The sequence below is a fragment of the Oncorhynchus gorbuscha genome, linkage group LG09, assembly GCF_021184085.1.
Source record: "Oncorhynchus gorbuscha isolate QuinsamMale2020 ecotype Even-year linkage group LG09, OgorEven_v1.0, whole genome shotgun sequence".
Taxonomy (NCBI): domain Eukaryota; kingdom Metazoa; phylum Chordata; class Actinopteri; order Salmoniformes; family Salmonidae; genus Oncorhynchus; species Oncorhynchus gorbuscha.
In genome coordinates, this window is record NC_060181.1 from 30515046 (window position 1) to 30587134 (window position 72089).

Genomic DNA, 72089 nt, shown 5'->3' on the forward strand with positions numbered 1-72089 from the left:
GACTCCATTACTTTGTTGATTACCCCCTCTACATCTGTCTGCTCCTCACTTTGTTCCTTATGTCAGCGATGATGTCATTGTTTTTCCCCTGTCCAGACGCTGTTCCTGTTCTGTTTCATGCACATTGGTTATTAAATGTTCACTCTGTGTACCTGCTTCTCATCTCCAGTGTCGATCCTCACAGTTTAGGGAGAGGCATGATATATTTCTATAAAAGAAGACAACTTTAAAGCACAGCTTCCTAACAAGCTAATGTCAAATGTCAAATTATTGTCAATCCAAAAGCCCAGATATTTATAGATGGAAACCTGCTCAATGAAAGAACCATCCAAAGCATACAGTGGGGCAAGAAAGTATTTAGTCAGCCACCAATTGTGCAAGTTCTCCCACTTAAAAAGATGAGAGAGGCCTGTAATTTACATCATAGTTACATTTCAACTATGACGGACAAAATGAGAAAAAAAATCCAGATAATCACATTGTAGGATTTTTTAATGAATTTATTTGCAAATTATGGTGGAAAATAAGTATTTGGTCAATAACAAAAGTTTATCTCAATACTTTTTTATATACGCTTTGTTGGCAATGACAGAGGTCAAACGTTTTCTGTAAGTCTTCACAAGGTTTTCACACAGTTGCTGGTATTTTGGCCCATTCCTCCATGCAGATCTCCTCTAGAGCAGTGATGTTTTGGGGATGTTGCTGGGCAACATGGACTTTCAACTCCCTCCAAAGATTTTCTATGGGGTTGAGATCTGGAGACTGGCTAGGCCACTCCAGGACCTTGAAATGCTTCTTACGAAGCCACTCCTTCGTTGCCCGGGCGGTGTGTTTGGGATCATTGTCATGCTGAAAGACACAGCCACGTTTCATCTTCAATGCCCTTGCTGATGGAAGGAGGTTTTCACTCAAAATCACACGATACATGGCCCCATTCATTCTTTCCTTTACACGGATCAGTCGTCCTGGTCCCTTTGCAGAAAAACAGCCCCAAAGCATGATGTTTCCACCCCCATGCTTCACAGTAGGTATGATGTTCTTTGGATGCAACTCAGCATTGTTTGTCCTCCAAACACGTCGAGTTGAATTTTTACCACGTCTGGCACTGCAGGATTTGAGTCCCTGGTGGCGTAGTGTATTACTGATGGTAGGCTTTGTTACTTTGGTCCCAGCTCTCTGCAGGTCATTCACTAGGTCCCCCCGTGTGGTTCTAGGAATTTTTCTTGTGATCATTTTGACCCCACGGGGTGAGATCTTGCGTGGAGCCCCAGATCGAGGGAGATTATCAGTGGTCTTGTATGTCTTCCATTTCCTAATAATTGCCCCCACAGTTGATTTCTTCAAACCAAGCTGCTTACCTATTGCAGATTCAGTCTTCCCAGCCTGGTGCAGGTTTACAAATTTGTTTCTGGTGTCCTTTGACAGCTCTTTGGTCTTGGCCATAGTGGAGTTTGGAGTGTGACTGTTTGAGGTGTCTTTTATACTGATAACAACTTCAAACAGGTGCCATTAATACAGGTAACGAGTGGAGGACAGAGGAGAAGAAGTTACAGGTCTGTGAGAGACAGAAATCTTGCTTGTTTGTAGGTGACCAAATACTTATTTTCCACCATAATTTGCAAATAAATAAATTAAAAATCCTACAATGTGATTTTCTGGATTTCTTTTCACATTCTGTCTGTCATAGTTGAAGTGTACCTATGATGAAAATTCCAGGCCTCTCTCGTCTTTTTAAGTGGGAGAACTTGCACAATTGGTGGCTGACTAAATACTTTTTTGCCCCGCTGTAAATGTGTAAGCCATCTGCAATATTTCTAAGAGAATTAGAAAACAGTATAAACTTTCTACTATTAAACTCGGACAAAACAGAGATGCTTGTTCTAGGTCCCAAGAAACAAAGAGATCTTCTGTTGAATCTGACAATTAATCTTAATGGTTGTACAGTCGTCTCAAATAAAACTGTGAAGGACCTCGGCGTTACTCTGGACCCTGATCTCTCTTTTGAAGAACATATCAAGACCATTTCGAGGACAGCTTTTTTCCATCTACGTAACATTGCAAAAATCAGAAACTTTCTGTCCAAAAATGATGCAGAAAAATTAATCCATGCTTTTGTCACTTCTAGGTTAGACTACTGCAATGCTCTATTTTCCGGCTACCCGGATAAAGCACTAAATAAACTTCAGTTAGTGCTAAATACGGCTGCTAGAATCCTGACTAGAACCAAAAAATTTGATCATATTACTCCAGTGCTAGCCTCTCTACACTGGCTTCCTGTCAAAGCAAGGGCTGATTTCAAGGTTTTACTGCTAACCTACAAAGCATTACATGGGCTTGCTCCTACCTACCTCTCTGATTTGGTCCTGCCGTACATACCTACACGTACGCTACGGTCACAAGACGCAGGCCTCCTAATTGTCCCTAGAATTTCTAAGCAAACAGCTGGAGGCAGGGCTTTCTCCTATAGAGCTCCATTTTTATGGAACGGTCTGCCTACCCATGTCAGAGACGCAAACTCGGTCTCAACCTTTAAGTCTTTACTGAAGACTCATCTCTTCAGTGGGTCATATGATTGAGTGTAGTCTGGCCCAGGAGTGGGAAGGTGAACGGAAAGGCTCTGGAGCAACGAACCGCCCTTGCTGTCTCTGCCTGGCCGGTTCCCCTCTTTCCACTGGGATTCTCTGCCTCTAACCCTGTTACGGGGCTGAGTCACTGGCTTGCTGGGGCTCTCTCGTGCCGTCCCTGGGGGGGTGTGTCACCTGGGTGGGTTGATTCACTGTTGTGGTCGGCCTGTCTGGGTTCCCCCTCCTTGGGTTGTACCGTGTCGGAGATCTTTGTGGGCTATACTCGGCCTTGTCTCAGGATGGTAAGTTGGTGGTTGAAGATTTCCCTCTAGTCGTGTGGGGGCTGTGCTTTGGCAAAGTGGGTGGGGTTATATCCTTCCTGTTTGGCCCTGTCCGGGGTGTCCTCGGATGGGGCCACAGTGTCTCCTGACCCCTCCTGTCTCAGCCTCCAGTATTTATGCTGCAGTAGTTTATGTGTCGGGGGCTAGGGTCAGTTTGTTTATCTGGAGTACTTCTCCTGTCCTATTCAGGTGTCCTGTGTGAATCTAAGTGTGCGTTCTTTAATTCTCTCCTTCTCTCTTTCTTTCTCTCTCTCGGAGGACCTGAGCCCTAGGACCATGCCCCAGGACTACCTGACATGATGACTCCTTGCTGTCCCCAGTCCACCTGGCCATGCTGCTGCTCCAGTTTCAACTGGCCTGGGCCCTAGGACCATGTCCCAGGACTACCTGACATGAGGACTCCTTGCTGTCCCCAGTCCACCTGTCCATGCTCCTGCTCCAGTTTCAACTGTTCTGCCTTACTATTATTCAACCATGCTGGTCATTTATGAACATTTGAACATCTTGGCCACGTTCTGTTATAATCTCCACCCGGCACAGCCAGAAGAGGACTGGCCACCCCACATATGCTCTCTCTAATTCTCTCTTTCTTTCTCTCTCTCGGAGGACCTGAGCCCTAGGACCGTGCCCCAGGACTACCTGACATGATGGCTCCTTGCTGTCCCCAGTCCACCTGACTGTGCTGCTGCTCCAGTTTCAACTGTTCTGCCTTATTATTATTTGACCATGCTGGTCATTTATGAACATTTGAACATCTTGGTCATGTTCTGTTATAATCTCTACCCGGCACAGCCAGAAGAGGACTGGCCACCCCACATAGCCCGGTTCCTCTCTAGGTTTCTTCCTAGGTTTTGGCCTTTCTAGGGAGTTTTTCCTAGCCACCGTGCTTTTACACCTGCATTGTTTGCTGTTTGGGGTTTTAGGCTGGGTTTCTGTACAGCACTTTGAGATATCAGCTGATGTACGAAGGGCTATATAAATAAATTTGATTTGATTTTGATTTGAGTATACTTTGAGTTTTTCCCTCATTAAGACCCAGTTTTAAAGCAACAAGGACTTTCTGCAAGGTGACAAAATCAGATTGCAGCTCCATCATAGCCTGGTCAACCATAGTATACATAACAGTGTCATCTACATACAGATCAATGTTACAGGTGTCTCATAGACCAATATTATTTATATAAATAGTAAAGAGGACATGTTCCAAAATCAATCTCCGCAGGACACCTTTAGTAATATTGAGTTAACTTGACTTGACACCGTAAGAAAGCACACATTGTGTCCCAAACCATAGTGTTGCTCATAGTATTCCCACTGGCAGATGGGGTGAGCGGTGTGTGTGTGTGTGTGTGTGTGTGTGTGTGTGTGTGTGTGTGTGTGTGTGTGTGTGTGTGTGTGTGTGTGTGTGTGTGTGTGTGTGTGTGTGTGTGTGTGTGTGTGTGTGTGTGTGTGTGTGTGTGTGCGTGTGCGTGTGCGTGTGTGCGTGCGTGCGTGCGTGCGTGAGTGTTTGTGCGTGCGTGCGTGTGTGAGTGTTTGTGCGTGCGTGCATGTGTATGAGTGTTTGTGCGTGTGTGCATGTGTATGAGTGTTTGTTGCGTGTGTGCATGTGTGCGTGTGGAGATGCAGGGAGGCATTCATTGTCTCTCCATGCCCACTGGGCACCTCACACCGTTTCACCTGGCCTCCCCGTTCTATCTGTACCACCAGACACTCAGCTCAACCATGCACACGCACACACACACACACACACACACTGTCTGAGGCTGATAACAACACAGGCAGTCCGCTTGCCAGTTAAAACAGATTAAGACCAATATCTTCATCCCACATCCTCATGCAGACAGCTTTATGCCTAGCCTCAATGTGACACCCCATGCTTTCCTTTCTGGACAATTGTTATAGTTACATAGTGTACAATCAAAATTGCACTCTAATGCTTATATACTGATGTCGGATCTTAATTTGATCACTTTTTTGTTGCTGAGAATTTTCCTGCACCACAGTTGAGCTTTGTGATTTACAAATTCACTGAAAAACCAAACTAACACACAGTTATATTAACAGTATTGTACTTTTCATGCAGCCTATTTTCAACCAGCAAATCGTCTAACCACTGATCAAACAACATCATGGACTAAACATTCAAATGCTGTTGATGCAGGATTATTTTGCCCTTGTCAAAAGTAGTGCACTATATAGTGAATCAGCCAGGTCACCTGTAATACAAGTCAGTATTCGACATCCATCCATGTCTGAGGATGCCAGGTGATGATATGGAAACCAGCCTATAGGGGCAATAGTGAGTGCTGTTTCCTTCAAATAGATTTAGTTTTTGTAGGGCGTTGTGGACACGGACGGCGGATGGTCATAAGCATCTGCCTCTGATTCCAAAACTGCCAAAGAGAAGGAACCAGACGAAGGAAGGTTGCAAGTTCAAATCCAGTGATTAAAAGTTGTTTTTGAGATTTTTTAAAAACATTTCTGGAAAACTTTGAAATTTGACGTGAGACTGTGGGAGCTAGTTGAGTGAATGGGGGTGTCATTTCAGCCATAGCCTTATCCCTGACCTCACTGTGACTCCCCATGCTTCAGCATAATGATAGCATCACTCGTTCCTCTCTGTCAACTCAGCTCCAGTCTGAAGATCAATATGATCATCCATTATTGTCATTGGAGAGTTTGTGATCTGAATATCATTCTCATCCAACCATTTTGCATAAGATCATGTTACTGAAGATATTCATCACTAGAACCAGTGTCAGTCACGGTAATCGGATGAGACTGGGGTTGCATCTGAAATGGCATCCTATTCAGAGAGATCAGTCACACTAATCAGATTGGAACTTGGAGGAAAAATAATGTGTCTTTTACAAAAACGCACTGGTTTTCCAGAAATCCTGGTTGGATGATTCCGGATTTCCTTATTATTCCCTTCTAATTACAGGAATCTTCCAACCAGGATTTCTGGAAAACCTGGGAATTTTGACAAAGTTACCTTCATTTTACAACCGTAGTTCTTGTTAAAAACCTGTAGCCTTTCCTACCGTATCTGACACTATATTTTCCCCAGTATGATCATTATACAGATTCAATTAGATGATTCATTTTACGTTGAGACAAACAACATCCTTTTGAGGGATGCTTTAGCATTCAGAGAGCCTACTACAGTGAAGACTATTGTATCTGATAACAAAAGTCTGCGAGGGGAATGATAACCTTGGGAGTGCAGCTCTCGGGACGAACAATGCTTAATGGGGCATGCCAATTAGCCAATGATAGGCCTTCTAGGCCTTCTTCCATCTAATAAAATATTATACGATCCTATATAATCTATTGCATGTTGTAAGATTCTATAGCCAGATTCTGTCCCCATTGGTCCTTTAGCCATGAGAAATGGTGAGCTATAAAGCTATAAGGGTATGGAGTTGTGGAACCCCTTTTGTATTCCCCATATGAATAATTCTCTTTCTCCTTGTTTTAGTCTTTCATCACGCCCACAACCCTAGTTCCCTTTCTCTCTCATCCTCTTCTTCTTTTTCAAGTATAAACTTAAAAGAGTAAGATCAAAGTATAGTCTATATTTTATGGCGATAGCCTCTTGTTCACGACTTCTGTTCCACAACATTAATGCAACACTCTTCTGATCAAAGAGCGATGTACAGATCAGAGGCAACAGGCCACGCAGTTTAACAGAACTAAGTATTCTTACTGAGAGGTTGTATGTGTTTCAGATTGACTGTTGCGTTCGGAAACTACAGACAAACTGATTGACAAATCACCTTGCATCCTAAATAACTGCTCATTATTTTTTTGTAGATCAGTCCTTTTTCTCTGTGATCAGCGACTGAGCAAAATTGATCATCTCAAACACGGCCATAGTCTGCTCTTGTTTAACCAGTGCCCTGATTAGTATGGATTCAATTCACTAGTTCGAAGTGAGAAACAACAATTCTGTATTGCCCTCTGAAAGGAGGCACATGAGGATCATGGACTACATTTTCGTATTATTGCTGAGAATTGCCGAAAATATGTACATCTGAACCAACATACAGAGCTACAGTGTCCTTAAATATGGCCTGCCCTCCATTGTAGTTAAGTTCATGTAAATATCTCTCTTCACTTTGTTTCAATCCAACACCTCACTAAGGGTAATTAATATGACGCTGGTAGAAAGAAAACTCCCATTAATGAAACAGAAACACTTCAGATGCTTCAGTGAAGCGAACACTGTGTCTCTGTGGGTAGTGTGGTTGGTACCCTGGTTTCCATGGTGACTGCAGTGGATGATGTCGCTGGCTGGATCTGCAGAGAAGGCAAACAGAGTGGGAACTTTCATTTTCTGATAGTGAGCGGCTCGATGCGATGGGACTTGCACGCTAGAGCTCACTGACGGAGGCCTTGGGGCCACATCTTTGTGACGCATTCATATTGAAGGGATCTGTTTAATTTCATGACTGACTTTTTTTTATTAAAAGACTTCGGCAGAACTTTAAAATGGATTTCTGGTCATGGATGAATTGATGGGTTATTTTAAAGGGGCAATGATTTCTGTGACATGGAAAATGCCAGTAGATAGTTTCTCAGATGTTGTTTTAGTTTTTGAAGTTGAAGAAAGCCTCCATTAAGCTTGCTTGCATTAAAAACCCCATGCTGTCTTTTTCATTTATTTTTAAAATCATTACTGTGTGTCCAATAAATCACTGTAGGTGTTTATTTTATGAACATTTTTACATAAAAAAAATAAAGGTTCATTTATTTCCCTGAGCCTCCCTTTGCCATTAAAATGTTCAGTCTGGTTGTGTGGGCGATTTGATACAAATGTAAATATATTTACATACACAACCCTGATTTGTGAATAGAATCGTCTAGACCAGGGGTGTCAAACTCATTCCATGGAGGGCCAAGTGTCTGCGGGTTTGTTTTTTCCCCCTTTCAATTAAGACCTAGACCACCAGGTGAGGGGAGTTCCTAGTGACATTAATTCATCCATCAAATCAAGGGTAGAGTGAAAATCTGCAGACACACGGCCCTCCGTGGAATGAATTTGATTACGTGGTCTAGACTAGAGGGCCTACCCCGCTTACCCCTTCAAAGTAGGAGGATACATATGCAAATAAAATATGACCGGTCAGAATAATCAGATCAGATTGTGATGTCATGCTGTGGGTCACAAAATTCATCCCATCTGAACAGGCTGAAATTCCAGGTTTTTCTCCAAAAAACTGTTACACTAAAAGGGCATTATCAGAATGTTCCTAATTTCAGAGTGTTATTTTGACACCATAGTATGGAAATATCATTTGAAACAGGAAATCATGTTTTTGACTACACTAGACGTATTGGTTCAAAATTGATTCTATAGGGAAGGTCACATTTTTTTGATTGTCCAAGTAAAGTGCTACTACTTTGTTTTTCTGTTTTCTGTTTTTGAATGTTTTAATGTACTGTGAAGAGCATAACTAATAGTTTAGTTATCCATCCACAGTTCCTCGACTAGACATAGAACACACCTAACCCCTAGCCCAGCTATCGTTAGCCACAAATGCTAACGCAACAAGACGCATGATAAGAACACACCTAACCCCTAGCCCAGCTATCGTTAACCACAAATGCTAACGCAACAAGACGCATGATAATGTAAGACCGCTAAAACGTATGATACTATACGACCGATATTCCACCACCAGACCATTTGTAACATATCATACAAATTGGAGGACGTAACATATTATATGAAATGGAGAACATACATATCCTACAAAATGGAGGACGTAACATATCATATGAAATGGAGAACATACATATCCTACAAAATGGAGGACGTAACATATCATACGAAATGGAGGGCCACAAAAACACCACAACATAATGTGATGGGTGTGAGACAGTGTTGGTTCTACAAATCATTCCATGGTTTTTACAAATTGGGAAACATAATTTGCTACCGTGTTCTTTTTATTGATTTTAGTTGTTGTTTTAATCAACAATCCGAGAAGCTTCTTGTAAAACATCTTGGCTTGCTGTTAATTCATCAATGCATTTTACAATAGATACTCATCTAGCTAGCGTAAGTTATAAACTATAAACTATAAGGATCACTGCATGAGCACTGTAAAGTTAATCATGATGGGTTCAAGTGTGACTAGCACAAATATCTTACAGTCTCTGGCAATACATTGAATATAAGCAAACATACAGCTTTTTGTATACATTTTACAGAAATGTTCCAGTATTCAATAGTCTTTAAAGGAGTTATATATTAATTCATAAAAATGACAAAATTCCCTAAAATACTGTTGATATCCTGCTGATAGTCTACAGCTAGTTTGTTGAACATCTGCACATTGACTATTTATATAAAGCTTTACCAAAATACACTGGGTGTACAAAACATTAAGGACACCTGCACTTTCCATGACATATTGTAGACTGACCAGGCGACACCAGTTGAAAGCTATGATCCCTTATTGATATCACTTGTTAAATCCAATTCAATCAATGTCAATGAATGGAGGAGACAGGTTAAAGAAGGATTTTCAAGCCTTCAGACAATTAAGACACACATGGTGTATGTGTGCCATTAGAATGGTGAATGTGCAAGACAAAATATTTAAGTGCCTTTGAATGCCAGGCACACTGGTTTGTGTCAAGAACTGCAATGCTGCTGGGTTTTCCATCCTCAACAGTTTCCTGTGTGTATCAATAACGGTCCACCACCCAAAGAACATCAAGCCAACTTGACACAACTGTGGGAAGCATTGGAGTCAATACAGGCCAGCACAGGCCTTGGGGTCAACAAGGGGAGGGGGGAGGGGTGCGGGGGTGCAACTCAATATTAGGAAGGTGTCCTTAATGTTTTGTACACTCAGTGTATAAGTATAAAAACCATGAATGATAGATTGTTAAATAATGAAATTCGATTTTCAACACAAAGTGTGACTCACATGACAAGAGAAAGGAAAGTTACAATTGTATTGCAGTATTGTAGCTATTGACAGCGGTTCCGAGAAATACTACGTGGGAGTTAGCCTTGATCAATATAAAATCCATCGTTCTGTAACAGACACTCAGAGGCAAAAAGGTTATAGTAGGCTTTTAGCAACTGTTGCTCTAGTAAAAATGGGTGGCTAAGTGATCATTTTCTATTTTTGTGGCATTTGTCAGATTGATGTACTGTACTGTACCTTTTACCATATTTAGATGTACAATTCATTTACAGAAGTTGTGAGCATTGTTACACTGGAGTACAGTACTTAAATATCTCTACCCTGTCGATTTGAGCTTGTTTGCAAAGCTAATGCATGTAATCAATATCACATCTGTTATACATAATAATGTGTAGGCTGTTCCACATTTGAATAGACTATCTCTCTTTGTAGAAGCCATATAAATACATCGTTTTAGATCCACATAATAATATAAAGTGTGTCTGTCAGGAATACTGACAAAAGCAAAGAGAACATAAAGCAGAAACGGATTCGGCTGTAAATAATTCAGCACTCTGTGTTATTAGACCTGAAGCATTTTCACTCACTGCCAGGAGATATACTGAAGATACGGGATGAAAATAATCTCATTCTATAAATGGGACTTCATCTGTTTCTCTCTTATTTTCTTTTTTAATGTAAGACTAGCCTCAGCAGTTATGCAGTACAGTAGCTAATAAAGCATACAGCTATTTGATCAAATATCACTGTGAAAATGGAGCGATAGTCATCATCAAAACAGCATACAGAATCACATACACAAACGGAAGCCAGTTAATTTCACCTGTCACTGAAAAAGTTAGCCAGCTACGTAAATAATATGTCGGAGTTCTGAGAATATCTACATCTACAAAGTCACCTTAAGTGATTTTAGTTTGGAACTCATTTTGGTTTCCTTACCTTCAGCAAACCACAATGTTGTGGTACATGTTGCATCCTTCTGACTTCAGTATTTCCACAGTCATGCACATTCAGCTTATTAGAAATATGCCAAAATGTTGACATCTAACCATTAAAAGTTAGACTATATCATCTAAACTGACATCGACATGAACAGTAATGAATTATATTCTCTTTTCATCTGTAGTCTGTGCTAGCTAGTATCATTATGCAAAACGATTCACAAACCTCTCGTCCACATTTTTGGGCTTGTCATAGTGGTTCATGACATAGCATCATGCCCAAGGTCAGTAAAAAATATAGCTACTTCTGAAATGGTACCCTATTCCCTACATAGTGCACTACTTGGTCAAATGTAGTGCACTATATAGGGAATAGGGTGCCATGTGGGTTGCAATCTATGGAACGATTTACAGGCTTGATCTTTCATCAGCATTGATGTTTTGCAAGATTACCGGGATAATTTATACCCTATAATAAAGTCATAAATTATTGCCTGCAGCCTATGAAATATGAAGGATCATTTTAATCTTAATCACTATAATTAGTTGATGCCCTCAAGGTAAAATTGAGCGCTGTCGTCTTCTTTCTTAGGAATCTTATCATGACTTAATGCCATAGTTAAATCTCTCTAATCTGCCATCGATTTAATTTGACGGATGACATAATGTTTTTCTCCAATTACACAGTAAAACAGATAGTAAAAGTCCTTTCCAAATCTCACTTGGTTCAGCTATGTACATGCTCAGTGATTCTCAGGAGGTTTGTTGTCCTGGTCTCACAAGGACCAGTCTTGATACTCTTCAGGCTTGTCAGTTTTCAAGTTGTTTTACTGTTGTTGTTTCATTTTTACATTCATCAGAGTAGTAATGCATTCACACAGAGTGTAGATCTAGATTAGGCTGTTCTGCTCCTCCACCCTCAGTGTTCTATGATTGTTTAGTTATTCCTCTCAGTGGTCCCTTCTACCTCTCTGCTCCGATCTATGAAAGTCTAGTAGGTTTGTAGCCGAGAGCCGAGGTGTCTGGGAGGAAATGCTATGGTACAGCAGTGGAGCACAGGCAGGCACAGAGCTCTGTGGTAGATTTCCACTGTTTGCAGATTCATGTAGCTATCAGCCCCATTTTCCCATTTTGTTTCAGTGTCTCGTGCCCCAGTGCTTTGCACTAAAGTGTGTTTTCATCCATCATCCAACCTGTCACAATGGATCTGTAGTTTCTTCTTCCTCTGTGGCGCGTGCAATCTATTTGTTTTGCCTTTTTTTTCTTAGTCAAGCGTGATGGAATATGCATCAGCAATCTTTGAAAATTCATCATCGATGTTCGTTTACAGGTGCTTTGCTTCCCAGAGAACAGAAAGATCTGATAAGCAAAGGTTGGACATCCATGCTTCTCCACTTTCTCAGTTTGTCAAAGCACAAGGCTACTGTAGCCTGGAGAAGCATTGACATCCCACTCACAGTGTACTGTACCCATGCTACAGCCTGTTTTGTCTATTCACACTACTTCAAGATGGATGATGCAGTCTCTGGTACATGAGATAAAAAATAGACCACTGCTTAGCATTTTGAATCTTTGCGAAGTCCGTCAGCTGTAACAACTGTCATTGTCACTGAACAGTGTTGGGTGTTTTCTCCAACCCCTCCTGGGTCAAACGTCCTCATTTCAGATGTCTACATATCTACTCATTCAGTGGTTTCCCTTACCCTGTTGTCTTATTTTCAAAACAACCCCAGTCCCATATATGTGCAGCTTGTCATCAGTCACAAACAGGGATGACTTGTTGACAAAACCATGTCGTATACTTTGGACCACTGTCCTTGACAACATCCTGTGTATTCACTCTGCAGCCAGACATCCATTTGTCATAAACCAGAAATTCACTACTCAAAAATGCCTGGCACCTTCGCAGATTGTCTCTAGATAGAACCTTCAGAGATGTGTGTAGAGTTTTATTGAAAACGATTTATGATGAAGAATTGAATCTCTCTACTTCTGAGCTACAATAAAGAAAGTTCCTAAATCTCACTGGTAGGAATGTCGATGATGAGGTCTTAAAAAAAAGGTATGGTGTGTTTTGGAACCTCCTTTACTGACACCTCTGTGTGAGTCTGACGAAATCATTGTTTGTCCTGTCAGAATTCCGTTGTGGAGATCTGGGTAATCTCAGACTGCAGGTCTTGCTGGACCCTCCTGGATCGAGAACCACGAGGGATCTGGTCCATGCCTAGTCATACGGGCTTCCTTTCCGTCCCAGCTGCAGTCGGAGCGCAGACGGACACGGGCTCCCGGTTGGCGTTCCGACCCCTGTTGAGGGAGTTGCGTTCCACGCGGGTCCGGCAGGGCAGGCAGAAGTCCCGGAAGCACCTCTTGAAGTTCTCGTCCAGGAAAGCGTAGAGAACAGGGTTGAGACTACTGTTCATGTAGCCCAGTGCAATGCAGAGGTGCCAGCTGGCTTTCACGTAGGGGTTCCTGTTAATAATGAATCATAATAAGTTATGCACCATTTTATTTGATGCCCTTTTCCAACACACCCAAAGTAATTTGAAAAGAAAATAAAAGTACACAAAACATAATGACTAACCCAGAGTCGATCTCCACCAGAGTCTTGATGATGATGAAGATGTGGATGGGCGTCCAGCAGACAATGAAGGCCGCGACAATCACGAGGACCATGCGGGTGATGCGGCGCATGTTGCGGTCCTTCTCCTTAGAGCCGGAGAGCAGACGGACGCTGCGCAAACGCAGTATCATCAGACCATAGCAGATGGTGATGACCATGACAGGGATGATGAAGGCAAAGATGAAAACGCAGATCTTAGTGACTGTATCCCAGTACCAGTCAGGGTCGGGGAACTTCAGTGTACACATTGTCTGACCTAGGAATAGAGAGGGGTGGAGGAGAGAAGAGAGGGGGGAATGGGTGGAGGAGAGAAGGAAAGGAGTCAGACACGTTTAAAGTGAGCGGGGGTGAGACAGCTCTAGAGAGGAGACTGTAAGAAGTTTATGTTATAGAGATAATTGATATTTGACCAAAGATGTAATAAACTGTACAGTAAATTTGCAGGAATAGTGACTTATTCTCTTATTTAATGGGATAATATACAAGAAAGCCGTTGAAAGAAGTGTCAAAAACGTGCTAGCTAGTTTAACGTTACTTTCTCACCACTGTCTGTTGTTTTGGTCACCGCCATGACCATGATGGGCACTCCGATGGCAGAGGACAGAACCCAGATCAGAACGTTGATGATCTTACCCTTGGCGGGCGTCCTGAACTCCAGGGCTCTCACTGGGTGACACACAGAAGATTACGTTTCAGTTGAAACTTATATTACAGTGAGTGTTATTGGCTCTAGGCTCCCTTACATTTCTATTTGCGAGAGGATACGCTCTGGTTAAAAGTAGTGCACCATAACGTGTATAGGGTGCCATGTGGAATGGTTCTCTCCCTTTACCTGGGTGGCACACAGCAATGTAGCGGTCCACAGACATCATGGTCAGGGTAAAGATGCTTGTGAACATGTTGTAGTAGTCGATGGCGATGACCACCTTACAGAGGACCTCTCCGAAGGCCCAGGTCCCCATCAGGTACTTGGCGCTCTGGAAGGGCAGTGTGCTGGTGGCGAGGGCATCAGCTAGTGCCAGGTTAAAGATGTAGATGTTGGTGGACGTCTTCATCTTGGTGTATCTGTGGGTGGAGACATTTGTTAAATAGATGTTGCTATCAAACTGTATGTTGTATTCTGTGATGATTTTGACATGAATTAATTTAATTTCAATTCACCTACAAAATTGACTTTTGAATTTATCTCAACCTTGGTGAAAGATAATTAAGTTAAAAAGATTTTGCAGTCAGTAATGACAGTGGTTGGTGCGCATGGTAGAATTTTCTGTTATACACTTATGGTTGAGAAAGCTACAGTTGAAGTCAGAAGTTTACATACACTTAGTTTGGAGTCATTAAAACACATTTTTCAACCACACCACACATTTCTTGTTAACAAACTATAGTTTTGGCAAGTCGGTTATGACATCTACTTTGTGGATGACACAAGTAATTTTTCCAACAATTGTTTACAGACAGATTATTTAACTTATAATTCACTGTATCGCAATTCCAGTGGATCAGAAGATTACATAAACTAAGTTGACTGTGCCTTTAAACAGGTTGTAAAATTCCCAGAAAATGATGTCATGGCTTTAGAAGCTTCTGATAGGCTAATTGACATGATTTGAGTCAATTGGAGGTGTACCTATGCATGTATTACAAAGCCTACCGAAACTCAGTGCCTCTTTGCTTGACATCATGGGAAAATCAAAAGAAATCAGCCAAGACCTCAGAAAATAATTGTAGATGTCCACAAGTCTGGTTCATCCTTGGGAGCAATTTCCAAAAGCCTGAAGGTACCACGTTCATCTGTACAAACAATAGCACGCAAATATAAACACCGTGGGACCATGCAGCCATCAAACCACTCAGGAGGTGTTCTGTCTCCTAGAGATGAACGTACTTTGGTGCGAAAAGTGCAAATCAATCCCAGAACAACAGCAAAGGACCTTGTGATGATGCTGGAGAAAACCGGTACATAAGTATCTATTTCCACAGTAAAACGAGTCCTATATCGACATAACCTGAAAGGCCGCTCAGCAAGAAAGAAGCCACTGCTCCAAAACTGCCATAAAAAAGCCAGACTACGGTTTGCAACTGCACATGGGGACAAAGATCGTACTTTTTGGAGAAATGTTCTCTGGTCTGATGAAACAAAAATAGAACTGTTTGGCCATAATGACCATCGTTATGTTTGGAGGAAAAAGGGAAGCACCGTGAAACACAGCGGTGGCAGCATCATGTTGTGGGGGTGCTTTTCTGCAGGAGGTACTGGTGCACATCACAAAATAGATGGCATCATGAGGAAGGAAAATTATGTGATTATATTGAGGCAACATCTCAAGACATCAATCAGGAAGTTAAAGCTTGGTCATAAATGGGTCTTCCATATGGACAATGACCCCAAGCATACTTCCAAAGTTGTGGCAAAATGGCTTAAGGACAACAAAGGCGTATTGGAGTGGCCATCACAAAGCCCTGACCTCAATCCTGTAGAAATGCTGTGGGTAAAACAAAACAAAAAAGCTTGTGCGAGAAAGGAGGCCTACAAACCTGACTCAGTTACACAAGCTCTGTGAGGAGGAATGGGCCAAAATTCACCCAACTTATTGTGGGAAGCTTGTGGAAGGCTACCCGAAACGTTTGACTCAAGTTAAATAATATAAAGGCAATGCTACCAAATACGAATTAAGTGTATGTAAACTTCTGACCCACTGGGAATGTGATGAATGAAATAAAAGCTGAAATAAATCATTTTCTCTAATATTATTCTGACATTTCACATTCTTAAAATAAAGTGGTAATCCTACCTGACCTAAAACAGGGAATTTTTATTAGGATTAAGTGTCAGGAATTGTGAAACTGAGTTTAAATGTATTTGGTTAAGGTGTACTGTATGTAAATTTCCGACTTCAACTGTTTATTCTGTAGAGTTTTGTCCCTGTGTTTTCACTCACGTCCAAGATGCTCGAACTACTTGCCTCTTGCTGTATATGTTGAGCAGAGAAACATTTGGAACATGTCATTCCAATTCTCTTTGTACATTGTTCTATTTCTCTGTGAACAAGTGAATAAACATATTTATACAACGGGTAGGTCTAATCCTGTATGCTAATTGGTTAAAAGCACATTCCAACCGGTGTCTATTCCACAAGGTCCAACCGGCTAAATATATGATGTTAAAATGGCTATTTACTCTGTTCCATCTGACTGTGCAATCCACTGTCTCATCAGCCAGACAGGGAAGTTATCATCTTGATCTCCACTATAAAAACCATCACGACTTAATCTCACATTTCTTTTAGACTAACATTTAGTTTTCAACAATGGAGATTTGAATAAACCTTGCTGTCTTTCTCTCCGACATTTGTAACATTGTTTCAATTTTCAAATTCGATCTCCAACTGTCCCATAGTAATGAACGTGTTGGGGTCAGGAGTTGGGACAAGAGAGAGAGAAAGAGAAAGGCAGTGTTTCAGTTCGCATCATTTTTATGGATATATACAAAGAAATGTCAATTGAAAAAAAGCAAAGCGTAACGAAGTGCAGCTAGTTGGCTGTCTTTCCAGCTTCAGTTTGAAGTTATTGTGTTCGTTGTGATATTGGCTAGCTCCTCTGAGCAACAGTGTCCTAACGACAGAGGACATTTTCTATGCCAGGCAAAATCGTGCCTCATTAGCTCATTGTTATGGATGTATCCAAATAAATGTCACAAGAAAACAGCTTAAACAAATGCAGGTACTGTTGTTTTTCTGTATGCACTGTTTGACGTGATTGTAAGTTAGCCGTAGTTGGCTAGCTAGCAAGCAACGGATAAGAACATTGCCAGCCAGTATGGCAATGGAACATTTGGAATGAACGACTTGGTCGCGTCCATAGAAACAGAACAAAAAAACGCCTGGGTCGCGTCTCTGGCGACCAAACCAATAGAACGGACGACCAGCCGGCTTGGGTAGCAACCCTAAGTTTGTTTCAGGACTATATCTTGTGGAAGGTTGAAATTGTATGAATAAATTAATCAAAATATCATTTAATGAAAATATGTCATCATTATTTGAATATGTTGGTAACCCGTTGTGTAAAAGTGATAATGCCTTCAAAGCCGGTGTTTGGGGCCTAACAACACCCATACCGATATCCCCCAAACACCAGCTTCTCGGGCATGATCACTTAATCGATCTCTTGAACATGCGTGGAACAGTAAAACACGTTATTCTAATTCTCTTCATACGCGGTTCTATTTCTTTCTGAATGAGTGATTAAAGAGAATTGATATAGTTCAGGCTTGTTAGTGTCTGATCAAGCACTTTGAGGACCGCTTAGGATTATTTTCTGTATGAAGATATGTTCTATTCCTCTAAAAAACTCCTGCAAAGAGGATTTCTTTACTTTTTTGTAATTAGACCCAAGACCCACTGGGCAGAGACATCAGTTCAACTTCCAGTTTTTTAAAATTTAAATTTGGTTGAGTACATTACATTGATGTCTTTTTGCAAATCCAATTAGTTTTCCACATTTGTTTAACTAGGCTAATTCGGCCTGCGAACTGCTAGCTTGTTTAGCCCCGGCTTACTAACTGTTAGCTTGTTAGCACAGGCCTGCTAACTGTCTGAATCGCCGCATCCCCAGCCAGCCCATCCACTCACTGGACCCATATTTACTTTCAATCTCTTTTCAATTTTTAATTCGATTATACCTTCCGGTAACCTGCCTCACCCAATGTGATACGGAATCGCTATTATTTTACATTTTTTTAAACACATTCAAGAACCTCCAGAAGCTAACCAGCTAACTAGCTACAAGCTATTTAGTCATTGTTAGCCACTGCTAGCGACTTTTACCTTCAGCACAGCCAGCCAGTTTTTTTAGCCTGGATAATACTCGCCAGTCTAGCTTCCCTGTCCGATCCACTGATACCCCCTGGACACTGTGATCACTTGGCTACATAGCTGACGCCTGCAGGACTGTCCATTAATCACGGTACTCCATTCTGTTTGTTTATGTTTTATCTGTCGGCCCCAGCCGCACTCAGGCTCTGTGTGTAGTTAATCCGACCCTCTCTACCTAGTCAACGCCATTTTATCTGCTGTTGTTGTGCTAGTTTATTAGCTGTTGTTGTCTCACCTACTGGTTTAGCTAGCTCTCCCAATCAACAACTGTGATTACTGTATGCCTCGCTGTATGTCTCTCTCAAATGTCAATATGCCTTGTATACTGTTGTTCAGGTTAGTTATCATTGTTTTAGTTTACAATGGAGCTCCTAGTTCCACTCTTCATACCCCTGATACCTCCTTTGTCCCACCTCCCACACATGCGGTGACCTCACCCATTACAACCAGCATGTCCAGAGATACAACCTCTCTTATCATTACCTCCGCTGTACCTGTACCCCACCATACCCCTGTCTGCACATTATGCCCTGAATATATTCTACCATGCCCAGAAATCTGCTCCTTTTATTCTTTGTCCCCAACGCTCTAGGCGACCAGTTTTGATAGCCTTTAGCCGCACCCTCATACTACTCCTCCTCTGTTCCGTGGATGATGTGGAGGTAAACCCAGGCCCTGCATGTCCCCAGGCACCCTCATTTGTTGACTTCTGTGATCGAAAAAGCCTTGGTTTCATGCATGTCAACATCAGAAGCCTCCTCTCTAAGTTTGTTTTATTCACTGCTTTAGCACACTCTGCTAACCTTGATGTCCTTGCCGTGTCTGAATCCTGGCTCAGGAAGGCCACCAAAAATTCTGAGATTTCCATACCCAACTATAACATTTTCCGTCAAGATAGAACTGCCAAAGGGGGAGGAGTTGCAGTCTACTGCAGAGATAGCCTGCAAAGTAATGTCATACTTTTCAGGTCCATACCCAAACAGTTCGAACTACTAATTTTAAAAATTACTCTCTCCAGAAATAAGTCTCTCACTGTTACCGCCTGCTACCGACCCCGCTCAGCTCCCAGCTGTGCCCTTGACACCATTTATGAATTGATTGCCCTCATCTAGCTTCAGAGTTTGTTCTGTTAGGTGACCTAAACTGGGATATGCTTAACACCCCGGCAGTCCTACAATCTAAGCTAGATACCCTCAATCTCACACAAATCATCAAGGAGCCCACCAGGTACAACCCTAAATCTGTAAACAAGGGCACCCTCATAGACGTCATCCTGACCAACTGGCCCTCCAAATACACCTCTGCGGTCTTCAACCAGGATCTCAGAGATCACTGCCTCATTGCCTGCATCCGCTACGGATCCGCATTCAAACGACCACCCCTCATCACTTTCAAACACTCCCTAAAACACTTCTGTGAGCAGGCCTTTCTAATCGACCTGGCCCGGGTATCCTGGAAGGACATTGACCTCATCCCGTCAGTTGAGGATGCCTGGTCATTCTTTAAAAGTAACTTCCTCACCATTTTAGAAAAGCATGCTCCGTTCAAAAAATGCAGAACTAAGAACAGATATAGCCCTTGGTTCTCCCCACACCTGACTGCCCTCGACCAGCACAGAAACATCTTGTGGCGGACTGCAATAGCATCGAATAGTCCCCGCAATATGCAACTGTTCAGGGAAGTCAGGAACCAATACACGCAGTCAGTCAGGAAAGCAAAGGCCAGCTTCTTCAGGCAGAAATTTGCATCCTGTAGCTCTAACTCCAAAAAAAGTTCTGGGACACTGTGAAGTCCATGGAGAACAAGAGCACCTCCTCCCAGCTGCCCACTGCACTGAGGCTCGGTAACACGGTCACCACCGATAAATCCATGATTATCGAAAACTTCAACAAGAATTTCTCAACGGCTGGCCATGCCTTCCTCCTGGCCACTCCAACCTTGGCCAACAGCTCCGCCCCCCTGCAGCTACTCGCCCAAGCCTCTCCAGGTTCTCCTTTACCCAAATCCAGAAAACAGATGTTCTGAAAGAGCTGCAAAACCTGGACCCGTACAAATCAGCTGGGCTTGACAATCTGGACCCTCTATTTCTGAAACTATCCGCCGCCATTGTCGCAACCCCTATTACCAGCCTGTTCAACCTCTCTTTCATATCATCTGAGATCCCCAAGGATTGGAAAGCTGCCACAGTCATCCCCCTCTTCAAAGTGGGAGACACCCTGGACCCAAACCTATACAGACCTATATCCATCCTGCCCTGCCTATCTAAGGTCTTCGAAAGCCAAGTCAACAAACAGCTCACTGACCATCTCGAATCCCACCGTACCTTCTCCGCTGTGCAATCTGGTTTCCCTTCCGGTCACGGGTGCACCTCAGCCACACTCAAGGTACTAAACGACATCATAACCGCCATTGATAAAAGACAGTACTGTGCAGCCGTCTTCATCGACCTTGCCAAGGCTTTTGACTCTGTCAATCATCATATTCTTATCGGCAGACTCAGTAGCATCAGTTTTTCTGATGACTGCGTTGCCTGGTTCACCAACTACTTTGCAGACAGAGTTCAGTGTGTCAAATTGGAGGGCATGCTCTCCGGTCCTCTGGCAGTCTCTATGGGGGTGCCACAGGGTTCAATTCTCGGGCCGACTCTTTTCTCTGTATATATCAATGATGTTGCACTTGCTGCGGGCGACTCCCTGATCCACCTCTACGCAGACGACACCATTCTGTATACTTCCGGCCCGTCCCGGTGTACTTCCGGCCTGTGCTATCTAACCTCCAAACGAGCTTCAATGCCATACAACACTCCTTCCGTGTCCTCCAACTGCTCTTAAACGCTAGTAAAAACAAATGCATGCTTTTCAACCGTTCGCCACCTGCACCCGCATGCCCGACGAGCATCACCACCCTGGATGGTTCCGACCTAGAATATGTGGACATCTATAAGTACCTAGGTGTCTGGCTAGACTGTAAACTCTCCTTCCAGACTCATATCAAACATCTCCAATCTAAAATCAAATCTAGAGTCGGCTTTCTATTCCGCAACAAAGCCTCCTTCACTCACACCGCCAAACTTACTCTAGTAAAACTGACTATCCTACCGATCCTCGACTTCGGCGATGTCATCTACAAAATAGCTTCCAACACTCTACTCAGCAAACTGGATGCAGTTTATCACAGTGCCATCCGTTTTGTTACTAAAGCACCTTATACGACCCACCACTGCGACCTGTATGCTCTAGTCGGCTGGCCCTCGCTACATATTCGTCGCCAGACCCACTGGCTCCAGGTCATCTACAAGTCCATGCTAGCTAAAGCTCCGCCTTATCTCAGTTCACTGGTCACGATGGCAACACCCACCCGTAGCACGCGCTCCAGCAGGTGTATCTCACTGATCATCCCTAAAGCCAACACCTCATTTGGCCGCCTTTCGTTCCAGTTCTCTGCTGCCTGTGACTGGAACGTATTGCAAAAATCGCTGAAGTTGGAGACTTTTATCTCCCTCACCAACTTCAAACATCTGCTATCTGAGCAGCTAACCGATCGCTGCAGCTGTACATAGTCTATCGGTAAATAGCACCCACCCAATTTTACCTACCTCTTCCCCATACTGTTTATATTTATTTACTTTTTTGCTATTTTGCACACCAATATCTCTACCTGTACATGACCATCTGATCATTTATCACTCCAGTGTTAATCTGCAAAATTGTAATTATTCGCCTACCTCCTCATGCCTTTTGCACAAAATGTATATAGACTCTCTTTTTTCTTCTTTTTTTCTACTGTGTTATTGACTTGTTAATTGTTTACTCCATGTGTAACTCTGTGTTGTTGTCTGTTCACACTGCTATGCTTTATCTTGGCCAGGTTGCAGTTGCAAATGAGAACTTTTTCTCAACTAGCCTACCTGGTTAAATAAAGATGAAATAAAAAAATAAAAAATAAAAATAGGCAAGTTAGTTAAGAACAAATTATTAAATACAATGACAGCCTAGGAGCAGTGGGTTAACTGTTTTGTACAGAGCAGAACAACAGGTTTTTACCTTGGCAGCTCAGGGATTCAATCCAGCAACCTTTTGGTTACTAGTCCAACACTCTAACCACTAGGCTACCTTTCACCCCTCGGTGACCTGCTGACCCAAAACATTGATTCAACATCATCACATAGATTTTTGGGATTTAAATTACGTGGCAACAATGTTGATTCAACCAGTTTTTGCCCAGTGGGGAGCATGTTGGCTGAGTCACTAGAGTAGTTAGAGATATTGGCCTAATGGGGTCAGAATCTCTCTGAAGGCACAATATAAATATGTTCATAGAGATATATTATATCTTAACCTACTTTGCCTTCAAAACAGTATTATATTAGTCATAGCCCATTGGTCTGTATGTAAAATGCTCTAAGAGCTAACAGAATATGCTGTGTTGAAATTGGTGTGCCTAAGAGAGAACGGTACTTGTCAATAGATTTTTGCACTGTGGCTCTGTGGATACATTAAGTGAATATTTTGTACAGTCCATTTAGTTAATGGTCCAGATGTGTGTGTTCACCATAAAAGCTATTGATGTTCAAAAGTCAAAAGGACAACAAAATCAAACGAAACAACACTCAGAATGAAGTAAACAACATTTACTGGAAAATGGAAATCAGCTTTGGGCGTTGGTCAGTCTTTGACAGGTACTGTAAGCTCCTAATCCTAACTCCCTGTTGGGTCGTTCCATGTCATTTCAGCAAGCCGTTACCCCCACTATCTCAGATTGATTAAGAAATCATTTTTGTAGTTAGAAAAATATAAAATTAGCATTCCTGATAAATCCTTTTGCTGAAATATAATTTGATCTCTGAGAAATTAACCTGTTACTCCTACCCCCTACTTTTTCGAACATTCTGTTAAAAATCGCGCAACATTTCAGCACCCTGCTGCTCATGCCAGGAATATAGTATATGCATATGATTAGTATGTGTGGATAGAAAACACTCAGACGTTTATAAAACTGGTTAAATCACGGCTGTGACTATAACAGAACGTGCGTTTCATCGAAAAGCGCAGGAAAATCTGATCACTGAAAATGGAAATATATATCCATCCGCCACTTCAATCCATTGATAAAGGCGAACCACAATAAATGGGGCTGAGGTTGCAATACCTACAGCTTCCACACGATGTCAACAGTCTTGTCATTTGCCTAGGCTTTGTTTCTTGGTCAAACGAAGAAGAGACAAGCCATTTGTTCAGGTCTCCGACCGGATATTTTGGTTGAGATTTACCCGGACATTATTTCCAGACGGACAGCTAAAGAATATACATCGCCTCGTGATCAATTTGATTGCTTATTAACGTGTACTAATACCTAAAGTTGCATTACAAAAGTATTTAGAAGTGTTTTGTGAAAGTTTATCGTCGACTTTTTTAATTTAAAAAAATGAACGTTTGAGTTTTAACTAGTACTATTAGCATTTAGCATAGCGCATTTGCATTTCCAGATGTCTAGATGGGACGCCTGCGTGTCAGGTAGGAGCAAGAGGTTAAGCTGCTTGATTGCACCCAAATTCATATAATATTCAATATGTCCTGGTAGTCCATCTGGCCACGTGGCCTTGTGACTGTTGAATGTTTAAAGGTCTTGCTCATTTCGACTACGGAGAGCGTGATCACACAGTCTTCCGGAACAGCTGGTGCTCTCATGCATGCTTCAGTGTTGCTTGCCTCGAAGTGAGCATAAAAGGCATGTTGCTCGTCTGGTAGACTTGTGTCACTGGGCAGCTTGCTGCCTTTCCCTTTGTTGTCCGTAATAGTTTACAAGCCCTGCTTCATCAGACGAGCGTCAGAGCCGGTGTAGTAGGACTCAATCTTAGTCCTGTATTGACGCTTTGCTTGTTCGTCTGAGGGCATAGCGGGATTTCTTATAAGCTTTCGGATTAGTGTCCCGCCACTTGAAAGCGGAAGCCCTTTTCTTTAGCTTGGTGCGGACACTGCCTGTGATTCATGGCTTCTGGTTTGGATATGTACGTACAGTCACCGTGGGAACAACGTTGTCGATGCACTTTTTGATGAAGCTGGTGACTGAGTAAGAAATTAGGACTGTTGCAGGAATGCTTATCTTGTCTGTTTCTAACAACAGAAATGATTTCAGAACAATCTGACATGGTGGGTGTCACAATCTTCATACTTTTTGAGGTGGAATAACCCTGATCCCTGTCGCTCAGTAATAAATACATTATAGCCTATTGATTTAATATAATAATATATGCCATTTAGCAGACGCTTTTATCCAAAGCGACTTACAGTCATGTGTGCATACATTCTACGTATGGGTGGTCCCGGGGATCGAACCCACTACCCTGGCGTTACAAGCGCCATGCTCTACCAAATGAGCTACAGAAGGACCATTCCCTTTCTCCCTCTTTAAGATATGGTCGATAACATGTACTAATTTACATGTCTTAGTGCATAAACACTACCAGCCAAATCATTCTGGAGACTGGGGCTATAATCTAGGTCTGTGGAGTGTATGTGTATGTCGGTGTCTGTGCTTGTGTGCATGCATGTGTGTGCTATAATGTAATATAATATATATATATATATGCCATTTAGCAGACACTTTTATCTGAAGCGACTTAAAGTCATGCGTGCATACATTTTACTTATGGGTAGTCTGGGAATACTCTACAAAATGAGCTACAAAGGATCACCCATATGCAAAATGTCTCTTTGCTGTAAGTCAGCAAAGAGGCCTTGAGCCAGGACTGTGATGACCATTCCATGTTTAGGCATCCCATCTGCTTATGAGACTGATGGTGGGTTAGGGGTGAGAGGGGACAGGACTGTCGAGTATGTGGACTGAGAGCTGCTGGTGATTTGCTGATTTCCGGCTCCCACAGGAGGGTTACACCCTCCCGATTGAAATAGTCCATGAAAGCCACCTTCTTGATTGTTCATCTGACAGATGTGTTGTGATCCCTGTCAGGTCAAGTCAACTGGCCAACATTGAACAGACTTTACAACAAAAGTGCGTGTGTGTGCATGTGTGTGCGTGTACGTGCGTGTGCGTGTGTGTGAAGAGTCGTGACAGGCATTGTGATATGGGCCAACTCAGGGACAAACGCTTTAACTTGAAACAAGGTCAGGTCAGTGGATCTAAATATTGTCTATTCAATGTATTTCTGTTTTAATTGCACCTGTCTCTATTCAAACAAAAGGTTAACTAGATTAATTGTTGGTTATCTCTCTCTCTCGCCATCTCTGTCTGTATTGGGTCTTGGTGTCAGTCAGTAAGATGGTCATTGATCTACTGGCTCTGCCTCTCCAGGGTATCAGTCACTCTCTACACCACAAACACAGCCCTGGCAATTAAACAATCCCACTGTTAAAAGTAGAGACAGGCTAGGTGGAGGGATTGATGAACGCCAAACAAATCTGTCAAGAATCATTCCAACGAACAGCATCCTGTACCTGACTTATACAATATGCTTTTCCAGCTTTTTAGCTCCATTCCTATGCTGTAAAGTTATACATTGGATTTTATTGTCACATTTAATAATATCAGTACTGTATACAGATGTAGGATCTTAATTTGATCACCCTGTTACAGGATGACTTTCATACAATGCAGGACAATTAAAACGTGTTGTTTATTTGAGGTGTAAAAAGGCTTCTGAAGTTTGTAATGTCCACTTAGAAATTTCAGACTTGATTTTCCCTTGCGCAAGACATATAAACCCCTACATAAATATCCGTTATTTATTATTCACACAATCATTCAAATTTCCTGTTGCTGCAGGATTCTTTTCCTGGCTCAAACTGGCTCAAATTAAGATCCTACATCTATAATGCATCCATCTGTGGTCAGTAGCACTGTGGTTTCTAAATGGGTCTCTGTTGTACAAACACATCACTTGTCCATCGCTGTGAACCTGCTCATAGTGTATCACAACTATATCTCAATGGGGCGAGGAAGATATGTTTTAGGAAATATTGCTTGAGTCATGTACTGGGGTGCCAGAGACAGAGTAAATCTATTGTCTGAAGTTTCCGGTGCTCAGATGAGTCAGACTATAGCAGGTTACAGACTCTTTTACCGCTAGGGAAGGTTGTTCTTGATGGGAGATTTCTTTCTCTGTCTGTTAGAACCCTTTGATTCAGCATAACTTCATCTATGAATCCGTCTGTGCTCCCTAGCGCCACTGTCAGCAGGAGAGAATTAGATATTACATGTTATATTTTTCGTATTTAGAAGATGACAGTGAATCACAGGCAGTCATTATATCCATTGGATGGGTTTGCTCTCTGCGTATGTAGAATCCTTATCGCTAGCCCTGATCTGAGCTGGCGTGGTCAGGGCACACCCACCCTCACCTCTCCTCCACCACCAAGACCCATGCTGGGACCATGTCCCTTCTTGTCTTTCCTGTCCTAACCATGGCCCACTCCCCTCTGCCTTGAACCAATGTTACAGGAGCCAGGGCTTACACATGATAGACACACACACAGAGACACACACACGCACACACACACGGAGATGGAGATGCAACGAAAGACGCTTCGAGGGGGTGGCCTCTGGGCTCTGTTTGTGTGGATGGATGTTGATGAAGTGGCTAGATGAGGGGAGAGGAGGCGGGTGGGCGGTGGGGGAAGAGACATAATGTCACATGTGCACGATCTTACACATACAGGAGCTGAGAACACACAAGTGGCCAGATACTGGCAAGATGTTGAAAGAATACGGTGTTCTGTACAGCACTGTACAGTACAGTCGATTCAAGGAACTGGTTAAGATAGGCGGTCCCCTCCCTGCTATCTTTAAAGGGGGTGTAGCTGACAACCTGAAGCATCTTCTCGTCAGGTTACAGCACCAAGGCAGGTTTCACCACAACATGCTATGTTCCATTTCCCTTTGAGGATGACACCTGTGCATGCATTAATCATAGAAGATGAGGGAGAAGATGAGCTTTTGATATTTTCCCACGGTGCCCACTCTGTTCATGCCATCCGTTTAACTGGTTCTGGACCTGTAGTAGTTAGCTAATGCCACAGGTTCATAGGGGTGGTCAATTCTCCTTGTTTGGAAGCCTGAAAAGCTTGGAAACAGTGGGATATTTTCTTCCAATGTCATGTTAAATCATGCTGTTCAAAATGAGAACCATGATCTCTAACTGTGATAGTATCATAGATGTCAGTCTAGTTGGGGATTGTAGCTGTGGAGCTGTCATTGCTGTCCTGCCCTGTCATCTCGTGTCCCTAGAGCAGTGGTTCACAACCATTTCCATTCAGTGGACCACCAAATCACCGTCAAAACCTCTTGAGGATCATTATTTGTGGGAGTCACTAAATGTTTTAAACATTAAATATCTTGCCGGACAAATTTTGAGTCCGTTTTATATCCATGAATGTAACAGTTAAAAGGCCTATTATTATTATTATGAACAATTTGTATTTTTTTAAGAAATTAACATTTCTTAAAATATAATTAATACCCCCAACTGTTTTTATTTTTGAAGGAAAATAAATTGCACCAAAAAAAGTACCACGGACCACAGGTTGAAAACTACTGCCTTAGAGGTTAATCAACATATGGAGGAGGCAGATCCTTGTTAGAATCACTGCTGCAGGCTACAGAGGGTCGTGTGTGTATTTGTGTGTGCGTTTGTTAAATTCACAGCAGCAGGGAACAGAGGGTCATTTTAAAAACGTCAGTCAGTGGCCTTGGTTCCAGGACAAACCGGATGGAAATTGAATACTTCCTTCTCCTGACGCTGGTGAATATTGATTATTGTCTTATTGATCACAGCTTCATCAGACCACAGGCAACATTTGTACACCCAGAGCCATTGATCATAGTCTGTCACCACAAGCTAATCACTCGGTCCAGTATTAACCATGTTCACTGGGCTCCAGTCCGATATGTGTCCATTTCAGCCAAAGGCAGCACACCATGAAAAGATGAACTATATATACAAAAGTATGTCAACACGCTTTCTAATTAGTGGATTCGGCTATTTCAGCCAGGTGTATAAAAATTGAGCACACAGCCATGCAATCACCATAGACAAACATTGGCAGTAGAATGGCCTTAATGAAGAACTCAGTGACATTCAACAAGTCAGTTCATCAAATTTCTGCCCTGCTAGAGCTTCCCTGGTCTGCTGTTATTGTGAACTAGATATGTCTAGGAGCAACAACGGCTCAGCCGCACCAGTTCACAGAACGGGACCACTGGGTGCTGAAGCGCGTAGCGTATAAAAATAGTCTGTCCTCGGTTCCAACGCTCACTACTGAGTTCCAAACTGCCTCTGGAACCAACATCAGCACAAAAACTGTTCATCGGGAGCCTAAGATCACCACATGCAATGCCAAGCGTCAGCTGGAGTGGTGTAAAGCTTGCCACCATTGGACTCTGGAGCAGTGGAAACGCGTTCTCCGGATTGATGAATCATGCTTGGAGGAGGAATAATTGTCTGGGGCTGTTTTTCATGGTTTGGGCTAGGCCTCTTAGTTACAGTAACGGAAAATCTTGACGCTACAACATACAATGACATTATAGACGACTATGTGCTTCAAACCTTGTGGCAACAGTTTAGGGAAGGCCCTTTCCTGTTTCAGCATGACAATGCCACCGTGTATAAAGTGAAGTCCATACAGATATGGATTGCAGAGATCGGTGTGGAAGAACTAGACTGGCCGGCACAGAGCCCTGACCTCAACCCCATCGAACACATTTGGGATGAATTAGAATGCCGACTGCGAGCCAGGCCTAATCGGCCAACATCAGTGCCTGACCTCTCTAATGCTCTTGTTGCTGAATGGAAGCAAGTCCCTGCAGCAATGTTCCAACATCTAGTGTGAAGCCTTCCCAGAAGATTGGATGCTGTTATAGCAGCAAAAGGGGGACCAGCTCCATATTAATGCCCATGAATTTGGACGAGCAGGTGTCCACATATGTTTGGCCATGTAGTGTGTCTTGCTGCTGTCACGGAGGTGGTTTGGTAAACCATGCTTGCTTGATAGCTAACCTTGCCTCAGACCTGAAAAGTTGTGTTTGCTCTATGAGTTATTACCTAGGCTTTAGCTCAGAGGGCTGACACAGTAATGTGGCGCATGGGAGACACAGACTCAAACATCAGTTTGTCACACTGCATGGAGCCAGTCAAAAGAGTACTCACTCTTTTATGAGGGTCCTTCACTCAATAAGTTTACTGTGAATTGGAGACATTAGCATTTGGACAGGCAGTGCTCAAACTTTTGGGGCTTGGTGGGCCAGAATAACATCTGAGTGGTGCCCAACTAGACATGATGTATTTAGAAATAGGGCAGGTAAACAATAGCTTTTTAGGGTCTTTAAACAACCGCATTTTAGTAAGCAATCGTAAAATCACACTTCACACCAAACTCACACTTAAGAACACATTCTAATTACCAGTAATGATGTATACATTTTTTAACAGTTGTGGCACAGAAACAGCAACCAAGTTTCTATGTTCATAAGGCTAATAACTTGAATATGTTTAAAATGACCTGAATATGGGAAAGATGTCAAAATGTGTATTTGCAGCTCTGATCTGTCATCATTTCTACCCCACTGTTTCCTCCATACTTCGCTTCCCACCACTTCCCTGACCAAACACACACGACTCCTTCCAGAGCTCTCTCACACACACACACACACTTCACACACGCACACACTGTTGAGTAAGAGAGTAGGCATGCAGCGAGACACGGGAGCTGGTGTTGACTCACACCCGTCCTATAAAACACCCAACTAAAGCTTCCACTCCACTGGGTACAATATTTCAGGCAGGAATGGCTGCTCTTTGTTTGTTTGAGTAAACCCTGAAGTATTTCCCCAAAGAAAGGATTTCCACCTAATCAGAGTTATAAGATGTCAGCTTATGGTGTATTACAGAGTTCATCTTATTCAAGCTCATTGGCTGATTCTCCCCCGTTTGGGAGTTTTCCTCCAAAGACAGCTCTGCTTATGCCCTGCGTATGAATAAACCAAGTACACCACCTAGTACATCAGCTACACCACTCAAAGAAGTCATTTTATCAACTGCACACCCTCATTCATAACATTAGCCATTTCAATGTAGGTCATAGCACAGTACATTGGGTACAATCATCTCTACACTATTACTGATTCTGTATGTGTGTGTGTGTGTGTTGTGTGTTGTGTGTGTGTGTGTGTGTGTGTGGCTGGCTGGCTGGCTGGCTGGCTAGCAGAGCGAATGCTTCTGATCTGGGCTATGTTACAGAGGGATGAACAACAATATTGGTGGTGTCAGCCCCAGCTCACCCCTCAGTCCCCTCAGTCAGTAATCACAAAAGAGTCTTCTTTGGCTCGTATTATAAGTAATGCTATTATGGATACTACAACATAGCCTTCATATCTACCCAGGCAGCTCTCCCTCTGAAGCAGCCGGCACCTGGGTTCAAATAGTATTCATTTTCTTTCAAATACATTGAGTGTTTGATTTAGCCTGCCTGGAATGCCAGATGGATCCAGTCAACAACTCTCTAGAACAGAGGGAGGGGAGATACTGTAGATGGCTACTAAATAGCTTAATTACTCACGGTGCTGTGTTTTCAAAATGAATATCCAATGCCGATCACGATTCACAGTGAATGAACAATAGCGACTGACTGTGGATGCTAAAAACACTCATTTTACTCCACTAGTCAATGTTTTCTTTCCTGCTTCTTTCCTGTGTAAGGCTGATTACTCCATGCCTAGCACACAGTTTCAGAGAATCAGAAAGCATCGAACCCAACTCAACCTCACCACTTTCTCTGCACTTCATATCTCCCTGTCTCTTCCAATAAATGTGTGTAATTCAGTCCTTGAGCTGTTCTTGTCTATTGATGTTCTGTATTATGTCATGTTTTATGTTTTGTGTGGACCCCAGGAAGAGGATCTGCTGCTTCAGCAACAGCTAATGGGAATCCTAATAAAATAATAAAATACTAAATCCGTCTGTTTCTCTCCGCTCTCTCTCCCTGTCTCTCTCTGTTTCTCTCCCTCTCACACACCCACTCTCTCTGTCTGTCTCTCCACTCTCTCTGTCTGTCTCTCTCTCTCCCTGTCTCTCTCTGTTTCTCTCCCTCTCACACACCCACTCTCTCTGTCTGTCTCTGTCTCTCTCTCTCTCCCTGTCTCTCTCTGTTTCTCTCCCTCTTACACACCCTCTGTCTCTGTTTCTCTCCCTCTCACACACCCACTCTGTCTGTCTGTCTCTCCACTCTCTCTGTCTCTCTCTCTCTCTCTCTCTCTCCCTGTCTCTCTTTGTTTCCCTCCACTCTCTCTCCCTGTCTCTCTCTGTTTCTCTCCCTCTCATACACCCACTCTCTCTGTCTGTCACTGCCTCTCCCTCTCCCTGTCTCTCTCTGTTTCTCTCCCTCTCACACACCCACTCTCTCTGTCTGTCTCTCCACTCTCTCTCTCCCTGTCTCTCTTTGTTTCTCTCCGCTCTCTCTCCCTGTCTCTCTCTGTTTCTCTCCCTCTCACACACCCTCTCTCTGTTTCTCCCTCTCTCACACACCCACTCTCTCTGTCTCTCTCTCTCTCCCTGTCTCTCTTTGTTTCCCTCCGCTCTCTCTCCCTGTCTCTCTCTGTTTCTCTCCCTCTCATACACCCACTCTCTCTGTCTGTCACTGCCTCTCCCTCTCCCTGTCTCTCTCTGTTTCTCTCTCTCTCATACACCCACTCTCTCTGTCTGTCACTGCCTCTCTCTCTCTCTCTCTCTCTCTCTCTCTCTCTCTCTCTCTCTCTCTCTCTCTATCTCTCTCTCTCTCTCTCTCTCTCTCTCTCTCTCTCTCTCTCTCTCTCTCTCTCTCTCTCTCTCTCTCTCTCTCTCTCACCCACTCTCTCTGTCTGTCACTGCCTCTCCCTCTCCCTGTCTCTCTCTGTTTCTCTCTCTCTCATACACCCACTCTCTCTGTCTGTCACTGCCTCTCTCTCTCTCTCTCTCTCTCTCTCTCTCTCTCTCTCTCTCTCTCTCTCTCTCTCTGTATCTCTCTCTCTCTCTCTCTCTCTCTCTCTCTCTCTCTCTCTCTCTCTCTCTCTCTCTCTCTCTCTCTCTCTCTCTCTCTCTCTCTTTACATTTTGTGGTGGTAGTCATGGTAATGGCAGGTCATATGTAAAGAAAACCCCACTTTAGAGCAAAAAATCGGATCTGTGCTTCCAGACAGAGGATTCGGTTTGTATCAGAATTCAGATCCACATATGGAGGTGGTATAAATCTGGAGTCAAAAGATCAGATTCCATGTCTCTTTTTGCTGTTTACACTGAAGGGAACACATATCATACTGTATCAGCAGGTTAGGAGAGCATTTTAGCTAACCTAACCTTAACCCTTTTCGCAACCTTAATCTAACTCTCCTAACCTGTTACGTTCATTCTCCTAACCTGCTGCGTAAATTCTCCTAACCTGCTACGAAAAGTAACTTCCGTCCGTAGCTGTATAGGCCTACCATCTAGTAAAACCCCTTTAAAGCACCTCCACAGGGAGAAACCAGAGTCCTATATTTTGAGAGTTGGGCCAAAGCGGTTTCTCTCTGAATGTTCTGAGAGCGCCACTTTTTCCTCCACAGCTGTTGCTAGGTGACAATTGACACTTCTGTATTGTGCTGTTTATTCCTGATAGTTTTGAAAACCTATGAAGATGTCAAGTGAAAGCAGATATGGAGTTTGTTGAAACCAAAACACAGCACCGACTTGGATACACATTATCCCGAATGCTAATAAATAAAAAAATGTCTGTTAAATCCACTGCTCTGTTTTGCTTGTTGACAGCGAGTAATTTCATAGGGATTTGTCGGAGGCACTCTCATATTGTACATCACCAACATTTTGAGAATAAAGGAGCTAACATGGCATCCGTTCTAATACCTGGACGAACTCTCTTAAATATATGGCTCTCGGAAAACCAACTAATGTCCATTGTCATGACAACCCCTTTCATTATCTGACAGGACACAGCAGAAGAGGCCACTATATGTGTCTTTTCCCTGAAAACCAGAGAGGAGAGTTCATACTGATAGTAGCCTCCTGGCTCTTTATGTCAAGAGTTACAGCCTTCTTCTAAATGTGATTAAGTAAATAAAATTCCTTGGCAATCTACACACAATACCCCATAATGACAAAGCGAAAAATATACATTTTTTACATTAAAAAAACTATTTTACATTAATATTCAGACCCTTTGCTATGAGATTCGAAATTGAGCTCAGGTGCATCCTGTTTCCATTGATCATCCTTGAGATGTTTCTACAACTTGATTGGAATCCACCTATGGTAAATTCAATTGACTGAACATTATTTGGAAAGGCACACACCTGTCTATATATGTCAAAAACCAAGCCATGAGGTTGAAGGAATTGTACATAGAGCTCTGAGACAGGATTGTGTCGACGCACAGATCTGGGGAAGGGTACCATATTTTTTCCAGCATTGAATGTCTCCAAGAACACAGTGGCCTCCATCATTCTTAAATGGAAGAAGTTTGGAACCACCAAGACTCTTCCTAGAGCTGGCCGCTTGGCTAAACTGAGCAATCGGGGATAAAGACCTTGCTCAGGTAGGTGACCAAGAACCCGATGGTCACTCTGACAGCACTCCAGAGTTCCTCTGTGGAGATGGGAGAACCTTCTAGAAGGACAACCATCTCTGCAGCACTTCAACAAGCAGGCCTTTATGGTAGAGTGGCCAGATGGAAGCCACTCCTCAGTAAAAGGCACATGACAGCCCACTTGGACTTTGTCAAAAGGCACCAAAAGACTCTCAGACCATGAGAAACAAGATTCTCTGGTCTGATGAAACCAAGATTGAACTCTTTGGCCTGAATGCCAAGTGTTACGTCTGGAGGAAACCTGGCACCATCCCTATGGTGAAGTATGGTGGTGGCAGCATCATTCTGTGGGAAGGTTTTTCAGCGGAAGGGACTGGGAGACTAGTCAGGATCGAGGCAAAGATGAACGGAATGTCCTTGAGTGGCTCAGCCAGAACCCGGACTTGAACACGATCAAACATCTCTGAAGTACCGGAAAATAGCTGTGCAGCAACTATTTCAAAAAAGTATGCTTCAAGAAATTACTGAGTAAATCGTCTGAATACTTGTGTAAATGTAATATTTCAGTTTATTTTGAATAAATCAGCAAAAATGTCTAAACCTGTTTTTGCTTTGTCCTTATGGGGTATTGTGTGTAGATTGGTGACAGGGAAAAAAATTACTTAAAACATTTTAGAATAAGGCTGCAATGTAACAAAATGTGGAAAAAGTCAAGGGGTCTGAATTCTTTCCGAAGGCACTGTATATAACAGGATTGGGGTGAAGTATGAATTGAGACACGAATTGCTCTTTAATTCTGTTCAATTCATGAATTTGAATTGTATTTCAATTGGACATACCCCACAGGAAGCAGAATTTGAATGAAAGGAAGTGTCATTTATTTAAAATAAATGTAATTTAATTCAAATGACTTATTTATTCTACTCATCCCCATAATTTTGGTTACAATAGCATAAGGTTGAAACATTTAATTTTCTAAACTCATTCTCTTGAAACAATTGTAAATGATTATAGTGGTATGGAAATATTCTAAAGCCATGTTGTGGGTTGTCTATAATAATCCATAATTCCCTTAATGTTTGAAATATCAGAAATAAAAAAATCCCAGAATGCATTAGATCAAACACTTCCTTATGGAGACATGCCAAAGCGAAATACTGCTTCACATCTAAGTTATAATCAAATTAAGATTTGAAATGGTGTGTATATTATTTGCATTAATAAGTGGCATTGATAAAAATATTTGTGAAATGAGACTCATGTTTCACTTCTAAATTGAATTGGTTTCAATTGGTTTTAATTCAATTCTTCTTCCTTCAATTAAATTCACATTCTGCTTCTTGTGGGGTGAGGCCAATTCAAATTAAATTCTAATTCATTGTTTGAATTTAATTAAATTCAGAAATTCCAACCCTGAAGCTATTATTAGATTCAGAGCTACTAGACTGGACATTGTTTTATAATGTCTGACTGCAGTGGGCAATAAAGTTATTAGTGGATTCAGAACTACTAGACTGGACATTGTTTTATAATGTCTGACTGCAGTGGGCAATAAAGTTATTAGTGGATTCAGAACTACTAGACTGGATACAGTTTTATAATGTCTGACTGCAGTGGGCAATAAAGTTATTAGTGGATTCAGAGCTACTAGACTGGGCATTGTTTTATATAATGTCTGACTGCAGTGGGCAATAAAGTTATTAGTGGATTCAGAGCTACTAGACTGGACATTGTTTTATAATGTCTGACTGCAGTGGGCAATAAAGTTATTAGTGGATTCAGAGCTACTAGACTGGATACGGTTTTATAATGTCTGACTGCAGTGGGCAATAAAGTTATTAGTGGGTTCAGAGCTACTAGACTGGATACGGTTTTATAATGTCTGACTGCAGTGGGCAATAAAGTTATTAGTGGATTCAGAGCTACTAGACTGGATACGGTTTTATAATGTCTGACTGCAGTGGGCAATAAAGTTATTAGTGGATTCAGAGCTACTAGACTGGATACGGTTTTATAATGTCTGACTGCAGTGGGCAATAAAGTTATTAGTGGATTCAGAGCTACTAGACTGGATACGGTTTTATAATGTCTGACTGCAGTGGGCAATAAAGTTATTAGTGGATTCAGATCTACTAGACTGGATACTCACTGTCTTATAATGCCAGACAGTTTAGTACTGTCAAGGGTTCAGTTTAGTACACTGCTAGGGTTCAGTTTAGTACACTGCTAGGGTTCAGTTTAGTACACTGCTAGGGTTCAGTTTAGTACACTGCTAGGGTTCAGTTTAGTACACTGCTAGGGTTCAGTTTAGTACACATTGTGTGGGTTCAGTCCTCCAAGTTTGGCCATGGCCTGCCATGTCTATGAACATGTCAGAGGGGGGTTGTTCGAGCATTTTTGTGATGTGGGCAAAATGATTATCCTTAAAAATACACTCAGCATGGTAATGTCATCATAAACAAAAAACCCATCACTGACATCAGTACTATTTCAATGAAGGGAGGGTGCAGATTGGGAATAGCCAATAATTGAATCCTGTTGATCCTAATTATTGTCTGTAAAATGGGAGCATTTGATAATAAAACTTTTTTTTTTAAGATAGCCCAATTTGAGTACTCTTTTGAGTGCTGTGTAGTAGGCACACACGCACCACACACTCTCCACCAGACTCTCTCTTTCCTTTGGTCCTCACGCGCGACTAAACACTGATTTACTGTTTCGCCAGCGAAAATGTTTCATTGTTGCACAAAAGCAACAACAACAAAAAAGTATTATAGAGTGTAGCATCTTCAAATCACGGAAAATCATTAATTTTATAATTGATTTGCGCCCTGTGCTTGCTTTTGACAAATACACGGTTTGGTTAACTAACACATGAGGCACACATGAGATCTTGGTCTATTTAAAAAAACGCGATTTCTATACGAAATACAGGATTCCCCTATAGCCTAAAACCTTCTTGAGAAAAGTACATTTTCAGTCACGCATATCCCCACAAATATATGCATTCACATGCTTTCTTACATACTTTTTTAAGGCATATAATCTCAAAAGCAAGTTCCCACCAATGATTGTAGGCTAAATATAATATGCCACGGGTGGTTCCAGTAGAAAAGCCTTACCTCACCACCCCGTACATCACAAGGACATTCCCGAGCAATCCCACCACGCAGATAACCGAGTAGAGCGCGGTGATGGAGATGGCTACTATAATATTTGAGGCGCTCTGAACCGGGAGCTGCTGGGTGTAGTTTTCCCCGTTGGGCACGAACCCCATCTCGTCGTCCGGGTAGGTGACATTGAACGGAATCACCGAGTACATGTCGAAATCAGCCGGTTCAGCACCAGGGGCAGTGGACGGCTCCATGGCTCTAGGACTGTCGCGCGCCTGTGACTGTTACTGTTCTCTGGTCTGTGGTGCTGAAAACTTATCCAAGCACTACTGGTCGACTGGTCGGACACGGTTCGCGCTTTTGTTTCGCCTGCTCGGCGTTTTATTGGCTGGAAGGTGTGTACTGATCCTCACGCGCCAAAGGGCAAGGTGCACAGTTTACAGTTGGTCTGTCTCACCAAGGGGTCGAACATGAAAAACAGAACGATGACAGACTTCCTAACCCCAAAAATAAGAATAGAAGGGCAAAAATGATTTCACTTCTGTTTAGAGTTCACAGAACATTAGGATGATTCAAGAATTGTTCGGTCTTGTGTCTGGTTGAAAGAGAGGAGTCCTGTTCTCAGGAGGATCGGTCTGTATAATGTTGACGGTAGCCTTTAGTGGGAAAGGTGCATGCGGTGATTTGGTCTCGCTCTCCAAACGTCTAATAATGTAAACACTCGCGCAATGCAAGTGTTTTTTTTCATATGCTAACACATCAAAGCTGTGCATAGTAGGCTGATAATTGTTTTAGCCTATTCTGCTCAGCTATAGATTCATCTCTACACGTATTGTAGGCTAAGTGACAGAACATGCACTATGTATACAAAAGTATGTGGACACACCTTCAAATTAGTGGATTCGACAATGTCAGCCACACCAGTTGCTGACAAGGTGTATAGAATCGAGCACACTGCCATGCAATCTCCATAGACAAACCTTGGCAGTAGAATGGCCTGACTGAAGAACTCAGTGACTTTCAACATGACAGTATCATAGGATGCTACCTTTCCAACAAGTCAGTTTGTCACATTTCTGCCCCGCTAGATTTTCTCCAGTCAACTGTAAGTGCTGTTATTGTGAAGTGGAAATGTCTAGGAGCAACAACGGCTCAGCCGCGAAGTGATAGGCCACACAAGCTCACAGAACAGGACCACCAAGTGCTAAAGTGCATAGCAGGTAAAAAATCATTTGTCCTCAGTTGAAACACTCACTGCCGAGTTCCAAACTGCCTCTGCAAGCAACATCAGCACAATAACTGTTCGTCTGGAGCTTCATGAAAAGGGGGACCAACTCCATATTAATGCCCATGATTTTGCATTGCGATGTTTGATGCGCAGTTGTCCACATACTTCTGTTCACGTAGTGTATGATAAAAACATTGTTGGCGTACAAGAACATGATAATGCCATTTTATTTTCATAAATTCCCAAATGCAGGACTTCGAATGAAAGGAAATCATTCATATTTACTGGGCCTAGGCTTATTAGTGATACAATTACTGTATGTCGACGTAGGTAGTTCTAGGCATAGTGCTGGGCAAGGCAAAAATAAAATCATCTAACAAGGAATTGAATGGTGCCTCAGGTGGTTTTGATGTGGCAATATTAATAATTGAATTGAAAATGTGGAAAATGTGGAATAGTACAGGAACACTCTACATATCGTGCCAATAGGGTTAACCCTTTTGGTGGGAATTGTAACGTGGTTCCACTCCTGGTGGTTCGTACCTGAAACCAAAGGGACGTCCGCCGAGAACATGAAAGGGAACGTGTGTCGCGGCCACGGGGTCTATAAATGAGTTCTTGAAGGTACTGAGGTTCCACATGCTGTCCCTAGCCCGCGTGTTGCAGGCCGTGTCCAGGGACCAGTGGTTTGTTATGCTGGACCTGAGGAATGCATACTTCCATGTTCCCGTTCACCCAGCTCATTGGCCCAGGTCCTGCCAGACAGAGACATGCTTCTGACCCACATCGGCGGGCTGGGTATTACTGTAAATGACAATAAGAATCGTCCAACGCCCACCCAGAGGGGGGCCTTCATTGACATGGAACTGGACTCAGTCTTCATGAGAGCACGCCTGCCCACCAGAAGGGTTCAGGCGATCTTATCTTGCCTCGGCCGCTTTCAGCAGGGGCGGGTGGTATCCGCCCTGACCTGCCAGTGCCTGTTGTGCTTGCTGATGGCGGCCTCGTTGCTGATTCCCCTGCTCCATGTCCAGCATCTTCAACAATGGTTCAACTCCCACCGGCTGCACCCGGCTCCACCATCACCGCCAGCTGCGGGTGACCACACAGTGCCTCAGGGCAAGTTGCTCCTTTCTCTTAGGTGGGGTGGAGATGCTGAGAATGTCCCGCCGGGAGCTGGTCAGCACAGACTTCTCCCAGATCGGCTGGAGGGGAGGGGGGGGGGGGGGGGTCAAGGGCAGGTCGGCCAGCTCTCCTTGGAGCGTCAGGCGCTTCATTACACTAGAGCTCCGAGCTGTACTGCTGGCCCTGTGGTCTTTCCTTCCACATCTGAAGGGAAGACATGTCCTGGTGAGAACGGACAACACCACAGTGGTGGCTTACATCAACCATCAGGGTGGATTGAGGTCACACTGCCTCCATCTTATGGCAGGGAATCTCCTTCTCCTGTGACACAGTAAACACAGCGGAGTGTTACCAATATATTGGAGTGATATAACTGTGAGCTATATAACCTTTGTTTTGGTTCCAGGAACCAAAAACGTTTCTTCAAAGGGTTCTCTTAATAACACATGACAGCCAAAAAAAACTTTGTGTTTACTGTAGATCGATTGAAATGATTCAAAGCTTTAGAGCTTTTACAGTATCAGACTGTATCAGATTGTCAGAAAGAGGCAGATTTTCATTTATCTCTGTCTATAGTTTCTCTCTTTCTCCTTCCCTCTCACTCTCTCACTCACTTCTTCCCTCCTCCCACTCTCTCTCTCCCTCTCACTTTCTTCATTTCATCATTTCATTGATTCCTCTCTTACTGTGTCGATGACTATATTCTGAATTCCGCTCCTCATTACTCTCCACTTTACCAGGCTCCATAATGGCCATTAATTTCCTGCTATGTAAAGTGGCTATACTAGCTCTTGTTCACACACCACTAAACCCTTCAGGAAATATACAACACTCTTCCACCCACAGGGCTTAGAGGACCAGTTCGTTATTAATAATATAAGCCTCATGTACCTCTGGAGTTCACACAGGTTGCATCCCACATGGCAACCTATTCCCTATATAGGTCCCTACTTTTTATCAGAGCCCTATGGGTAGTGCACTAAAGTATTCTGGAAACAGGAGACAAAGGGTTGTGAGACATGGGTTTGATCCCATACACATGAAAAGTGGGATATATATACGGAGGGTACAGGGCAACAGAAGACGAACAGCAGAGTAAGTATCTTGGAGATTGCGGAACTCCACCCGGAGGGGCAGATCTCGGGCGGCTTTGGAAAACCGGTCCTCTACTGTCAGGATGGCGGTGTTGCCATCAGAGAGACATAAGAGAACAACATAGTGAGGCAGTAACACATAACAACACAGCATGACAACAACATGGTAGCAACACAACATGGTAGCAGCACAAAACATGGTACAAATATTTTTGGGCAAAGACAACAGCACAAAGGGCAAGGCGGTAGAGACAACAATACATCACGCAAAGCAGCCACAACTGTCAGCAAGAGTGTCCATGAGAGTCTTTGAATGAAGAGATTGAGATCAACCTGTCCAGTTTGAGTGTCCGTTGGAGCTCGTTCCAGTCTGGGCAGGCAGAGTGGTCAAAACTGGGAAAGCTAGAAAACAGTAACTAGAAAAAGACAGGAGCAAGGGGAAAACCACTGTTAGGCATGACCAACAAAACAAACTGGCAACAGACACATAGAGAACCCAGGTTATGGGGATAATGGGGCAGAGAGAAATCCTTAACGTAGAACATTACATCAAAACAGCCTAGACATTTCCATCTCCTATCTCTTCTCTATCTCTGTCATGCCTACTCCTGCTCCCTCCCTCGGGCACTCCACGTCGCTATCTACTAACCACCGGTCCTGGATGCCACATTGCGCACAGCTGGCAACCATCATTGCACACACCTGCTCCCCATCATTATGCACACCTGGACTTCATCACTACCCTGATTACTGTCCCTCCATATAGCCCTCTGTAGCCTCAGTCAAGTATTGGAAGTATTGGATTTGGTTACATTCAGTACGCGGCTCCTGTTTTGTATTTTAATCATGTTTATTATTATTATTATTATTATTAATCACCTGCTTCCTGATTCCCTGCATATATGTTACAATCTCCCGGTGTCTGTCTCACAACCACCTCCACCTCCATCGATCCAAATAGAAATGGATTCTCATTAAAACACAGAGAACAGAGCATGTTAGAAGGGTTTGTTCCTCTACCTTTCATGGTGACAGACACAGAGAGAGACAAACAGACAGACACATCTCGCTGAACTTCGGAGGCCTCTTCCAGAGCAGCCTTCCATCTGGGCCTGGCTGAGAGGAGGGAAAGGCTTCCCCATTAAAGAGAAAGATACACAGTCCCACAACAGGTACAGAGACCACGACTAGGCAGGCCAATCTTTGAGTTAGGTAGAGACAGCCTGGCCACAGCAAGCCCAGCAGCATTTCTTGATGTAAATTGGTTCTAAGGACATCGTTCTACCAATTAGAGAGAGAGAGTGAACGGGTGATTCATGCCACAGTCAAAGAAGTAAGCCTCCTCCTCACCATAATATATCAGGACAGCCTAGATCTCTGGTGTCACCCTTTCTTTTTCCTCCTCTCTCCTTTCTTTCTCATCTCCCCTTTATACAACCCCCTGATTTCACTATGTAATGACTTGGCTGCTGACAGCTCACAAAGGGTGCTGAAGCATTGGTTGGTGGACAGCATTATTGAGGCATGAGCTGTGCTGTCATTGACTGTCAGCGAGCACCAAGTGACAGAGTAATGTATGCTTGAACATGACTTCATACATGAATGGAGGAGTTGGTGTGAGACTTAATCTATGGATTGTAACATTAGTGTCAGGGAAATATAGGATCTCATGATTAAAATGCCAGTGTCTGATTGGAGCAAAACATTAAGTGAAACATTAACTTACACAGTTAGTCCTAAAAGACATCTTAACATTTTTTTAGCATCTTAGTTTGGATGAGAAAATATTGGTGTCGTACACCCAAGCTCAAAAGATCATTTGAAATAAAATCTTGATGTTTTTTATCGTCTTAATTTGAATAAGTAATCTTGACATTTTTTATCATCTTTGTTCGTTTGACTGAGGACGAACATGTTCTGCAGCTCAAAAGACCAAGCTGCAAAGAAGCAATTTCATGGCAGCGACAAAATCATTGAGCCAGCCCCACTTTGGAATGGAACAAACTATCTCTTTCAGTTTGGTATTATTCTGACTGCCTTTCATCACGTTACCGTTGGAGACATGTAGAGCGAGAATTCCATTTAGAATCGATCACCAATGCTCTTTGTTTCTCGATTGATGTAACTGTAGGCATAGGTGTTGCTCAGTCTTTGTTTGTGTAGGGCAGGGTTACTCAACTGAATTTGGCCTGCGGATGGTTTAATTTGGCTACCCGCGGGCTCTATTCAATCCGTGTCATTCAGCGTTACAGCATGATTAGAATTGAAAGGCATTGTTCCCTCGTAAACAGAGAGTGCATTCACAGTAAACACTGCATATGTCTGCTCATTGGGAAATTACCTTAAAATGTATGTGGCACAATCTGTGACACTTCAGCAAAACAGATTGAATAGATGTTTGTCTTTATTTTGATAATCTTATATCCCAGTCTGTCACAAGAGACACGATCATGTTGATAGTGGCACTTTTAGGAGACACATGGCAATTATTGATGGTTGGCACGTACTGTATAAGTGTTCCTATGGTTCTTATTGTTCCTGTGCCAATGACTTACCCCCTTCACCCAATTCATAACAGTTGCTTTCTTCTTTGCTCAGTTGGTAACAGGTGATGTGCCAATCGTGTTCCCCTATGCGCAGTTGCCCAGTTGGTAAAACGTGACAATGCCAATGGCTTCCCCTCTTCGCCCAGTTGGTAACAGGCGACTGGCAAGTGGCTTATTTGAAATCTATTAAATCTCCCTCTCAAACAGCCAAATGGGACGGTTTGCACCACACAGCCTCTTCATCATGGCCAGAGCAGATGGTGGTAGAGACGGGCGAGATGTCATGTCCAGACACATTATCTAGACCCGTGAATCCTCACACTCTCCTGGATACAAATGTTATTAGTCACATGCGCCGAATACAACAGGCGTAGACCTCACCGTGAAATGCTTACTTAAAATCCCAACAATGCAGTTCAAGAAATAGAGTTATGAAAATCTTTACTAAATAAACTAAAGTAAAGAATTAAAAGAAGTAACAAGAAAATTGCATAACAATAACGAGGCTATATACAGGAGGTAATGGTACGAGTAAATGTGTTGGGGTACAGGTTAGTCAAGGTCATTTGTAAAGTGACTGTGCATAGATAATAAACAGCGATCAATGTAAATAGTCCGGGTGGCCAGTTGATTAATTGTTCATTAGTCTCAGGGCTTGGGGCTAGAAGCTGTTTAAGGAACCTTTTGGTCCTAGACTTGGCGCTCCTGAGAACAGTCTATGACTTGGGTGACTAGAGTCGTTGACAATTATTTGGGCTTTCCTCTGACACTGCCTAGTGTGTTGTTATCTGTTAATAACATTTAGACTAGGTTACCCAGCAGGCTATGCGGGCGGGGCAGGTGGTTGAAGAATGCCTTGCGTGGCTAAACAAGGAGTATTCTAGCTGAGGTATAAGTTCAATAAAAGTAGTTAAACCGCCCCAGGTTGTCATTATTTAAGGAACAAACATACAATTTTTATTTATTTTTATTTTACCTTTATTTAACCAGGCAAGTCAGTTAAGAACAAATTCTTATTTTCAATGACGGCCTAGGAACAGTGGGTTAACTGCCTGTTCAGGGGCAGAACGACAGATTTGTACCTTGTCAGCTCAGGGGTTTGAACTTGCAACCTTCCGGTTACTAGTCCAATGCTCTAACCACTAGGCTACCCTGCCGCCCCGGTGTGTCATATTGGTAGTCACTATGATGAGACAGAGAAAAGAAAGGAGTAACTGCAAATTTCCCCAAAATTTCCCCCAAAATTTCCCCAATTGAACATTCTACCACAAGTCAAGTGACGTGAGTAGTCGAAGATGCTAGCTTGCAAGAGCGAGGACAACGAGCCGCAGCAGCGAGAGCGAGGCTACATTGGAATCTGTTGACGAGCAAGTTGATAAGCAACATACTGAAGTAAGAGAAATTGACACTGTTCCTGTTCTCTGTCATGGAAAGGCTTAGTCATCCTACTCCTATGCAATTAACAGGCAATTTAGCTGACAATTGGAAACGTTTCAAGCAGAGATTCAATATCTACCTCGCAGCCAGTGGTGCAGGGGGAGATGATGTCAAATTGAAAGCTTCCATTTTTATGCATGTTATTGGAGAGGATGCATTGGACATTTACAATAGCTTTCAGCAAGACGAGGCAAACCTGACATTGACTGTGCTAATGGCTAAATTTGAGGAGTACTTTGTACCAAGCCAGAACGTCACGTTTGAGAGATACCAGTTTTTCTCTCATGATCAGAAACAGTGAGTCAGTTTTGATCAGTATTTGGCTGAGCTGAACACACTGAGGAAAATGTGTGAATTTGAAAATCTGAAAGACTCACTAGTGAAAGACAGGATAGTCTGTGGCATACTTGATAATGGACTCAAGGAGAGATCGCTGCGTGAGCAAGATTTAACTTTGGATAAAGCAGCTGAAACCAGCAGAGCACAAGCTGAAGAGCTGTGCAGGGATGAGATGTCAGCGCAATAAAAAGAGAGGAGCACCACACACAACGCCTTACAGCCTTACAAAACAAAAACAAGCAAAAGAGAGAAATCAAAACACTACATGTGGAAAATGTGGATTCATCCACAAGCCCCAAAATTGCCCTGCATGTGGCAAATCATGTAACAACTGTGGGAAAAATAATAATTTCTCAAAATACTGCAAAGCTGAGGCTACAAAGACAAAGGTTCACACAGTCAAGGAGAAGATTGAAGAAGTCTTTGTTGATTCTGTGGAAATATGCAGTAAATGCTGAATGGATTGTGCCATTGACTGTGAATGAAACTGTAATACCATTCAAGCTTGATCCTGGAGCACAGGTAAACCAGGTAACGGGTTATACTGGGGAGAACGTACCAGTCAAAGGAAGCTGCATAATAACTTTACAGCACAAAGGAAAACAGTTCAGTGCACAACTGCTGATCGTGGAAAAGAGTGTACAGCCTATTCTAGGAATCAATGCATGTGAAAAGCTCAATTTGTTAAAAAGTAGTGACATCACAGACTGACAATGACCAAGAATAGCTACTGGCTGAGTATGAGGAGGTGTTTGAGGGTCTTGGATGTTTACCAGGAGAACTCAAAATATGTACTGATGACAAAATGACTCCAGTTGTGCATGTATGCAGAAAAGTTGCACTGAGGAAAAAGCTCAAGGAGGATCTGGGACGCATGGAAAAGATGGACGTCATCACAAAAATGGATGAACCTACAGACTGGGTAAAGCTCACTGGCGATCTCAGGATATGTCTAGACCCGAGAGATCTCATCAAAGCAATCAATAGAGAGCATTTCAAGTAGCCAACCAGAGAAGAGATAATGTTGCAGTTTGCTGGAGCAAAGTGGTTCAGTAAGCTTGATGCCTCATCAGGATTCTGGCAAATGAAGCTAAATGATGCAAACTCAAGGCTATGCACATTCAACACACCTGAGGGCAGGTACAGATTTCTTCATCTACTATATGGAATTCTCTCAGCGCCAGAGGTCTACCACAAGACAATCCACATGATCTTCGAGCACATTCCTGGAGTGGACACCATGATGGATGACATCATCGTCTGGGGGTCCACAAAAGAAGAACACGATGCAAGAGGGAGACAAGTGCTGGACCTGACACAGAAAGTCAACCTAAAACTAAACAAGGACAAATGCGAGTTTGGTGTGAAAACACTTACCTTCGTGGCAGATGTACTCTCAGAGGATGGAGTCAAACCAGACCCGAGGAAAACATCAGCCATCAACAACATGGAGCGCCCGAAGAACTTGGACGATGTGAGACGCCTCATGGGCATGATCACCTACCTTGCAAAGTTCATACCTCAACTGTCAGCACAGTCTGCTCCACTCAGATGTCTTCTGGAACAGAAAAAGGAATGGGAATGGTCCCATGAACAGGAAAACTGCTTCAAAAACCCGAAGAAGACAATCACAGAAGAGCCAGTGCTCAGGTTCTATGATCCAGAGAAATGCACAAGGATTTCTGCAGACGTGTCACAGTTTGGCCTGTGAGCAGTTCTTCTGCGAAAGCATGACGACACATGGTAACCCATCGCTTATGCATCCAGAGCCTTGACAGACACAGAGACAAGGTATGGACAAATAGAGAAAGAACTACTGGAGAGCACATACGCTTGCGAAAGGTTTTACCAATACGTCTACAGATGAGACTTCGAAGTAGAAACCGACCACAAACCATTGGTGTCAATCATGTCTAAGCCACTGAATGATTATCCAATGAGAAGCCAGAGAATGTTGATCAGACTGCAAAAGTATGATGTGACTATGATCTATACCCCGGGAAAGTTAATGTTCTCCGCCGACACTCTTTCTCGAGCAGTCGACAAGAAAGAGAGCTTCGACACACAGAAAAACACTGGGATTCATTACTTCCTGTGTCTTTTGAGAGAATAGAGCACATCAAAAGAGAGACCGCAAAAGTCACATTGTTGTTACCGACTACTACTCAAACTACCCTGAAGTAGCAATACTGCCAACTACCTCCAGCAAAGCTGTAATCACCTACCTGAAATCAGTCTTTGTAAGACATGGGGTTGCATCTGAACTGTACTCAGACGATGGCCCGCAGTTCTCAAGTTCTGAATTCCGATCGTTCGCTAATGAATGGGGATTCTGACACAACATGTCATGTTTTGTCATAGATTGTCATGTCTTGTCCCTGTGCTTTCTCTTCTATTTGTTTCCCCCTGCTGGTCTTATTAGGTTCTTTCCCTCTCTCTCTCTCTCTCTCTCTCTCTCTCTCTCTCTCTCTCTCTCTCTCTCTCTCTCTCTCTCTCTCTCTCTCTCTCTCTCTCTCTCTATCGTTCCGTTCCTGCTCCCAGCTGTTCCTCATTCTCCTAACTACCTCGTTTACTCTTTCACACCTGTCCCCTATTTTGCCCTCTGATTAGAGTCCCTATTTCTCCCTCTGTTTCCGCTTCTGTCCTTGTCGGATCCTTGTTTGCTGTACTGTGTTCTTGTTCCGTCCTGTCGTGTTTTTACCCTCATCAGATGCTGCGTGTGAGCAGGTGTCTCTATCAGCTACGGCCTGCGCCAACCCGAAGCGACCTGCAGTCTGTGGCCGCTTCTCCTGTTGTTCCCCTCTACAGACTAGAGGATTTCAGTTATTCCTGTTTGGACATTACCTGTGAAAAAATTCAGGATTAGTCCTTTTCTGTTAAGACTGGAATAAACTCTGTTTCTGTTAAGTCGCTTTTGGGTCCTCATTCACCTGCATAACAGAAGGATCCGACCAAGAATGGACCCAGCGACTACGGATCCTCGCAACTCAGCCGTCGAGATCCAGGGAGCGATGCTCGGCAGACACGAGCAGGAATTGTCTGCTGCTCATCATGCCGTTGAGACCCTGGCCGCTCAGGTCTCCGACCTCTCAAGACAGTTTCAGAATCTCCGTCTCGAGCCACCAGCTACTTCCTGGTCTTCCGAGTCTCCGGAACCAAGAGTTAATAACCCACCGTGTTACTCTGGGCAGCCCACTGAGTGCCGCTCCTTTCTCACCCAGTGTGATATTGTGTTCTCTCTCCAGCCCAACACATACTCAAGAGATAGAGCTCGTATCGCCTACGTCATATCACTCCTTACTGGACGGGCTCGGGAGTGGGGCACAGCTATCTGGGAGGCAAGGGCTGAGTGTACTAACGAGTATCAGAACTTTAAAGAGGAGATGATACGGGTTTTTGATCGTTCAGTTTTTGGGCAGGAGGCTTCCAGGGCCCTGGCTTCCCTATGTCAAGGTGATCGATCCATAACGGATTACTCTATAGAGTTTCGCACTCTTGCTGCTTCCAGTGACTGGAACGAGCCGGCGTTGCTCGCTCGTTTTCTGGAGGGACTCCACGCTGAGGTTAAGGATGAGATTCTCTCCCGGGAGGTTCCTTCCAGCGTGGATTCTTTGATTGAACTCGCCATCCGCATAGAACGACGGGTAGATCTTCGTCACCGAGCTCGTGGAAGAGAGCTTGCGTTAACGGTGTCCCCCCTCTCCGCATCTCAACCATCTCCTCCCACTGGCTCAGGTATTGAGCCCATGCAGCTGGGAGGTATTCGCATCTCGACTAAGGAGAGGGAACGGAGAATCACCAACCGCCTCTGCCTCTATTGCGGTTCTGCTGGACATTTTGTCATTTCATGTCCAGTAAAGCCAGAGCTCATCAGTAAGCGGAGGGCTACTGGTGAGCGCTACTACTCAGGTCTCTCCATCAAGATCCTGTACTACCTTGTCGGTCCATCTACGCTGGACCGGTTCGGCAGCTTCCTGCAGTGCCTTGATAGACTCTGGGGCTGAGGGCTGTTTTATGGACGAAGCATGGGCTCGGAAACATGACATTCCTCTCAGACAGTTAGGGGAGCCCACGCCCATGTTCGCCTTGGATGGTAGTCTCCTCCCCAGTATCATTTGTGAGACACTACCTTTAACCCTCACAGTATCTGGTAACCACAGTGAGACCATTTCCTTTTTGATTTTTCGTTCACCTTTTACACCTGTTGTTTTGGGTCATCCCTGGCTAGTATGTCATAATCCTTCTATTAATTGGTCTAGTAATTCTATCCTATCCTGGAACGTTTCTTGTCATGTGAAATGTTTAATGTCTGCTATCCCTCCTGTTTCTTCTGTCCCCTCTTCTCAGGAGGAACCTGGTGATTTGACAGGGGTGCCGGAGGAATATCATGATCTGCGCACGGTCTTCAGTCGGTCCAGAGCCACCTCCCTTCCTCCTCACCGGTCGTATGATTGTTGTATTGATCTCCTTCCGGGGACCACTCCCCCCGGGGTAGACTATACTCTCTGTCGGCTCCCGAACGTAAGGCTCTCGAAGATTATCTGTCTGTTTCTCTCGACGCCGGTACCGTTGTGCCTTCTTCCTCTCCCGCCGGAGCGGGTTTTTTTTTGTTAAGAAGAAGGACGGTACCCTGCGCCCCTGCGTGGATTATCGAGGGCTGAATGACATAACGGTTAAGAATCGTTATCCGCTTCCCCTTATGTCGTCAGCCTTCGAGATTCTGCAGGGAGCCAGGTTATTTACTAAGTTGGACCTTCGTAACGCTTACCATCTCGTGCGCATCAGGGAGGGGGACGAGTGGAAAACAGCGTTTAACACTCCGTTAGGGCATTTTGAATACCGGGTTCTGCCGTTCGGTCTCGCTAATGCTCCAGCTGTCTTTCAGGCATTAGTGAATGATGTACTGAGAGACATGCTGAACATCTTTGTTTTCGTTTACCTTGACGATATCCTGATTTTTTCACCGTCACTCCAGATTCATGTTCAGCACGTTCGACGTGTCCTCCAGCGCCTTTTAGAGAATTGTCTCTATGTGAAGGCTGAGAAGTGCGCCTTTCATGTCTCCTCCGTCACATTTCTCGGTTCTGTTATTTCCGCTGAAGGCATTCAGATGGATCCCGCTAAGGTCCATGCTGTCAGCGATTGGCCCGTCCCTAAGTCACGTGTCGAGTTGCAGCGCTTTCTCGGTTTCGCGAATTTCTATCGGCGTTTCATTCGTAATTTCGGTCAAGTGGCAGCTCCTCTCACAGCCCTTACTTCTGTCAAGACGTGCTTTAAGTGGTCCGGTTCCGCCCAGGGAGCTTTTGATCTCCTCAAGAAGCGTTTTACATCCGCTCCTATCCTTGTTACTCCTGATGTCACTAAACAATTCATTGTCGAGGTTGACGCGTCAGAGGTGGGCGTGGGAGCCATTCTGTCCCAGCGCTCCCATTCTGACGATAAGGTCCATCCTTGCGCGTATTTTTCTCATCGCCTGTCGCCGTCGGAACGCAACTATGATGTGGGTAACCACGAACTGCTCGCCATCCGCTTAGCCCTAGGCGAATGGCGACAGTGGTTGGAGGGGGCGACCGTTCCTTTTGTCGTTTGGACTGACCATAAGAACCTGGAGTACATCCGTTCTGCCAAACGACTCAATGCGCGTCAAGCTCGTTGGGCGTTGTTTTTCGCTTGTTTCGAGTTCGTGATTTCTTATCGCCCGGGTACTAAGAACACCAAGCCTGATGCTTTATCCCGTCTCTTCAGTTCTTCTGTAGCTTCTACCGACCCCGAGGGGATTCTCCCTGAAGGGCGTGTTGTCGGGTTGACTGTCTGGGGAATTGAGAGACAGGTAAAGCAAGCACTCACTCACACTCCGTCGCCGCGCGCTTGTCCTAGTAACCTTCTTTTCGTTCCTGTTTCTACTCGTCTGACTGTTCTTCAGTGGGCTCACTCTGCCAAGTTAGCTGGCCACCCCGGCGTTCGGGGTACGCTTACTTCTATTCGCCAGCGGTTTTGGTGGCCTACTCAGGAGCGTGACACGCGCCGTTTCGTGGCTGCTTGTTCGGACTGCGCATAGACTAAGTCAGGTAACTCTCCTCCTGCCGGTTGTCTCAGACCGCTTCCCATTCCTTCTCGACCATGGTCTCACATCGCCTTAGACTTTATTACCGGTCTGCCTTCGTCAGCGGGGAAGACTGTGATTCTAACGGTTGTCGATAGGTTCTCTAAAGCGGCTCATTTTATTCCCCTCGCTAAGCTTCCTTCCGCTAAGGAGACGGCACAAATCATCATTGAGAATGTGTTCAGAATTTATGGCCTCCCGTTAGACGCCGTTTTGGACAGAGGTCCGCAATTCACGTCTCAGTTTTGGAGGGAGTTCTGTCGTTTGATTGGTGCTTCCGTCAGTCTCTCTTCCGGTTTTCATCCCCAGTCTAACGGTCAAGCAGAACGGGCCAATCAGACGATTGGTCGCATATTACGCAGTCTTTCTTTTCGAAACCCTGCGTCTTGGGCAGAACAGCTCCCCTGGGCAGAATACGCTCACAACTCGCTTCCTTCGTCTGCTACCGGGCTATCTCATTTTCAGAGTAGTCTTGGGTACCAGCCTCCTCTGTTCTCGTCCCAGCTCGCCGAGTCCAGCGTTCCCTCCGCTCAGGCTTTTGTCCAACGTTGTGAGCGCACCTGGAGGAGGGTCAGGTCTGCACTTTGCCGTTATAGGGCGCAGACTGTGAGAGCCGCCAATAAACGTAGGATTAAGAGTCCTAGGTATTGTCGCGGTCAGAGAGTGTGGCTTTCCACTAGTAACCTTCCCCTTACGACAGCTTCTCGCAAGTTGACTCCGCGGTTCATTGGTCCGTTCCGTATTTCTCAGGTCGTTAATCCTGTCGCAGTGCGACTTCTTCTTCCGCGACATCTTCGTCGCGTCCACCCAGTCTTCCATGTCTCCTGTGTCAAGCCTTTTCTTCGCGCCCCGTTCGTCTTCCCTCCCCCAGTCCTTGTCGAGGGCGCACCTATTTACAGGGTACAGAAGATCATGGACATGCGTTCTCGGGACGTGGTCACCAGTACTTAGTGGATTGGGAGGGGTACGGTCCTGAGGAGAGGAGTTGGGTTCCATCTCGGGACGTGCTGGACCGTTCGTTGATCGATGATTTCCTCCGTTGCCGCCAGGGTTCCTCCTCGAGTGCTCCAGGAGGCGCTCGGTGAGTGGGGGGGTACTGTCATGTTTTGTCATAGATTGTCATGTCTTGTCCCTGTGCTTTCTCTTCTATTCGTTTCCCCCTGCTGGTCTAATTAGGTTCTTTCCCTCTCTCTCTCTCTCTCTCTCTCTCTCTCTCTCTCTCTCTCTCTCTCTCTCTCTCTCTCTCTCTCTCTATCGTTCCGTTCCTGCTCCCAGCTGTTCCTCATTCTCCTAACTACCTCGTTTACTCTTTCACACCTGGCCCCTATTTTGCCCTCTGATTAGAGTCCCTATTTCTCCCTCTGTTTCCGCTTCTGTCCTTGTCGGATCCTTGTTTGCTGTACTGTGTTCTTGTTCCGTCCTGTCGTGTTTTTGCCCTCATCAGATGCTGCGTGTGAGCAGGTGTCTCTATCAGCTACGGCCTGCGCCAACCCGAAGCGACCTGCAGTCTGTGGCCGCTTCTCCTGTTGTTCCCCTCTACAGACTAGAGGATTTCAGTTATTCCTGTTTGGACATTACCTGTGAAAGAAGTCAGGATTAGTCCTTTTCTGTTAAGACTGGAATAAACTCTGTTTCTGTTAAGTCGCTTTTGGGTCCTCATTCACCTGCATAACACAACACCTCCAGCCCCAACTACCCAAGGTCCAACGGCTTAGCAGAGAGTTCAGTCAAAATTGTCAAAGGTCTGATGAAAAAGGCACACGATGGAAAGGAGGATTTCCTAAAATTTCTGATGATCTACCACAGCGCACCGCTGCAGAACGGACTTTCACCTGCACACATGTTGGTGGGACGTCGCATCAGAACCAACCTACCCATCCATGAGGACTTGCTAACACCCAGAGGTGCTCACAAAGTCAAACTGGCGAGGGAAAAACAGAAAGACAAACATAAACAGCGGCACGAAAAAAGTGCAAGACACTTAACTGAACTGAAACCTGGAGATCATGAACGACTCCGAGACATCACTACAGGAACCTGGATGCAGCAAGGGTGTGTGCAGAGAGAAGTTGCACCGTGATCCTATGAGATCCAAACGGAGCATGGATCACAACTGAGACGAAACAGAGTAGATCTAAGGCTTCAGCCATTCAACTCAAGGGACTGAGGATCATCAGGAAGATACTGCGGAAGCGTCAAATGCCTTTAGAAATGGACAATTCAGTCAGAACACCCTGACTGACAATGAACGCTGTCCAACTGTTTCAGGAAGCACTTCAACAGAACGACCAAAAAGGACTGTCAGAGCCCCTGAAAGGCTTATTGAGAATTGATTTTTTTTAAAGAAGAAAAAAGGGGCACCTGGACTGAATGGTTTTTTTATGTGAAAAGAAATAGACACAATTGAGTATTGTTGGACAGACGATATTTAGTTTAAATTGCATGTTATGCAGGTTGAGTAAACAAATGTGATGTGACATGTAAGTTACATAGAAAAGTAGTTTTCTTTTAAAGGAATGAAGATCTGTTGTTATGTGTTAATAACATTTAGACTACATTACCCAGCAGGCTAGGCGGGGCAGGTGGTTGAAGATTGCCTTGCATGGCTAAACAAGGAGTTTTCTAGCTGAACTATATGTTCATTAAACGTAGTTAAACCTACGCCCCGGTTTGTCATTATTTAAGGAACAAACATAACACCTAGTATATAGGTCCTGGATGTCAGGAAGCTGCCTTACAGTCAGATGCCGAGCAGTTGCTATACCAGGCAGTGATGCAACCAGTCAGGATGCTCTCGATGGTGCAGCTGTAGAACTTTTTGAGGATCTGGGGACCCATACCAAATCTTTTCAGTCTCCTGAGGGGCAAAAGTTGTCGTGCCCTCTTCACAACTGTCTTGGTGTGTTTGGACCATGATAGTTTGTTGATGATTTGGACACCAAGGAACTTGAAACACTCGACCTGCTCCACTTCAGCCTTTGTCGATGTTAATGGGGGCCTGTTCGGCCCTCCTTTTCCTATAGTTCCCTATCAGCTCCAACCATATGGTTTCCCTGACCTTGGTTTGATATTTTCCCTGCTTCAAACAACAGGAGAAATGCTGTTGCTGGCAACATAATGAAGTTATTCTCTTTCTTTCTGTCTCCCTCCATTTCCTCTTGGTTAGATGCTAGAAATGAACATGTTATTCTTGAGGTCTTATTTATTTTTTTACATTTCACGGCATGGTTAGTGAATCTGCAGAACATGTTCAGTGTTATATCAGAATATGTTAAATAGCACCAGGCTCAGGCTGACTGGCAGAACACAGCAGCATTTACAGAAAGACGTGAACTCACCTTTCCCCCTCTTGCGTGATCACAGCCGTTCTACTCCACAGATGCTCAATAGAATCAGTCATATCTCCTTTCTGTTTACCTTTCTCTCTTTCCTCCCTGCCACTTCTCTACTTGGCGGTTTTTCTACCTTTTGTCCATCCTCCCCATTCTTCTCTTCTGCCCGTTATCTAACATTGCACATTTTCTGTTGAATCAGTGATATACTGTATCCTTTTTCTACCTTGGTTTTTCTTCCTATATTTAGAAAACGTTCTCCCTGCCTCACCTCTCTTTCTCTTCTCTACTTGGCCGTCACTCTACTATGACTCTGGCTGACAAGAATGGCATTCATTCCTTGATGTAAGGGACTAAACAGGATTTAATGACTGTTAGAGTTAGGGTGCTATATGATATGAACTGCAGCAAAGACTAACGATTGTGTGTGTGTGTGTGTGTGTGTGTGTGTGTGTGTGTGTGTGTGTGTGTGTGTGTGTGTGTGTGTGTGTGTGTGTGTGTGTGTGTGTGTGTGTGTGTGTGTGTGTGTGTGTGTGTGTGTGTGTGTGTGTGTGTGTGTGTGTGTGTGTGTGTGTGTGTGTGTGTGTGTGTGTGTGTGAACACCGTAGCGATTGCTTTGCATGCTCATTAAGGAACATCCATCAAATGGTAGTAACTGTGGCAACGGCAGACTCTGCAGTAATAAACTCAGGAAAATGGCAAAGTTCTTTCAAACACACACACACTTCAGTGTGAAAGACTAATGCATGTTGTTGTTGCACCATAACTGCGTTGTACTATATATCACCCTACAGCTGCTCACAAATAATGGTTGTCTATATTTATATGAGAACGGTGTAAAGAAGAGAGATGATTGCCGGAAACAAGGAATGACGGAGTAGTTCTGCCAAACCAGGAAGAAAAATCAGTTGAGGGACCAATTTTTGGGGGGGAAGGAGGTGAAAGAAGAACAAATTTATGCGACGTACAGTATTTGTGGTTAGGTATGGAGACAGTGTTGTGAGGCAAGACGGGCTGCAGTTTGTGTGTGTGTGTGTGTGTGAGTGTGAGTGTGAGTGTGAGTGTGAGTGTGAGTGTGAGTGTGAGTGTGACTGTGAGTGTGTGTGTGTGTGTGTGTGTGTGTGTGTGTGTGTGTGTGTGTGTGTGTGTGTGTGTGTGTGTGTGTGTGTGTGTGTGTGTGTGTGTGTGTGTGTGTGTGTGTGTGTGTGTGTGTGTGTGATCATGACTGATATTGGGAGCATGCACGTGCTGTTTTCGTGATTGTGTCTGTGTGTGTTTGTGCATGTGTCCATGTGAGTCTGTGCATCTGTTTGTGCATGTGTGTTCTCGCTCGTGTGTTTAAGGCATGAGGACCCAACAGGTTGTGAACAGAAGAGAGGCAAGAACTGAAGGAAAAAAACAGCATATTGTTCCACCTCAGCTTGTTACTAGCCAAGCGTTCACTCTACTCTCTCTCTCCCTCCATGCTGTTCTCCTGATGCCTGGCAGAAGACAGGGGGAGGGGAAGGGGAAGGAGGGAGGGATAGAAGAAAGGAGTGTGAGAGAGAGGGAAAGAGAAAGAGGGAGAGCCACAGCGAGGGATTGAGAGAGGGAGAGAGTGAGAAAGCGAGTGTGAGGGATTGAGAGAGTGAGGAAGCGAAAGCGAAAGGAGTGAGGGAGGGAGAGAGTGAGAGAGAGAGGGAGAGGGTGAGGAAGCGAGAGCAAGGGAGTGAAAGAGGGAGGGAGTGAGAGAGAGAGGGAGAGGGTGAGGAAGCGAGAGCAAGGGAGTGAAAGAGAGTGAGAGATGGGGGGAGGATGCATGCTGGAAAAAAGAAAGAAGAAATAAAGAAAAAAGCACAAAGATACAAGGCTAGCCTATGGACTGGTCCAAGATCAGTTTGTGCTTTCTTGCCAACATCTGTGGTGACATGACATTAATGTGACAGTGACCATAGGAGTTGGCAAGACGGCACAAACAGATCTGGGACCAGGCTAACAAAATCATGGATTGTTTGACAGAATTATATACTGTAGAGATCCTCACACCATACAACATATCACTTTATTGGGGGAAAAAGGTAAAGAGTTTTTAACAAATTAATTTCTTCAAAAATGAAGGAGAATCAAGAGAGAGATTTTGTACAATGTAAAATGCAGCTTGCTAGTTTAGCCTACTCAAACACCCTTCTCAAAGAGAGGGATGCTATATTAGCTAGCTGGCTATGATGATCTAAAACAACACCAGAACTCTTCCAAGTCAAGGTAATTAATTGCCACCGTGGCCCACCAGTGGAACTGCTAAATCAATCAAATGTATTTATAAAGCCCTTCTTACATCAGCTGATATCTCAAAGTGCTGTACAGAAACCCAGCCTAAAACTCCAAACAGCAAGCAATGCAGGTGTAGAAGCATGGTGGCTTGGAAAAACTACCACACATGCTGTCTCTAGAGAGTTGAAAACAGCAGGTCTGGGACAAGGTAGCACGTCTGGTGAACTGTCTGTCACCTCAAATTTTTCTCTCTACCTGTGTACGCCTACATTGTAAACTTTCATTCATAGGCTCGGTTGCAGCAACCTCATGATGGGTATAGGGAAAATTAGAGTATCATGTAACCTATCGATGTTACATTGAACTGGGTGAATGGAATATGAATGACAAGCATCTAATATGCTATAATAGAAATGAGGCCATGTTCATAAAAAAAAACGTCCTCCCTCATCTTAAACGGCATCGACCGCACGTCTGGTGAACAGGTCAGGGTTCCATAGCCGCAGGCCGCTCAGTTGACACTGGAGCAGCAGGTAGACTGGGCGACAGCAAGGGGTCATCAGGCCAGGTAATCCTGAGGCATGATCATAAGGCTCAGGTCCTCCTCCTCCTCCGAGAGAGAGACTTATAGATGACCTGGAGCCCGTGGGTTTGAGGACGAATATGAAGCAAGGCCCAGCCAACGAGAGCATACAGGTCGCAGTGGTGGGTAGTATATGGGGCTTTGGTGACAAAACAGATGGCACTGTGATAGACTGCATCAATTTGCTGAGTAGAGAGTTGGAGAGAGTGAGAGAGAGAGCATACTTAAATTCACACAGGACACCGGATACCGGATAAGACAGGGGAAAATATAACAGACTAACCCCCGACACAAACTATTGCAGCATAAATACTGGAGGCTGAGACAGGAGGGGTCGGGAAACATTGTGGCTCCGTCCAACGATACCCCCAGAGAGGGCCAAACAGGCAGGATATAACATCACCCACTTTGCCAAAGCACAGTCCCCACACCACTAGAGGGATATCTTCAACCACCAACTTACTATCCTGAGACAAGGCCGAGTATAGCCCACAAAGATCTCCCCCATGGCACGAACATGAGGGGGGGGGCAACCCAGACAGGAAGACCACATTAGTGACTCAACCCACTCAAGTGATGCACCCCTCCTAGGAACAGCATGGAAGAGCACCAGTAAGCCACTGACTCAGCCCCTGTAATAGGGTAGAGAATCCCAGTGGAGAGAGGAACCGGCCAGGCAGAGACAGCAAGGGCAGTTCGTTGCTCCAGTGCCTTTTCATTCACCTTCACACTCCTGGGCCAGACTACATTCAATCATAGGACCAACTGAAGAGATGAGTCTTCAATAAAGACTCAAAGGTCGAGACTGAGTCTCAGTCTCTCACTGGATAGGCAGACCATTCCATAAAAATTTAGCTTTATAGGAGAAAGCCCTGCCTCCAACTGTTTGCTTAGATATTCTAGGGACAGTAAGGAGGCCTGCGTCTTTTGACTATAGCGTACGTGTAGGTATGGACTGCTTACTGTAACGTTACTGCATAATTGTTTATATAAAGGGTTCCTAACGCATTAGTTCTGTTAGCTATGTTGAGTACGACGTTACTTTAGCTAATATGGGAACAAATATGTAGACTGTGTGTATGATATGATATGGTTGGGCTTGGAAAGTTTTTTTTTGCCTGATCACATTTTTATATTATTTTTTATTTCACCTTTATTTAATTTAACCAGGTAAGCCAGTTGAGAACAAGTTCTCATTTACAACTGCGACCTGGCCAAGATAAAGCAAAGCAGTGTGACACAAACAACCACACAGAGTTACACATGGAATAAACAAACGTACAGCCAATAAAACAACAGCAAATTCTATATACACTGTGTGCAAATGAAGTAAGATTAGGGAGGTAAGGCAATAAATATGTCATGTTTGTCATTCATTGTCATGTCTTGTCCCTGTGCTCCCCATGCTATTCGTTTCCCTCTGCTGGTCTTGTTTGGTTCTATCCTCCTCTCTCCCCCTCCCTCTCTCACTCTCTCGCTCTCTCTTCTCTCTGTCGTTCCGTTCCTGCTCCCAGCTGTTCCTATTCCCCTAATCATCATTTAGTCTTTCCACACCTGTTCCCGATCCTTTCCCCTGATTAGACTCCCTATTTATTCCTTTGTGTTCCGTCCCTGTTCCGTCGGTTCCTTGTTTTGTATTCCATGCTGTAATTGCGTTTCGCCCTGTCCTGTCGTGTTTTTTTGCCGTGATTGTGTATCACCCTGTCCTGTCGTGTTTTGTGCCTTCTTCAGACGCTGCGTGTGAGCAGGTGTCTCAGTTGACTACGGCCTGCGCCTACCCGAAGCGACCTGCAGTCTGTGGCCGCTTCTCCAGTTGTTTTCCCCTCTACTATCTAGAGGATTTCAGTTATTCGGTTTTGAGCATTAATAAACTCTGTTTCTGTTAAGTCGCGTTTGGGTCCTCCTTCACCTGCATGACAGAAGGAACCGACCAAAGAATGGACCCAGCGACTTCAGACGCTCATTACACTGCCGTCGAGTTCCAAGGAGCCATGCTCGGCAGACACGAGCAGGAATTGTCTGCTGCTCGCCATGCCGTGGAGAACCTGGCCGCTCAGGTTTCCGACCTCTCTGGACAGTTCCAGAGTCTACGTCTCGTGCCACCTGTTACTCCCCGGCCTGCCGAGCCTCCTGAACCCAGGGTTAATAACCCACCTTGCTACTCTCGGGCAGCCCACTGAGTGCCGCTCCTTTCTCACGCAGTGTGAGATTGTGTTCTCTCTCCAACCCCACACATACTCTAGAGAGAGAGCTCGGGTTGCTTTCGTCATTTCACTCCTTACTGGCCGGGCTCGAGAATGGGGCACAGCTATCTGGGAGGCAAGGGCTGATTGCTCTAACAGATTCCAGAACTTTAAAGAGGAGATGATTCGGGTTTTTGACCGTTCAGTTTTTGGTGAGGAGGCTTCTAGGGCCCTGGCTTCCTTATGCCAAGGTGAACGGTCCATAACGGATTATTCCATTGAGTTTCGCACTCTTGCTGCCTCTAGTGAGTGGAACGAGCCGGCGCTGCTCGCTCGTTTTCTGGAGGGACTCCACGCAGTGGTTAAGGATGAGATTCTCTCCCGGGAGGTTCCTTCAGATGTGGACTCTTTGATTGCTCTCGCCATCCGCATAGAACGACGGGTAGATCTTCGTCACCGGGCTCGTGGAAGAGAGCTCGCATCAACGGTGTTTCCCTGCTCCGCATCGCTACCATCTCCCTCTGGCTTTGAGACTGAGCCCAGGCAGCTGGGAGGGATTCGCATCTCGAATAAGGAGAGGGAACAGAGGATCACCAACCGCCTGTGCCTCTATTGCGGAGTTGCTGGACATTTTGTTATTTCATGTCCAGTAAGAGGCCAGAGCCCATCAGTAAGCGGAGGGCTACTGGTGAGCGCTACTACTCAGGTCCCTTCATCTAGATCTTGTACTACTATGTCGGTCCATCTACGCTGGACCGGTTCGGGTGCTACATGCAGTGCTTTGATTGACTCTGGGGCTGAGGGTTGTTTCATGGACGAAGCATGGGCTCGGAAACATAACATTCCTTTCAGACCGTTAGACAGGACTACGCCCATGTTTGCCTTAGATGGTAGTCATCTTCCCAGTATCAAATTTGAGACACTACCTTTAACTCTCACAGTATCTGGTAACCACAGTGAGACTATGTCTTTTTTGATTTTCCGTTCACCGTTTACACCTGTTGTTTTGGGTCACCCCTGGCTTGTATGTCATAATCCTTCTATTAATTGGTCTAGTAATTCTATCCTATCCTGGAACGTTTCTTGTCATGTGAAGTGTTTAATGTCTGCCATCCCTCCCATTTCTTCTGTCCCTACTTCTCAGGAGGAACCTGGCGATTTGACAGGAGTGCCGGAGGAATATCATGATCTGCGCACGGTCTTCAGTCGGTCCCGAGCCAACTCCCTTCCTCCTCACCGGTCGTATGATTGTAGTATTGATCTCCTTCCGGGGACCACTCCTCCTCGAGGTAGACTATACTCTCTGTCGGCTCCCGAACGTAAGGCTCTCGAGGATTATTTGTCTGTGTCTCTTGACGCCGGTACCATAGTGCCTTCTTCCTCTCCGGCCGGGGCGGGGTTCTTTTTGTTAAGAAGAAGGACGGTACTCTGCGCCCCTGCGTGGATTATCGAGGGCTGAATGACATAACGGTTAAGAATCGTTATCCGCTTCCCCTTATGTCATCAGCCTTCGAGATTCTGCAGGGAGCCAGGTGCTTTACTAAGTTGGACCTTCGTAACGCTTACCATCTCGTGCGCATCAGAGAGGGGGACGAGTGGAAAACGGCGTTTAATACTCCGTTAGGGCATTTTGAGTACCGGGTTCTGCCGTTCGGTCTCGCCAATGCGCCAGCTGTTTTTCAGGCATTAGTTAATGATGTTCTGAGAGACATGCTGAACATTTTTGTTTTTGTCTATCTTGACGATATCCTGATTTTTTTCTCCGTCACTCGAGATTCATGTTCAGCACGTTCGACGTGTACTACAGCGCCTTTTAGAGAATTGTCTCTACGTAAAGGCTGAGAAGTGCTCTTTTCATGTCTCCTCCGTTACTTTTCTCGGTTCCGTTATTTCCGCTGAAGGCATTCAGATGGATTCCGCTAAGGTCCAAGCTGTCAGTGATTGGCCCGTTCCAAGGTCACGTGTCGAGTTGCAGCGCTTCTTAGGTTTCGCTAATTTCTATCGGCGTTTCATTCGTAATTTCGGTCAAGTTGCTGCCCCTCTCACAGCTCTTACTTCTGTCAAGACGTGTTTTAAGTGGTCCGGTTCCGCCCAGGGAGCTTTTGATCTTCTAAAAGAACGTTTTACGTCCGCTCCTATCCTCGTTACTCCTGACGTCACTAGACAATTCATTGTCGAGGTTGACGCTTCAGAGGTAGGCGTGGGAGCCATTCTATCCCAGCGCTCCCAGTCTGACGATAAGGTTCATCCTTGCGCTTATTTTTCTCATCGCCTGTCGCCATCTGAGCGCAACTATGATGTGGGTAACCGTGAACTGCTCGCCATCCGCTTAGCCCTAGGCGAATGGCGACAGTGGTTGGAGGGGGCGACCGTTCCTTTTGTCGTTTGGACAGACCATAAGAACCTTGAGTACATCCGTTCTGCCAAACGACTTAATGCCCGTCAAGCTCGTTGGGCGTTGTTTTTCGCTCGTTTCGAGTTTGTGTGATTTCTTACCGTCCGGGTAGCAAGAACACCAAGCCTGATGCCTTATCCCGTCTGTTTAGTTCTTCTGTGGCTTCTACTGATCCCGAGGGGATTCTTCCCTATGGGCGTGTTGTCGGGTTAACAGTCTGGGGAATTGAAAGACAGGTTAAGCAAGCACTCACGCACACTGCGTCGCCGCGCGCTTGTCCTAGTAACCTCCTTTTCGTTCCTGTTTCCACTCGTCTGGCTGTTCTTCAGTGGGCTCACTCTGCCAAGTTAGCGGGTCATCCCGGTGTTCGAGGCACTCTTGCGTCTATTCGCCAGCGCTTTTGGTGGCCGACTCAGGAGCGTGACACGCGCCGTTTCGTGGCTGCCTGTTCGGACTGCGCGCAGACTAAGTCGGGTAACTCTCCTCCTGCCGGTCGTCTCAGACCGCTCCCCATTCCTTCTCGACCATGGTCTCACATTGCCTTAGACTTCATTACCGGTCTGCCTTTGTCTGCGGGGAAGACTGTGATTCTGACGGTTGTCGATAGGTTCTCTAAGGCGGCACATTTCATTCCCCTCGCTAAACTTCCTTCCGCTAAGGAGACGGCACAAATCATTATTGAGAATGTATTCAGAATTCATGGCCTCCCGTTAGACGCCGTTTCAGACAGAGGTCCGCAATTCACGTCACAGTTTTGGAGGGAGTTCTGTCGGTTGATTGGTGCGTCCGTCAGTCTCTCTTCCGGGTTTCATCCCCAGTCTAACGGTCAAGCAGAGAGGGCCAATCAGACGATTGGTCGCATACTACGCAGCCTTTCTTTCAGGAACCCTGCGTCTTGGGCAGAACAGCTCCCCTGGGCAGAATACGCTCACAATTCGCTTCCTTCGTCTGCTACCGGGTTATCTCCGTTTCAGAGTAGTCTGGGTTACCAGCCTCCTCTGTTCTCATCCCAGCTTGCCGAGTCCAGCGTTCCCTCCGCTCAAGCGTTTGTCCAACGTTGTGAGCGCACCTGGAGGAGGGTGAGGTCTGCACTTTGCCGTTACAGGGCACAGACGGTGAGAGCCGCCAATAAACGCAGGATTAAGAGTCCAAGGTATTGTTGCGGCCAGAGAGTGTGGCTTTCCACTCGCAACCTTCCTCTTACGACAGCTTCTCGTAAGTTGACTCCGCGGTTCATTGGTCCGTTCCGTGTCTCCCAGGTCGTCAATCCTGTCGCTGTGCGACTGCTTCTTCCGCGACATCTTCGTCGCGTCCATCCTGTCTTCCATGTCTCCTGTGTTAAGCCCTTTCTTCGCACCCCCGTTCGTCTTCCCTCCCCCCTCCCGTCCTTGTCGAGAGCGCACCTATTTACAAGGTACATAAAATTATGGACATGCGTTCTCGGGACGGGGTCACCAATACCTAGTGGATTGGGAGGGTTACGGTCCTGAGGAGAGGAGTTGGGTTCCGTCTCGGGACGTGCTGGACCGTTCGCTCATCGATGATTTCCTCCGTTGCCGCCAGGATTCCTCCTCGAGTGCGCCAGGAGGCGCTCGGTGAGTGGGGGTACTGTCATGTTTGTCATTCATTGTCATGTCTTGTCCCTGTGCTCCCCATGCTATTCGTTTCCCTCTGCTGGTCTTGTTTGGTTCTATCCTCCTCTCTCCCCCTCCCTCTCTCACTCTCTCGCTCTCTCTTCTCTCTGTCGTTCCGTTCCTGCTCCCAGCTGTTCCTATTCCCCTAATCATCATTTAGTCTTTCCACACCTGTTCCCGATCCTTTCCCCTGATTAGACTCCCTATTTATTCCTTTGTGTTCCGTCCCTGTTCCGTCGGTTCCTTGTTTTGTATTCCATGCTGTAATTGCGTTTCGCCCTGTCCTGTCGTGTTTTTTGCCGTGATTGTGTATCACCCTGTCCTGTCGTGTTTTGTGCCTTCTTCAGACGCTGCGTGTGAGCAGGTGTCTCAGTTGACTACGGCCTGCGCCTACCCGAAAAGCGACCTGCAGTCTGTGGCCGCTTCTCCAGTTGTTTTCCCCTCTACTATCTAGAGGATTTCAGTTATTCGGTTTTGAGCATTAATAAACTCTGTTTCTGTTAAGTCGCGTTTGGGTCCTCCTTCACCTGCATGACAAAATAGGCCGTAGTAGTGAAATAATTACAATTTAGCAAATAAACACTGGAGTGATAGATGTGCAGCATATGAATGTGCAAGTAGAGATACTGGGGTGCAAAGGAGCAAAACAAATATATACATAAAATAAATAACAATATGGGGATGAGGTAGTTGGATGGGCTATTTACAGATGGGCTATGTACAGGTGCAATGATGTGTAAGCTGCTCTGATAGCTAATGCTTAACGTTAGCGAGGGGAGATATGAGTCTCCAGCTTCAGTGATTTTTGCAGTTCGTTCCAGTCATTGGCAGCAGAGAACTGGAAGGAAAGGTGGCCAAAGTTGAAGCTGGCTTTGGGGATGACCAGTGAGATATACCTGCTGTAGCGCATGCTACAGGTGAGTCCTGCTATGGTGACCAGGGAGATGAGATAAGGCGTGACTTTACCTAGCAAAGACTGATAGATGACCTGGAGCCCATGGGTTTGAGGACGAATATGAAGCAAGGCCCAGCCAACGAGAGCATACATGTCGCAGTGGTGAGTAGTATATGGGGCTTTGGTGACAAAACAGATGGCACTGTGATAGACTGCACCAATTTGCTGAGTAGAGAGTTGGAGGCTATTTTGTAAATGACATTGCCGATGTCAAGGATCAGTATGATAGTCAGTTTTACAAGGCCATGTTTGGCAGCATGAGTGAAGAATGCTTTGTTGCGAAATAAGAAGTCAATTCTAGATTTAATTTTGGATTAGAGATGCTTGATATGAGTCTGGAAGGAGAGTTTACAGTCTAACCAGACAACTAGGTTTTTGTAGTTGTTCACATATTCTAAGTCAGAAGCGTCCAGAGTAGTGATGCTAGGCGGGCGGGCGGGCGGGTGCGGGCAGCGATTGGTTGAAGAGCATGCATTTAGTTTTACTTGCATTTAAGAGCAATTGGAAGCCCCGGAAGGAGAGTTGTATGTCATTGAAGCTCGTCTGGAGGTTAGTTAATAACACAGTGTCCAAAGAAGGGCCAGAAGTATACAGAATGGTGTCAGAGAATCACCAGCCGCAAGAGCGACATCATTGATGTATACAGAGAAGAGAGTCGGCCTGAGAATTGAACCCTGTGACACCCCCATAGAGACTGCCAGAGGTCCAGACAACAGGCCCTCCGATTTGACACACTGAACTCTGTATGAGAAGTAGTTGGTGAACCAGGCAAGGCAGTCCTTTGAGAAACCAAGGTTGTTGAGTTTGCCGATAAGAATGCGGTGATTGACAGAGTCGAAAGTCTTGGCCAGGTCGATGAATACGGCTGCACAGTATTGGCTTTTGTCGATGGTGGTTATGATATCGTTTAGGACCTTGAGCATGGCTGAGGTGCACCCATGACCAGCTCGGAAACTAGAATGCATAGCGGAGAAGGTACTGTGGGATTCAAAATGGTCGGTGATCTGTTTGTTAACTTGGCTTTCAAACACCTTAGAAAGGCAGGGTAGGATAGATACAGGTCTGCAATAGTTTGGGACTAGAGTGTCTCACCCGTTGAAGAGGGGGATGACTGTGGCAGCTTTCCAATCTTTGGGATCTCAGACGATACGAAAGAGAGGTTGAACAGGCTAGTAATAGGGGTTGCCACAATAGCAGCGGATCATTTTAGAAAGAGAGGGTCCAGATTGTCTAGCCCAGCTGATTTGTAGGGGTCCAGATTTTGCAGCTCTTTCAGAACTACAGCTATCTGGATTTTGGTGAAGGAGAAATGGGGAGGCTTGGGCGTTGCTGTGGTGGGTGCAGAGCTGTTGACCGGGGTAGGGGTAGCCAGGTGAAAAACATGGCCAGCCGTAGAAAAATGCTTATTGAAAATCTCAATTATCGTAGATTTAGCGGTGGTGACAGTGTTTCCTAGCCTCAGTGCAGTGGGCATTTGGGAGGAGGTGCTCTTATTCTCCATGGACTTTACAGTGTCCCAGAACTTCTGGGATTTTGTACTACAGGATGCAAATTTCTGTTTGAAAAAGCTAGCCTTTTCTTTCCTAACTGCCTGTGTATATTGGTTCCCAACTTCCCTGAAAAGTTGCATACCGCACACCGCGGCTATTTGATGCTACTGCAGTACGCCACAGGAAGTGTTTTGTGCTGGTCAAGGGCAGTCAGGTCTGGAGTGAACCAAGGGCTATATCTGTTCCTGGTTCTACATTTTTTGAATGTGTTTTAGGGACCGTTTGACTGTGATGAGGGGTGGTCATTTGACCGCGAATCCATTAGGGACGCAGGCAATGAGGCAGTGATTGCTGAGTTCCTGGTTGAAGTCAGCAGAGGTGTATTTAGAGGGCAGGTTGGTCAGAATGATATCTTTGAGGGTGCCCGAGTTTACGGATTTGGGGTTGTACCTGGTAGGTTCCATGATAATTTGGGTGAGATTGAGGGCATCTGGCTTAGATTGTAAGACGACCGGGGTGTTAAGTATATCCCAGTTTAGGTCACCTGACATTACAAACTCTGAAGATAAATGGGGGGCAATTAAATCACATATGGTGTCCAGGGCGCAGCTGGGGCTTAGGGGGGTCTGTAACAAGTGGCAACAGTGAGAGACTTATTTCTGGAAGGGTGGATTTTAGAAGCTCTAACTGTTCGGGCACAGACCTGGATAGCATGACAGAACTCTACAGAACTCTGCAGGCTGTCTCTGCAGTAGATTGCAACTCCACCAGTTCTATCTTGGCGCAAAATGTTATAGTTGGGGAAGGACATTTTAGTATTTTTGGTGGCTTTCCTAAGCCAGGATTCAGACACGGCCAGGACATCAGGGTTGGCGGAGGAAGGAACTTAGGGAGGAAGCTTCTGATGTTGACATGCATGAAACCAAGGCTTTTTGACTTTTTTACAGAAGTCGACAAATGATAGCGCCTGGGGAATAGGTGTGGAACTGGGGGCAACAGGGCCTGGGTTAACCTCATCACCATCACCAGAGGAACAGAGGAGGAGTAGGATAAGGGTACGGCTAAAGGCGATAAGAACTGGTCATCTAGTGCGTTGGGGACAGAGAATAAAAGGAGCAGATTTCTGGGTGTGGTAGAATAGATTCAAAGCACAAGACTGAGGGCTCTACAGTGAAATAAAATAAAAACTAGCCAAGACAGTAGTAGATGAGGCATATTGACATTAGGTAGAGCCATAAAGCAATCGCAGGTGTTGATCAGGGGAGCTAAGACAACAACGGGTAAATGGTGAAGTAAGGGCAGAGCGGGTCAGTTAGATACATACAGGACCCGAGTTCGAGGCTGGGGCCGACAGGTAAACAAAATGAGGTACTGTGTTATTGAAACAGTCCAGGGGGCATCAGCTGTGTAGCCGAGTGATCATAGGGTGAAAAGAGTAATAGGTGAGACAGGGTGCCGTACGGTATTCACTATTACACTGGGCGAGCAGGGGAACATACAGCTGATGTGTTATGCTTTGAAGTTCATAAATGAAGGGAAAGTTTGAGAGGGGGAGATTGCATAGACGCAAGAAGGAACTGTGTATACACGCGATTAGGGGTGCATTCATTCTGCAGATTGTGTTGTTAAACGTTAAACGTTTCTTAAATGGAGGCAAACGGAACAAAACGGGGGATAAACATACCTGAATTTGTCCAATAGAAACTTTTGTTTGCAACTGTTGGACTCATCATTACACCCTACATTAGCTAGACGCATTGAAGAATGTGCAAGGCGGTATTGAATGTGTAACTGTCTGTCCATGTGTCACTGTCTGTCACCTCAAATTTTTCTCTCTACCTGTGTACGCCTACATTGTAAACTTTCATTCATAGGCTCGGTTGCAGCAACCTCATGATGGGTATAGGGAAAATTAGAGTATCATGTAACCTATCGATGTTACATTGAACTGGCTGAATGGAATATGAATGACAAGCATCTAATATGCTATAATAGAAATGAGGCCATGTTCATAAAAAAAACGTCCTCCCTCATCTTAAACGGCATCGACCGCCACTGAATGATATGGGAGTTATTTATATGCTTCGCCTGTCCTCTATCCCTGTCTGGAAGTCCAATTAGCAGCACTACCAACACTTTGACTTCGAAGGCTGTTGCACTCCTATAGAAACTTGATATACTTTATAATGTCAAGAGGCATATCAAGTCAGAACTAGATAGAGGGAGATCGAATGCTGCCTGTCAGCCGAATAATTTGAAAAAGCACAAAGTGTGATATGAAAATTGAAGTAATGACTCTCTGAGATTCTTTTCATTTCAAAGACGGATTGATTCATATTTTGAAAAGGATAGGTGTGCGTGTGTGTATGTGTGTCTGTTTGTGTGGGTGTCTATGTTTCTGCATGTGTGCCTGTGTCTGTGTGTGGGTGTGTGTTACGTTCCCCAGTTTGTGTGTTGTGGTTTTGTATGTGTGTGTATTTCAGGAAATGGCTTCCTGGAATCCTAAAGCAGCTGATTGGTCAGCCCCATCGCTGATTGAAGTAATGACTCCTCCCTCTCGTCAGGGGATACAGTTGTCTCTGCAATTACCAACTTCTTCTCCAGCTTGATAAAACCCAGTGTTCCTTTTTATGTCCTGTGTTGGTTGGTGAAAGTTTTGTTGATATGATTTTGAGGCCGCTCCTTCAGAGGTATGTGTATGCCAATAGGACTTAGTGGTTTTGGTTGATGAAATTGTTCACGTAAATTATTGGTCAATTATTCTGTTTCATTTGTTCCCAAGGGGGGGAAGGGGAACGCACCTTGGGAGTGTTGAGGCATACGGGCATACATAACCCGTATAACCATAACCTTTCTATGCACACTAGCTAAGACCTGGGAGGACGACCCCCTGTATTTTTGTTAGTGCGCCAGGTGGTGCTAAAAGTTAGGTAAGTAGTGGGAAGGCAGGTAAGGTAGGAGAGGGGGAGTCTTTAATTTTTACTTTATTTTCTTTGGTTCCGTCCAGCCTCTTTTCCCCATGTTAAAGGAATAATAAATCCCTGTAAATTATATTTTTCTCTGCCTCTGTCCTTCCCCGCACCTATGATCACATACTTTTTCACTCCACAGGGAGTTGAGATGTAGCAGTTGCATTCCCTCCTCCAAGAGACGGACGTAACAGTGTGTGCATGTGTTACTCTGAAGTCTTGGAAGCTGACCCCATTAACTACTCATAACCAACACAGATAGACGAGAGGAGATGAGCCCCCTCATGTAACAAATATGAGAAATTTGCTTTCATTACGATCACAAATAGCACCCTGTTCTATATTCAGTGCACTACTTTTGACCAGAACCCTATAGGCCCTGGTCAAAATTAGTAAACTAAATAGGTTATAGTGTGCCATTTGGGACGAAGACAACACTTTGGCTTGCATTTCTCAACAGGCCCAATCTGTCAGCAGCTCCACTGGGCTTTTTGAGCTAGCCATTGTGGGTGATGGAGGTGGCCTCTGGCAGAGTTAGACTGTATGTGTATATCTCTGCAGCACATTCGTCTGTCTGCCCGTCTGTCTCTCTGATGGACGCACCTCAAGGCAACATGGTTGGAGCTAGCTGGCGTTTGCTCCTTTGTTTCCTCCTTTGTTTGTTTTCTTCTTGAGGGAAGTCTTGCACCAGCAGATGTCCACCTCAATATAAATAGGTATTGCATGCAGTACAGACATACAGTACAGACATATGACATGCCGTGTAGTTCTGGGCTGTTCCCTCACCTTCCTCATGATCATTGATGCCCCACGAGGTGAGATCTTGCATGGAGCCCCAGACCGAGGATGATTGACTGTCATCTTGAACTTCTTCCATTTTCTAATAATTGCGCCAACAGTTGTTGCCTTCTCATCAAGCTGCTTGTCTATTGTCCTGTAGCCCATCCCAGCCTTGTGCAGGTCTACAATTTCATCCCGATGTCCTTACACAGCTCTCTGGTCTAGGCCATTGTGGAGAGGTTGGAGTCTGTTTGATTGAGTGTGTGGACAGGTGTCTTTTACACAGGTAATGAGTTCAAACAAATGCAGTTAATACAGGTAATGAGTGGAGAACAGGAGGGCTTAAGAAAAACTAACAGGTCTGTGAGAGCCGGAATTCTTACTGGTTGGTAGGTGATCAAATACTTATGTCATGCAATAAAATGCAAATGAATTACTTAAAAATCATACAATGTTATTTTCTGGATTTTTGTTTTAGATTCAGTCTCTCTCAGTTGAAGTGTACCTATGATAAAAATTACAGACCTCTACATGATTTGTAAGTAGGAAATCCTGCACAATCGGCAGTGTATCAAATACTTGTTCTCCCCACTGTATGTATGTATGTATGTATGTATGTATGTATGTATGTATGTATGTATGTATGTATGTATGTATGTATGTATGTATGTATGTATGTATGTATGTATGTATGTATGTATGTATGTATGTATGTATGTATGTATGTATGTATGTATGTATGTATGTATGTATGTATGTATGTATATATAGACACACAGACACAGACATACGTGGAACCTCCAAGAATAGGCTTCAGCCCCTGCGCTTTGGTGGAACTATGACGTGGGGGACCGGGAGTTGTTAGCTGTAGTCAAGGCCCTGAAGGTGTGGAGACTTTGGCTTGAGGGGGCCAAGCACCCTTTCCTCATCTGGACTGACCATCGTAATCTCGAGTATATCCAGGCAGCGAGGAGGTTGAATCCGCGTCAGGCCAGGTGGACCATGTTCTTTAACTCTTTAACATACGAAGGCCGACGTGCTGTCCCGCCTCTATGATACCGAGGAGCGGTCCATCGAGCTGACTCAGATCCTCCCAGCTTCATGTCTGATGGCACCGGTGGTATGGGAGGTGGACGCGGAGATCGAGTGGGCGGTACGGTTGGAACCTGCACCCCCTCAGTGTCCAGCAGGGTTTCTGTATGTGCAGCTTGGTGTCCATGATAAGTTGATTCGATGGGCCCATACACTACCCTCTTCGGGTCATCCTGGGATCGAGAGGACAGTGCGGAGTCTTAGGGGGAGGTACTGGTGGCCCACGTTGGCTAAAGATGTGAGGTTTTTATCTCCTCCTGCTCGGTGTGTGCTCTAGCACGGCTCCTCGACACCTGCCTAGAGGGAAGTTACAGCCCCTCCCCCTTCCACAACGGCCGTGGTCGCAATTGTCGGTGGACTTTCTCACCGACCTTCCCCCGTCTCAGGGAAATACCATAATCCTAGTCGTTGTGGATCGGTTTTCTAAGTCCTGCCGTCTCATACCATTGCCCGGTCTCCCTATGGCTCTGCAGACTGCAGAGGCTCTGTTTACCCCTGTCTTCCGGCACTACGTGGTGCCTGAGGACATCGTTTCTGATCGGGTTCCCCAGTTCACGTCCAGAGTTTGGAGGGTGTTCATGGAATGGCTGGGAGTCTCAGTCAGCCTGACTTCGGGTTTTCACCTCAAGAGTAATGGGCAGGTGGAGAGAGTAAACCAGGATGTGGGTAGGTTTCTGCAGTTGTATTGCAGGGACCGGCCTGGTGAGTGGGCGAGGTACGTCCCATGGGCGGAGCTAGCTCAGAACTCCCGTCTCTACTCCTCTACTAACATGTCTCCGTTCCAGTGCGTGTTGGGCTACCAGCCGGTCCTGGCTCCATGGCATCAGAGCCAGACCGAGGCTCCTGCGGTGGAGGAATGGGTGCAGCGCTCGAAGGACACCCGGAGAGCAGTCCAGTAATCTTTCAAACAGGCTAGTGGACGGCAGAATAGGAGCGCTGACCAGCACCGCAGTGAGGCCCCCGTGTTCGCACCAGGGGACCGGGTCTGGCTCTCGACCCGACACCTGCCCCTCCGCCTGCCCTGCTGGAAGCTGGGGCCGCAGTGCGTAGTGCCATTTAAAGTCCTGTGGAGGATAAACGAGATGTGTTATAGGGTACAGCTTCCTACTTTCTATCATATTAACCCCTCGTTTCATGTGTCTCTCTTCAGGCCGGTGGTGGCTGGTCCCCTGCAGGAAGGTGAGGTGCCTGAGCTCCCTCCGCCCCCTCTGGAGATCGAGGGGCCCCCGGTGTACACAGTGCGTGCTATTCTGGACTAGAGACGCCGGGTGAGGGGCCTACAGTACCTCGTAGACTGGGAGGGGTACGGTCCGGAGGAGAGGTGCTGGGTACCGGTGGGGGACATTTTGGACCCTTCACTTCTGAGGGACTTCCACCGCCTCCACCCGGATCGCCCGGCGCCTCGCCCCCCGGGTCGCCCTCGAAAGGCCGGTGGCGGCATGCTGCGGGAGCCGTGCATCAGGGGGGTACTGTCACGACTCCCACCAAAGGTGGCTCCCCTGCCTGTTCGGGCGGTGCTCGGCGGTCGTTGTCGCCGGTCTACTAGCCGCCACCAATCCCTTTTTCCTTTAGTGATTCATTCTATCTCTATT

At 44.9% G+C, this 72089-nt stretch overlaps 1 protein-coding gene across 1 annotated transcript; it reads right to left on the minus strand.

The window, feature by feature from the left end:
* Positions 1 to 9564: 9564 nt before the first annotated feature.
* LOC124042763 (delta-type opioid receptor-like) lies at positions 9565 to 37323 on the minus strand. Its single transcript, XM_046360868.1, has 5 exons — positions 36972 to 37323; positions 14246 to 14478; positions 13957 to 14079; positions 13375 to 13669; positions 9565 to 13262 (listed from the first exon to the last, which is right to left on the minus strand). Exons 1-5 carry the CDS (start codon positions 37214 to 37216, stop codon positions 13022 to 13024), a joined length of 1137 nt encoding a protein of 378 aa, XP_046216824.1. The 5' UTR covers positions 37217 to 37323; the 3' UTR covers positions 9565 to 13021.
* Positions 37324 to 72089: the final 34766 nt, after the last annotated feature.

Excerpts from the sequence above, each read along its gene's own strand:
- LOC124042763 (XM_046360868.1), bottom strand. The coding sequence starts at position 37,216 with ATGGAGCCGTCCACTGCCCCTGGTGCTGAACCGGCTGATTTCGACATG. Across the intron at positions 14,080-14,245 it reads CATTGCTGTGTGCCACCCAG|TGAGAGCCCTGGAGTTCAGG; the intron begins GTAAAGGGAGAG and ends TGTGTCACCCAG. Across the intron at positions 13,263-13,374 it reads CTGGTGGAGATCGACTCTGG|GAACCCCTACGTGAAAGCCA; the intron begins GTTAGTCATTAT and ends CATTATTAACAG.